Source organism: Littorina saxatilis, linkage group LG2 (genome assembly GCF_037325665.1).
Source record: "Littorina saxatilis isolate snail1 linkage group LG2, US_GU_Lsax_2.0, whole genome shotgun sequence".
Lineage (NCBI taxonomy): Eukaryota > Metazoa > Mollusca > Gastropoda > Littorinimorpha > Littorinidae > Littorina > Littorina saxatilis.
Window position 1 is genome coordinate 51616735 of NC_090246.1, and position 70397 is coordinate 51687131.

General features: G+C 43.3%; 6 protein-coding genes across 8 annotated transcripts in view; 4 read left to right on the plus strand and 2 right to left on the minus strand.

Annotated features, from left to right (window-relative positions):
* Positions 1-4721: 4721 nt before the first annotated feature.
* LOC138959198 (uncharacterized) lies at positions 4722-11088 on the plus strand. Its single transcript, XM_070330599.1, has 7 exons — positions 4722-4789; positions 6916-7010; positions 8057-8218; positions 8456-8543; positions 9078-9177; positions 9972-10115; positions 10512-11088. Exons 2-7 carry the CDS (start codon positions 6943-6945, stop codon positions 10622-10624), a joined length of 675 nt encoding a protein of 224 aa, XP_070186700.1. The 5' UTR covers positions 4722-4789; positions 6916-6942; the 3' UTR covers positions 10625-11088.
* LOC138959193 (uncharacterized) lies at positions 10916-39779 on the minus strand. 2 transcript variants are annotated; one of them, XM_070330593.1, is made up of 4 exons: positions 39633-39779; positions 23066-24786; positions 18845-19009; positions 10916-17318 (listed from the first exon to the last, which is right to left on the minus strand). In XM_070330593.1, the coding sequence occupies exons 2-4, from the start codon at positions 23937-23939 to the stop codon at positions 16489-16491; spliced, it is 1869 nt and encodes a 622-aa protein (XP_070186694.1). In that variant the 5' UTR covers positions 23940-24786; positions 39633-39779; the 3' UTR covers positions 10916-16488. The 2 variants fall into 2 exon arrangements, with proteins under 2 accessions (XP_070186694.1, XP_070186695.1); XM_070330594.1 differs by lacking the exon at positions 39633-39779 and adding an exon at positions 30400-30747.
* Positions 31499-33478, plus strand: LOC138953361 (uncharacterized). Its single transcript, XM_070325163.1, has 2 exons — positions 31499-32125; positions 32655-33478. The coding sequence occupies exons 1-2, from the start codon at positions 31559-31561 to the stop codon at positions 33075-33077; spliced, it is 990 nt and encodes a 329-aa protein (XP_070181264.1). The 5' UTR covers positions 31499-31558; the 3' UTR covers positions 33078-33478.
* A 66-nt stretch (positions 39780-39845) lies between the features above and the next one.
* LOC138959197 (cytokine receptor-like factor 3) lies at positions 39846-45887 on the plus strand. 2 transcript variants are annotated; one of them, XM_070330597.1, is made up of 8 exons: positions 39846-39984; positions 40819-40936; positions 42156-42363; positions 42784-42871; positions 43097-43274; positions 43652-43892; positions 44565-44804; positions 45372-45887. In XM_070330597.1, exons 2-8 carry the CDS (start codon positions 40826-40828, stop codon positions 45641-45643), a joined length of 1338 nt encoding a protein of 445 aa, XP_070186698.1. In that variant the 5' UTR covers positions 39846-39984; positions 40819-40825; the 3' UTR covers positions 45644-45887. The 2 variants fall into 2 exon arrangements, with proteins under 2 accessions (XP_070186698.1, XP_070186699.1); XM_070330598.1 differs by having other exon boundaries at positions 39878-40007.
* A 9249-nt stretch (positions 45888-55136) lies between these two features.
* On the minus strand, positions 55137-66893 carry LOC138959201 (protein BUD31 homolog). The gene is made up of 4 exons (XM_070330602.1): positions 66704-66893; positions 58914-59036; positions 58069-58235; positions 55137-55948 (listed from the first exon to the last, which is right to left on the minus strand). Exons 1-4 carry the CDS (start codon positions 66795-66797, stop codon positions 55898-55900), a joined length of 435 nt encoding a protein of 144 aa, XP_070186703.1. The 5' UTR covers positions 66798-66893; the 3' UTR covers positions 55137-55897.
* Positions 66894-67101: 208 nt separating this feature from the next.
* Positions 67102-70397, plus strand: part of LOC138959199 (28 kDa heat- and acid-stable phosphoprotein-like) — a 9051-nt gene continuing 5755 nt past the window's right edge. The window contains exons 1-3 of the mRNA XM_070330600.1: positions 67102-67219; positions 67626-67744; positions 70199-70384. Of these exons, the coding sequence (XP_070186701.1) occupies positions 67210-67219; positions 67626-67744; positions 70199-70384 (315 nt within the window). The 5' untranslated portion in view covers positions 67102-67209. The remainder of the gene's footprint in view (positions 67220-67625; positions 67745-70198; positions 70385-70397) is intronic.

Consider the following 70397-nt stretch of genomic DNA (forward strand, 5'->3'; position numbering starts at 1 on the left):
GATTGTCGATCGTGCGTTGCAGAAGAATCGAAAATTTCATAATGGCGCCGATCATGAGAACACATGTGCTGCTCAAACTTTGCACCAGATCAAGCTTTAATCAGCAAAATATCGCAAAATTCGTCGATGAATATATGCTACAATTGTCAAAAAAGATTTTACAGGTCTCAAACAGTGAAGATACAGCGTGGTCTGTCGTGAGTTACGTCTCAAAAACCGGAAACGAATACGATTGGGTGGATAAATTCTCATTGTCTATTCACATGACCGGGTCAAACGTCATGAATGGAACTTTCGACGGTGTTCCCGCGATCTCACAACGCGTGTGTGATAGGCAATGCGGGATTTGTCGTCTGCTGTGGCCATGCTTTCGTGGGTTACAGATGGAAACGAAACAAGGGTGGGGTACATTCAAGCGCGATTATAAGCTGAAATAAATTTGTTTCCTACCGTAGTGCTGTGTTTTGAAAACCTAAATGTTGTTGAAATAAATAAATAATGACTTTGAATAACTTTGAGGTTTCCTTTGTTCAGCAGATCGCATTTTTTGATGAAGTTGAAACCGGAAACGACGGTAACCCACGATTACGTGTTTTCTTTGCCGATCAAACTCCCAGAAGAAGAAAAATAGATGTAATTCTTGAGTGTGTATGTCGAGAATAATCCTTCAGCTGACCCATAAACATCACAATAAAATTCACAGAGCTTTATTCTCCATTATGTACAGCTGCAACACAGACTGGTGTATTTTTGTCCCAGTTTTAGGTGCTGTTTTGGGGGCATTTTGGCTAAAAATTAAATCGTTTAAAACCCACAGCAATGTTTGGAAACCCAAACTTGGTTGTTACAGTAAGTCAAATCCATCCCCTTTGACATCAAAGCATCCCCTTTGTCATCCATTGCTCAGAGATATTGTGACAGTCATTCAAAGTTGACAACCCATAGTATTTCCCAGTATCTAGGACGTGCACATATATAATAATAGTTATCAACAGTGTTTGCTAGTGTCCATATTTGAGCTGAGAGTGAGAGTGAGATCTTATTTAATATCACTGTCATCAGCCTCCTGCCATGCCCATTTCTGGTGTTTTTGTCCACCAAGGTTTTCCAGAAGTAGCAATGGAAGATTTGACTGATGGATGGAGGGATGGTTTAATTAATTGATTATTAGATTGATTGCCTAATTTTGTTCTCTCACTTCTGTTGACAGCGGAGAGAGTGGCTCCGGCAAGACTCATCATGCCATGTCAGCGCTGCACCAGCTGTACTGCGCTGCAGGGGGAGGACCTGGAACGGACGCCTATAAATACCTGTCTGCCACCATCACCGTACTGGCCGCCCTCACTTCCGCAGCCATCCGCTCCAACCCTGACAGCTCACGCGTGGTGAGTGCGTTCGAAGCCATTGTAGGGATTTGAATGCTGGAGGAAAAAGAGGTCCAAAAAATGGTTGGACCCTAACTGGATTACTCAGGGCATAGGTCTTGTCCGATCACGGAAGTTAAACAACTTCGAGCTCAGTCTTCTTCTTTTTTTCGATCGCCGATCACACTTGGAGTCCAGATCTTGAGAAATAATTAGTGGTCTTCTGCAGCCGCAGCCACTGGCCCGTACAGCTTGTTGTGCAGGGACTCCGGCAATGGCCAGATTTCCTCTCTCAGCACCTGGTGGTTCCTGCAGTCTCGCAGGATGTGGGCCGTGTCCTGCTCTGCTTCTCCACAAGAACACATGGGGGAGGGCACAACATGCAGCTTCCCGTGGAGATGCTGGTTAAGTCTGTTGTGTCCCGTTCTCAGGCGGAAGATGACCACCTGCTGTTGTCTGGATAGCAGGTGATAGCTGTCCTGTGGCTGGGGCGTCCTGTGCAGAGACTTAATGATGGTCTTCATCTCTGTCAGGCTCACAGGGTTGTTCTCTTGCTCATTTTCTACACCCAGCTTTGCCATCCTGTCCGCCTCTTCGTTTCCTTGTACACCACAGTGGGAGGGGATCCATTGCAGTACTGTCCTCAGGCTCTTGATGTTGTGTAGAGCGTGTTCCAGCTGAGGCAGTTTGCTACTGGTCATTGCTTGTAGTACTGACAGAGCGTCAGTCAGGAAGACCACCTGGTTGTCATGGTTGACTCTGTCGTTGATGGTGTATGCTGCATGGATCAGTGCTTGTACCTCAGCTCTGTAGTTTGTACAGTGGAGGCCTGTTGGTATAGCCTCTTCTTGCCTCTCTCCACTGGGGTACTGGACATACACCCCCGCTCCTCCATTTTTGACGGCCTCTGTGGCTGACCCATCAGTATACACCCGTATCCATGCTTCACTTCGAGCTCAGTTAGTACTAGGATGGGTGACCGCTGGGAACACCTAGTGCAGCGTTTTCCGATACGCACTTAACCAGCCAGTTGTGTACTGCTTTCAGGGCGCCCTCTTTCGCGGCGCCCTTAAGAGAGCTGCGGTTCTAAGTTTTGCTCCTTTTAGCGCAGTCACCACGCTTGGGAGCAATTTTGGGCGCGGGGGTTTGCTGATTAGCGAATCTTGGTCCCTCTTTGAGGAGAGGTCGCATATTCGCCGAAACTGGAAGTTATTTCCTTTGTTTTCGGTTTTAGGACATTTTCTTTGACTCTTCTATGTGAGGAGTCTAGAAAATGCCAGAATTCGTTTCGACATTTTGTCATGCCTCTTGTCAGTAAACAAGGGAGAAGGCGATTTTCAGACCTTAGCATCTCTGACTACCGTACTTTCCGGGTCATAAGGCGCGACTTTTTTCCTCGAGGTTGACCCCTGCGTCTTGTATAACGAAGCGCCTAATCCGTGTATGAAATAGGAAAAAAATCAAAGAGACCGCCTGAGTACCACTACCGGTCAAACAACTTGTGATAATGCATGTTTCAGCTACTAGGTACTACCCTGGCCAAGTTTCCTCTCAAGACATCAAAGAGACCGCCCCATAGGTTAAACTCGGTCACTGACCCCGGTGCAGGAAGTGTTTCCTCTCTCAGATCTATGACAGGGGAACCACCTCTCATAGCAAAAACTGGGTCATTGACCCCTGGGAAGAAGGTCAGTGTCTAAACAAGGCAACCCAGCTATCACAATGGACCTGCCTTTGATCTCGCCGCACACACAGAGCACACATATTTCCACTCTGTATTCTTCCTTTGATGTGCGGCTTATTTTCATCTTCGACCGTTTGTTACCGGTATACTTTTTTAATTTTGGTGCGCCCTATCGGCCCCCTGCGCCCAATGGGTGACTGGAATACAATTTTTTTTTACAAGAGGGGGGTGCGCCTTATGCGCTGTAGCGCCTTGTAACCCGGAAAGTACGGTACGTCAATGCTATATATGTGATTCGGGTAAGTATATTAATCAAATGAAAATTTATTATTAAAATTTTCGAATTTCTGTATGAGCTATTTCAAATGGCACATACTGAGTTCCTGATGGGTAGTAAGCTACAAAACAGTACCAATACAATCTGTACGTGATAACCATCACTTGTACATTTACAGTCTTCTATTGCATTTGTGCAGACCACGTAAGAGTGAACAGACGCTGTGTGCGGACTTTCAGTGCAAGCTGGAAAACCTGCTGAAATCTGTGGCGATCCTGCCAGACCGCATTTCATTGGATGTCTCAGAGTAAGTTTCACCCACTTTCCCCTCTTTTCAGGCCTAGCTGTTTTCTCAGGTTTTCTGTACATAGCATACATACATTTTGGATCTTATTTTTAGGACTCGATCCCGCTCTTTTAAGACCTGAGTTTCTCAGGGTTTTTTTATGGGGGTTCCACCGTATCCCATTTTGCTGGGTCTCTCTTACCTGTAGATTCGATGGTCTATAGCACTGGTTAAACCACAGATCATGAAATGCCGGATAGATTTGGCTGATTTGATTCTTACACACATAATGTAGTCAATCATGACATATGGGACAGTTCACAGAACTGTCAGAAATCCTAACTTATCTTGTGTTGTGTTGATGGCAGAGCACAGAGCAAGGGGAGGCAGGCATGTTTGAGGCAGAATGTGTGTTGCACCAGATTATCTCCCTGCAGGTCACACTCACTGTGCAGCTCATGGCAGCATGTACGTACTGATTTATATAGACGTAGAACACTACAGTGAAAACCCCCTTTGCATGAACTCTCTCCAATTTAAGACTTCCCCTTTTTAAGAACCTGCTTTCTCACGTGTTCTCTTCATAACCTCTGTTAATTTACCTCCATTTTAATATATACTTCCTCCCTTTGGACTGGGTGGCCGAGTGGTAACGCACTTGCCTCCGAAGCGAGAGGTTGCGAGTTTGACCCTGGGTCAGGGCGTTAGCAATTTTCTCCCCCCTTTCCTAACCTAGGTGGTGGGTTCAAGTGCTAGTCTTTCGGATGAGACGATAAACTGAGGTCCCTTCGTGTACACTACATTGGGGTATGCACGTTAAAGATCCCACGATTCCTGGCAAAATTGTATAGGCGTAGATAAAAATGTCCACCAAAATACCCGTGTGACCTGGAATAATAGGCCGTGAAAGGTGGATGCAGCGCCTATAGGCTGTTGATCTACTGGCCGATGTGAATGCGTGATATATTGTGTAAAAAATTCCATCTCACACGGCATTAATAGGTATCATGCGCCTTGAGTCGCCTTGTGTGGTGAGATACGTGCGCGATATAAATCCTCGTAAATAAAAATTTTAAGGCCTGATTTTCTCAGAATTTGAAGGTCTTTAACCCCTTCACTGCCACAGTATAACAGCATTTTGGTATTGCTGTGCGCCAGGGCAAATTTCGCTTTCTTTGGTAGGTTCACTAATCTGTTCACTGCTCAATCATTTATTGAGATATCTCTTAGATCTTTGGCATGTGGTTTGCTTACACCCTTGGCTATTATCTGATAACATGATCATTGAACTTTGTTTGTGATTGTTATAGTAAAAATCGATATAATGACCATTTTTGTCAAAAATTACAGTTTCTAAACTTTCACACACACACTGCAGCATGTAAAACCGCAGAAAACAAAGCTAAAACTGGTGTCAAACATCAGGTACTCACATTACAGCCCATAACAGTATTCTTCTGTGTGGTAATCCATACATCACTTCTTGTAGAGCTTCCAGAACACTGTATCATTTGAAAACAGGTCTACGAGTTGATGTCCGACTTTCGGCCGCCATTTTGAATCTTATAGATCGGAAAAAAATTCTAAAAAATGTTTTTACCACGTGGTACTAACTTATCTGAACGGTCAATGGGAAAGAACTGTGTTTAAACCCCTACAAGAAGTTAGACAGTGGTTACCTCCCATTTAGTTTTCACAAATGTCCTGAAAAGTGCTGATGTAAATGCCACGTACCTAGTACGTGTATGGGCGTATGACAAACCAAACATGACCACGTATCTAGTACGTGCTGGGCAGTGAAGGGGTTAAAGGGGGGTTCCACTGTACTATCTTATTTGCATGATGCAGTCAAGTGAGAAGATATTTCAATGTAGCAATTACAATGTGTCAAATTGTTTAAAACATCTTCACACTGCATAATTCTTGAGCACAGAAAATTTGGTTTTTATTCATTTCATAGCCCAAAAGGGATTGTGATGCCAAATCTGAAATGATAACGGAGTTGTTTGGGAGAATTAAGTCATTAATTTCCTGCTGTTTTTGCCATCTTTATTTTCTGTTGCCTTTTTTTTAATGGTTTTTCTTCTTCTGAGATTACCATATTTTTGCCTTTTCTTTATTAGTTGTTTTTTGTCGATTTTTCTAGGATTACCTCATCGACTAAGGTACCGTGCATTCAACGCTCGCTACAGCTTGTTCCTGCCATCCAGTCAGAGGAACACTGGCTCTTCACATGATGAATGTCAGGTGATTGTCATCTCACGTTTTTTATGACTGCAAGTGTATATAGACTCATAAGGGTTGATTACGTACACCAGTTTGCAATGTGTAAGGCATCACAGTGCATGAGGCACATTCCTTGTCTTTGACAAAAGGAAATTTATTGGTCTTTTGCAGATGAATGTTTAAGGCTATAAAGATGGTTATAATTGATGATTTTGGTGGTGTCATGAGGAGAAAGAAAGCATTAAGACATAAGACACAAGACTTCATTAGGCCTAAAAAAAAAAATAGGTGTGGTTACGGTTACGGTAACCCGACATACCCTATTTTTAGGGGCCGACCCTATAACTTTTTATTACATTTGTCAAAAAAACCCACAAAAAACAAGAAAACGAGTGCAGAAAACGCAATGAAAGCGAAAGCGCTCGAGTCGCACACTTATTTCCCTGTACACATTAAAAAAAAAAAAGTGATTGCCTACCTTCCTACCCTATTTTTTTTGGCTATGTTACCGTAACCGCACCTTTTTTTTTTTTGCCTTAAACCACGTGCAGTACACATGATTGTTGCTTGGCTTGAGTACATTCAATACATAATGCATTCCAACACAACAACCAAACAGAGTGCTCATCGAACTGCGTACACACACTCACTCACACCCACACATACACACTGACGCATGCACGCACATACGCACCCACACACACACATACAAACACACACACACACACACACACACACACACACACACACACACACACACACATACAGAGTCTACATTGTACCGCGTTCACATCGTGTTCATTTCACATGAAGTACTCTTTTTAGTAGGTGAATTGCATACGTGTGCCCCTGTTGGCAAAGAAACATAAAACTCCAAATAAAGATTAGAAGTTGCAGTAATTGTCGTCACACAATTTGCTTGATGAGTACTTTTTCTTTCAGGCTGTCTTTGGCTGCATCTGCCTGGTAGATGTTTCTTATCATACAGTGGAGCTTCCAGTTTACAAATATAAATCTGATTTATCTCTGCTTGTCTTTCAATTTCTTGGCTGATACTGACAAGTGTTTCTCTGTGCAGGGCATACTGTCTCAGTATCTGCGTGCCATGGATGAGAGTCGCCTACCCTACGTCAGCACTCAGTGGACATTGGCACGCAAGCACATCTTCTACAGGTACACAGAATAAGCTTGTTTGTCGGAAATGATCGTTTTATAAGCGGCACCCCTGACTTTTAACAAAAAAATTGGGACGAGCCACGTATAGGCCGCGTCACTATATTAGCCGCCGTCGAAAAAAAATATAATCAGATCGTGTCAATCAATCAAAACAACCAGGCAAACGAAAGTACGGTATTTGGCGAAATCGGCTCCAAGAATAAACAAGTGAAACAAAGAAGAAAAGTGAAAAAGTTTGAAGAAAAATATCACACACACAATTTCTAACCAACACACACATGTAGTCCCGCCCGGAATAAGCTTTTTTGGGATGATTTACGACTTTTGCGCACATTTCGAGCAGACGAAAACACAACATGGCGGCTCTCGCTCCCCCAACTATCGCGAGACACAAAAAAACGAAACCTCGCGCGCGCGAGATCCTGATACATCCGGTGTTTCTCTGTACGCTATCTTGTCACGACGACTTGTTGACAAACGAAGATTCGCGAAAGAAAGAGAAAAGCGCCGAGTCTTGAGTAGAGAGCTAATAAAGTACCGGTAATCGCTAATCGAGCGAAATGAAAATCCGCGGCGACTTCCATTAGGTGAATGCTATTCAAGTTTAGGTAACGTTTTAGCCGCATCTTTTTATAAGCCGCAATGCGATTTTTTTTTTTAAAAGTCGCGGCTTGTAGTCCGTCAAATACGGTACATAGCTTTGAAGTGGGATTTTGTTACTAGAAGTCTTGTGACAGTGACATGAATGTAGATGTATGATTGATGTCTTGAAGTGGAACAGTTTTTGTGATTTCTGATAATGTCCAGCTTTCTCTCTGAATTTGTATACACTAGACTTTGACTGGCTTGTGTATTTTAATCATGATATTTGTCTTGGCAAACTGCTGGGTGCTAAACGTATATACTTATAGTCCAAGGGAGAGTACTAATAAAGTACACTGTGAATGAAGTGCAGTAAAGAGTTAATTGTTTTCCTTATTTCGTGATCCTTATCTCTAAAAATTCTCTTAAGATCATAATCAAAACTCCTCTGTCCTTTCCAGTGAAGGAACACGGCAGTCCCTGGAAGCAATGCGATGTGAGAGTCTGAACCGAGCTGTCACTTGCATCCAGGCCTCGTGGCGAGGGTCAAGGGTCAGGAGGTCTCAAGATGTGCGTCCAGTACACGCTGCTCTCCCGACGTTCTCTGCTGCACAGTCACCCAGGTATAGCTCCCTCTTTGATACTGAAACTTTTTTCATTGCATCTTTTTTTGCTGGAGCTTTAAAGGGTATTATGCTTGTATTTGTGTGTGTGTGTGTGCGTGCATGCGTGTGTGTGTGTGTGACTGTGTGATTTGGTGTGAGTCTGTCTGTCTGTCTCTCGCTCTCTCTCTCTTGCTCTCTCTCAGTCCCGAAGTGTTTGTCTCTGTTACAAAGTATACTTGATTTGTTGTTGTGCAGACCAAGCCTTCCCCCACTAGGGGAGAGAACGGACAGTGTGGAACTCAGCGTCCTGCTTTACCTCTCGCAGCTCAATGGCATGGACTTGGTCAGTACTAGACAAAAAAGATGTTTGGTGGCTAATTCTTGCCAGACCAGTATTTTTTTTGTCGGTCATTAGGGAGCATATCGCCTTCTGTTACAATTTTATCAACCTCGGCCTTAGGCGTTGATTGATAAAGATGAAACAGAAGATGAAATGCTCCATTTGGACCGACAAAAAAGCTGGTGTGACAAGCCACCAAACATCTCATAATGTTCTTTGTTCAGAGGTGCACTTTCATGACAGGAAAAATGTTCTTAGGTTAAACCAATGGACAAGAGAGTGTGTTTCTTAACTTAGGTGTCTTCTTATCAGAAGGACCTTATATTACAGGTGCTGCTGTTAAGGATGGGAGAGGCATTTTCTTGGTAGCATCTTCTTTCTGTAAAACTTGGTAGTATATATAAGAGGTAAGTTTAAACTTTTTTCTGCTACAAAAACATGGCAGCAGACAAAAAGTTGTGCATAATAGGTAAAAACTGAAAACGTTTTTGTCTTTTAATTGTTTAGCTATAGCCTTTTTCAACTACATATGTACAGAATCATTGGCCCCCAGTGCCACCCCCACGGCAGTACTCGGTGTGCGGCAACGTCAAGGTACCCTCTCCTCATCTGCGAACACTGCGCCATCACTATACAGGTGACAAGATGCCCACTCTAAATGTCATCACTTTGTACGGATATGTTGCACTCAGATGTTTGCATGCACACCCACACATGTCATGCTAGCAAACACTCAGCCCTGTGCTCTTCAGCTTCTTCCTTTTGAGAAATTATGTGAATGTTTGAATGTTCTTTTGGGGCTTTAATCAATACTTGCCTTGACGCAGGCCAATATGAAACAACTCTTGAATTTTCCCTGGGTCAACCTTAGAAAAAAGTAAAGAGTTGATTGTATTAAGCATTCTTCATTCTGTGATGTTTTTCTTCTCTTACTCATATAAACTTGTCATTTCTAACACATTTTTGCCCTTAGAGTTTTAGTATAAAATCCAACTCTTAGGAGCCGAAGAGGCACTTGTAAAATTCTAAAGGGCTGTCTTTCTGAAGAGCCCAATCCTGTTCATTTGCAGTATTATTTCAACATTACAGGAGATTTCATAAGAGATATACCAGTCTCAGGAGATGGGCCCTTAAATATACTTCTTATGTGGATCTGACTATGCAAAGTCTCTACTAGATACACACATAAAGGATGAAGATGGGCATACCTGCAGAGCAGGGTTAGATAGACTGTCCTTCATTCCTTGCAGAGAGACTGAAATGACAGCCTATGAGATAACTGGTACACTGTGCTGGTGGTGTTTGTTAGATAAGTCTTGGTATAAACGAAGTCCATACCAGATACATTCATATTACTTTGTAAAGATGAAAATGGGCATAATTGCAGAACAGGGATAGCTAAACTGATAAATCATCTTCCCCCTGTTGCAGACCGAGAGAATGGGTACGTGACACTGCATACGAGAGATGTTGTGCGCGTGGTGGGAGTGTCCTCACAGAGAGGACAACTGAAGGTTGTGCATTGCGGCCGCACCTTCCACCTTCCACCTTCCCTCCCACATGCTTCTGCTGCAGGTAGCTTTACCTGCTGGCCTTTCCTTTTCCTGTATGTGTGTGCTGACTTTCTAGCTTGTCACTGCTTGCAGTTATCTATGGTTGTCTTATGTTGTATTCAGGTCATTAAGTCTCGTAGTTCCAGCTTGTGATATATATGTCTGTATAACATTTCGACATTCAATTCAGAATTCTTGCAAGCAATCTCAAGAAAAATGTTAAAGTAATAAATCAGATGAGAAATAAAATGTATATAAACATAATGAGTGAGAAAAAAAAAAGAGTACCAAGAATAGTCTTGAAATGTAAACTTACTTCTCACATTAGTTCTTTCTTGGTTAAAAAAACCCAACTGCTCATGTTCTTTCAATAAAAGTTAGAATGAAATAAACTGATTGTTTGTCTCTCCTTTTTCAGCCCACAGACACAACAGACAGTGCCAGCTTGCTGTGACTTGCTTAAGGGTCAAGAGAATGTGTGCCTGCTTGTACGGATATTGTGCTAGACATTGCTGCTACATGTGTATCTGATTAATGTGACCTGGTGTCACTCAAGGCATATTCTTTGGACATATGTTTTGGTCAGTTTCTCAGGAAGAAATACTGGGGTTTTCCCCATGTTGTGCAAATTTTCCCATTATTGTTGTGAGGTTTGATAATTCACCGACATGACAAGTAGTCCTCTTGCATGCTTGTCAGAATAAAGAGCATGTACTGTTTAGTGTGTTGTTCTGTATTTCTTACACCAGAGCGTTTACTCTGAAGCAATGTTGATGGGTGAAAAAAGTGTTCATCTACTGACAAAACAAAAACAATCTTGGCTGAAATACTTTGATGTTTATTTTTGTGGGAGTTTTTACAAAGAGCATTTAAGTCTTGCATTCTACACGCAGGCACATCCAAGTCTCAGCATTTCACACAGAAAAGTTTGCATAATTTAAAGTAAACAGAATATATATATATACACACAACTCATTCTCTTCAAGCAAATGCAGGATATGTGTAAATACTTTTTTTTTTAAATTAAAAAAATGTTCAAGTACAAAATCACACACTTTGAAATGTCGTAACCAGTGACCTGATAGTGACCATACTAGTACATCACAAACATAGGACATGTTAATGCAGTTTGATCTTCATGAAGCAATTAATAGCGTCACTTTTGGCCTAAGTGAATTGTTGGTTCCAAACAAGCAACACATTATGTGAACCCTTCTCCTTCCCTGACCCAAATCAAACTAGATTTCTGTCATGAACAAAACCATCAACTCTGTGACAACAACTTAATTACTGAGTAATTGTCCTATTCTTCTTTCTGCATTTACAGCAGAAGTGGACCACAACTGAAAATCATAACTAATTTTCAAACAGAAATTTTAAAACTTTCTTTATTTGGTGTTTAACGTCGTTTTCAACCATGAAGGTTATATCGCGACGGGGAAAGGGGGGAGATGGGATAGAGCCACTTGTCAATTGTTTCTTGTTCACAAAAGCACTAATAAAAAATTTGCTCCAGTGGCTTGCAACATAGTACAATATATTACCTTACTGGGAGAATGCAAGTTTCCAGTACAAAGGACTTAACATTTCTTACATACTGCTTGACTAAAATCTTTACAAAAATTGACTATATTCTATACAAGAAACACTTAACAAGGGTAAAAGGAGAAACAGAATCCGTTAGTCGCCTCTTACGACATGCTGGGGAGCATCGGGTAAATTCTTCCCCCTAACCCGCGGGGGGTTTCCCTGACCCAAATCAAACTAGATTTCTGTCATGAACAAAACGATCAACTCTGTGACAACAACTTAATTACTGAGTAATTGTCCTATTCTTCTTTCTGCATTTACAGCAGAAGTGGACCACAACTGAAAATCATAACTAATTTTCAAACAGAAATTTTAAAAGAAACCAGAGGAAAGAGAAGGTGGTTAAAAGTATTGCACTTACAATTTGGTGGAGAACATTTGAAGAAGTGACATTTTGGAAAGAAAGGAATTAACATTCTGTAAGATTCATAACAAAACAAATTAACATGTCTTGTACATTGCAACAATAAACAATTCAGACACTCTGCTTAATGTATGAGAAATATTAAAATATACATGCAAAATTATGTACAGAATAAAACAAAAATGTGCAAAACAAATTGCTCTTGCTAAAATGAAATAAGAAATAAAACCTTACAAAAAGAGACAGGGAAAATGTTTGATTTGCTGCAAGTTGATTTGATGCAAATGGCTAAGCTTTGAATAAAATCTGTTTAAACTCCACGGAAACGAACACATGTGAAGCTCTCTCACTCTCAGCTCCTTCTTTTTGACATATCTTAAGAAAGAAAGAAGAACAGCCTCACCATAAAGAGTCTTGCTCAAAAATTGGAGAAGCAAAACAGCAGTGTATGGCTTTAACTTTCACCAATATGAGAACAGTCTCAATTCACTGAATTACATCCTGATCCATCAGAAGTTACTGGTACCAGTGAATACGTGGTGCTCAAGGAAAGAGTATAGGGAAGGGGGTGATGTATCGTACGTACACACACACACACACACACTCCATTTGAAAACGTTACAGTAACGCATCTTGCCATGTTCTCATTAGGACTCGCAAGCAAAGAAAACGATTTCTAACAGCATACTTTCAGAACATGATAAAATGTGTATGTATACTCATGTCTGTTGTATTAGGAAACCCCATGGTTTGAACACAACATAGCCTTGTCAGTTTTTCACAACCAAATGAAATTCTAGTTCACCAACAGTACTGTCTGTCACAGATAACCACACCACAATCCACACATTTTTACAAACGTTAATATTGTTAGAACACAATATGTTGTGACATTGGTGTGCACACCTTTTTGGACAACATCCATACTGTCACAACAATGATTGTTGTGCACACTTTATACCATCAACACTACCCCCCGCGGGTTAGGGGGAAGAATTTACCCGATGCTCCCCAGCATGTCGTAAGAGGCGACTAACGGATTCTGTTTCTCTTTTTACCCTTGTTAAGTGTTTCTTGTATAGAATATAGTCAATTTTTGTAAAGATTTTAGTCAAGCAGTATGTAAGAAATGTTAAGTCCTTTGAACTGGAAACTTGCATTCTCCCAGTAAGGTAATACATTGTACTACGTTGCAAGCCCCTGGAGCAAATTTTTGATTAGTGCTTTTGTGAACAAGAAACAATTGACAAGTGGCTCTATCCCATCTCCCCCCTTTCCCCGTTGCGATAACCTTCGTGGTTGAAAACGACGTTAAACACCAAATAAAGAAAGAACCGTCAACACTCGTACTGTCAAACACAGATGTCATCTGGCTGTGTGCACACTTTACAACACTTATACTGTCACAACACAATCATCAAGCGTAACTTTCATGAACAACAGTCATACTGTTGACAACAACACAGTCTTGATGCTCTGTCACAACATAGCCGAGCGTCATTCTTCACAACCAGACACAAAAGTTCCCCGTAACTGAGGAAGCTGCCATTTAGCAAATAAGACAGTATTCTTTAAAAACAACATTTAGTTAAAGAGAAAATGTATCTCTTTTTTAGCAACAAACATTCTGTTCAAGCCATAGCTAAGGTGGAGCATGAGCATTTGGTGGGTCTCGATGTGAGTCATGTTAACTCTGTACATGAGCAGAAATGCATCAACTCAAAGTACTTGCAATCTAAAAGATGCGATGTGAAGAAAAAGAAAGCAGAACTCTTAATGGTATGCAACAGACTGAATATCATCAGGGAACAGAAAAAGGTGTTAGGTAGGGAGAAGAAAGAAGTGAGAGAGTAAAGAGACTGTTCACACTCCACTTGTGTGAAGTTGCCTGCAGTCTCTGTGAACTTAAACTGCAATATCATGTCTCCAAAGGAACTGCAGTAGCCTTCCTGTGTGTAACAAGCATGAATGGCCCGTGAAACCTTAGAACTAAGCGACGTCCTCATGTGATAATTTTCAACCGATCACACTTCAAGAAGGACCATAACATTAACAGATTCTAGATCCTGCTTAAATGCTAGCATACAACTGCAGCAATGACACTTCAGTTGATTACGTCATACAATTGTATGATACTATACTTGCATAGACTGTTCTGTACAAAGTTGATATACACATTGTATACATGTCTGTACAAATCAAGTATTATGTGGGAGGGGGGAATATGTCGCATTCTATAAAACAGACAGCACACTTTTTTTCCGTCACCCTGTATGTCTCTGTCCCTGTAAGTATACGTAATACATGTACCAACAACTCATCCTATACTCAAGCTGCTTATCTTTCTTCTTTTGCACACAATGTTAAAAAAATCAGGCAAACCAAACCGTTCACACACTTTCATCATATATGACCTTGGACTGCTAGCTGTCTTAAAACTTTCACATCTGTAACAAATAATGGGATGGAAAAGTATTCTTATTAAAACTAACCATGTTTTTGACAGTGGGAAAAAAAATTAGCTTCAAGAGCAATTCATTAAAAATTAAATAAAAGAACAAATTTGTTGTTCATAATCACTCACAGCAAAAGTTTTCCCTTTTAAAATTACCTATACATGTATAAAATCAAGATAAATGTGCAGCCAGCACACTCACTGTTACAAACTCACATCCAATTAAAGTCCAGCTTTAATGCCTTTACTAAAACTGTGCCCCTACATGAAGCTAGACTAAAAATCAAAACAAGTCGCATAAGGCGAAAATACAACATTTAGTCAAGCTCAGTCGAACTCACAGAATAAAACTGAACGCAAAGCATTTTTTCCGCAAGACCGTACACTCGTAGCATCGTCTGTCCACCGCTCGTGGCAAAGGCAGTGAAATTAACAATACAGAAAAGCGCGGTAGCGGTTGCGCTGAGGAGGATAGCCCGCTTTTCTATATCTCTATTCTTTTTAACTCTCTGAACGTGTTTTTAATCCAAACATATCATATTTATATGTTTTTGGAATCAGGAACGGACAAGGAATAAGATGAAATTGTTTTTAAATCGATTTCGGAAATTTAATTTTAATCATAATTTTTATATTTTTAATTTTCAGAGCTTGTTTTTAATCCCAATATAACATAATTATATGTTTTTGGAATCAGAAAATGATGAAGAATACGATAAACGTAATTTTGGATCGTTTTATAAACAAATAATTTTAATTACAATTTTCAGATTTTTAATGACCAAAGTCATCAATTAATGTTTAAGCCTCCAAGCTGAAATGCAATACCAAAGTCCGGCCTTCGTCGAAGATTGCTTGGCCAAAATTTCAATCAATTTGATTGAAAAATGAGGGTGTGACAGTGCCGCCTCAACTTTTACAAAATGCCGGATATGACGTCATCAAAGACATTTATCGAAAAAATGAAAAAAACGTCTTGGGATATCATACCCGGGAACTCTCATGAAAAATGTCATACAGATCGGTCCAGTAGTTTACTCTGAATCGCTCTGCACACACACACACACACACATACATACACCACGACCCTCGTCTCGATTCCCCCCTCTACGTTAAAACATTTAGTCAAAACTTGACTAAACGTAATGACTAAAATAGCACTGTCGATGTTCTTTTCATGCATAATGGTAGATGGCACCATTGGTATGTTCAGGATCCATGATTTTCTTTCCACATTTTGTGATAGATCAAACAAATACCAAAAATGTGATTAGGAAACGATCACAAATATATATGAAAATATAAATCAGTTCAAATAATTTACAAACTTGGCAACAGAGCATGCTTTAAAACAAGAGGTATTCAACACGAAAAACGCATTGTTGCATCACTTGAGCACTTCAGAATCAGAGGAATAACAACTGAGTCTTATGATCACACATGAATCATGAATTTTTGTTCAAGCTGCATCATTCAGACGCTATCTGGATTGCAGCTTACTATAAGCATTGAAAGCAAGACCTCTGTGAAGGCTTTGATCTTCCTTTCTCCATCCTTTAAATTCATGAATCTCTTTTCAAAGATGCCGATAGCCTCACTCACAGAATACTTCTGTAATAAATATTCAACTGTTAACTGAGCCCTTGACACTATACTTCTTGCTTGGGCAGTTTGCTTTACTAAGTCCTCTTTTCTTTTTTCTTTTTTTCTTTTTTGTTAAACCAACGGCTAGTCTTAAAAAAAGCATTGCTTCATTAGGTTACATCCAGCAAAGCACACTGAAATTGAAAAGGGGGAAAAAAACGAAAGTGGCAGTTCAGAAAATGAAGACTGTGAACAAGACTCTACAGGCAAACTGAATCAGGCTACACAAATGCCCCCAAAACAGGAAGAGCATGAAATCAAAGCTCTTGGCCAAAAAACAGCACAAAGAAACATTCTGTGGGCAGCCAGCCTGGTAGGTGAGACTGTCCGCCAGTCTGGAGGCTACAAGGCTGTGTTGTATTGTTCAGGTTCACTGTCGTGGTCTCCTCTTGTGCCGTCTCTCGCATCACTACCACTCTCTTTAGCCCTGTTTCTGAAGTCTGACCCTGCCCCATGTGCACCGTCGGGTAGAGTTTGATCACTTGCACTTTGTGCGTCTTGCTTTCTGTGAGGCTGTGTTGTAGGCTGTGAACTTACGGCAGTCTGCAGAGAGTAGGCAGCAAGTTCAGAACCCAATGTTCCTCTCTCCTGCTGTGCGAGAGTCTGATTTTCCTGAGAAGTCAAACTACCTGCCAAGTTCACACTAATGCGGTCGAGTGAAGCACCTCGTCGGTGATGCGGAAGGTCCGCACTTTGCGCCAAGTCAAGAGAGGAGGAGCGCGTATGCCACACCACAGCACCGGCAGAACGCTGTCTTCGATGGCTGCGACACGTGCCGATAATCTGCTGCACCGTGTCAACTGTCATCATGGGTCCCGTGAAGGAAACATCACCAGGGGCACTGGTGGGAGACGCCGCCTCAAACTCCTCCATGGGAATTCGAGGCCGATGGTGACTCTCGGCCCTGGAACGATATGTGGGCGGACGAGAGTTAGGGGCCGAGTCGTGCGATGGAGGGAATGTGATGTGCACGCCAGAGTGAATGGTGGAAGCACGAGAGCGGTAGGATGGGGGTGGGGAGCCAGGCAGGCTGTAGTCGTCGCTGTTGTTGTTGACCAGTGTGACCGTGTTGTTGTTGGACTGTGCGTTTGCCATCTGTGCCTGGTAGGCCTGCATGGAGGCAGCGTAGGTTGGAGGGGGTCGGCGGTACTGAAACTCAGGGTACATCATTCCTGAAACAAAGTCCATTCTAGTATTAACACCTTGATATTAGCTTTAACATTGGCAGGGACAAAGCACTATGTGACTGCTAAATAAAACTATAGCCCTGAACGCATTTTTTTAACAAAAGCTACAAAGCTCTCTACATTCATTCGCAGAGTGCAGACTTACGTCTGAGTCTGCACATAGTTGACCAGCCCAGGCGTTGATTTGAACCTGTGACCCCGTGCTCGACCAAATGGGCTACCAGGTTCACTAGTAATCTATATATATATACGACTTGTGTCTGTGTGTCTGTGTGTTTGTGTATTTGTGTATTTGTGTATTCGCCATGCACGGCCAAAGTTCTCGATGGATCTGCTTCAAATTTGGTGGGCATATTCAGGTAGACCCGGGACACGACACAACCTGGTCGATATTTCAACACGTGCTCTCAGCGCGCAGCGCGGAACCGATTTTGGTTCCACCTCAGCTATTTTGGTTCCACCTCAGCTACCCGGGCCCCCATACCGACACACCATAGCCGCTACACCACATCACAACGCCAAAGTTCTCGGTGGATCTTTTTCAAATTTGGACACCGTATTCAGCTACACCCCGGACACAATATCATCGATGAGATATTTCAACACGTGCTCTCAGCGCGCAGCGCTGAACTCATTTTCGTTTTTGTGTTCATTTCACCATTATAAGTAACTCTTCCTTATCTTCTCCAGTGTTTGGCGTTTATCTCCCTTCCTTCGTGTGGCTTTCCCGTTCAGTTGTAAGTTACTACACTGCGCTGTCCACTGCGCTGAGCGTCTTCGGATATTCCCGGCGTTCTGTTACTGTTATTATTTTTAGAAGGTCAACGCAGTGTACAGAACGTAAATTGGACCCGTAAATTATCCTCACTGTAAAAGTGCAAAGGTCGAATCAATTTATAGCCACGCGAAAAATACACTGTCATCTATCTCTCTATAGATACGGCTTCTCTGTGTTTTTGTGTGTGTGTGTGTGAGTGTGTGTGTCTCTATGTAAGCAACACCTGTGCATTGTTCAGTTCTGTTTGTGATGTGGTCTGGCGGCTTTTGTGTAATTTTATGTACTGGCCTTCCTTGGAGAAGCCATAACTTGCTCAGTCCTGTTTGAGTGGAGTTCGCCTCCAAAGGTGATTAACACGGTTACATTCGTCGACAAGGATGGGACTCGATATGGTCAGGATTGGCATTATGGCCACTGAATCATTTTCGTGCTGTTCCCATTCCACGAATCTGGGAGGGACCTAAGCTTGGCGGGTCCATTGTTCGGACCCGGCGAAGCCGGCGTACGGCTCTAAGTACTTCTTCCCGGCGAAGCCGGCTACCCGGCGAAGCGGGTATTCATTCTAGTAATTTATAAGTAGATAATAACATAGCATGAAAGCATTTTGTGGTCACTAGCAGATGTCGTCATTGGCAGAGCATAGTCACTAGCAGATGACAGACTTACAAATGTCAACAAACAAAAACAAACAAAATAGCAAACAGCAAGCTACAACTTCACTTTGCAATCTCACCTCCATGCCACTGGCCATCACGCGGCCGATGAGTCCTGCGAGGCCGTCTCTCTCTGCGACTGCTGCGAGAGTCACCTATGTTGAAGAGAGCGTGGATGGGTTCAGAGCCTGGTGGCGTGCACTTCCACGCCACAACCACCACCGCCACCAGTACCACGCCCAGACCTGCACACAGGACGGCACACCGGTGAAATTTTGATGATGGTACTCGACCGTTCATACATTGGTTCACAACTTGGAGAATGTTCACTCCTGTATCACAATGAGCCCCATTACAGTGGATCCCCCCTTTTAAGACCTTAAATTTAAGACTTCCCCTATTTTAAGACAGTCTTGATTTTTCCAGGTTTTCAGTTCATAACCTCTGCCAATTTACCCCCATTTTAAGACTCCCTCTTTTTTCAGACCTGAATGTTTCAGCTGTCAGCTATGGTATAGCAGTAATAGCAAGAATCATCACTGAACCACTCTGAGCATATTTTTTAAAAAAAGAAGAAAAAGGAAATGAAGGGGTTTTAACAAAAACACATAAGAGTAAGAGTCTCCCATTTAAGGCATCAAGCATGCAAAGAGGCTGTGAAATAGCTTTCAAACAGAATGAAAAGGCCTTTCGATAACTGGTAGTGCGACACCAAACACAATAGAGAGCTATACACAGCAAATAACGTTATTGATAAAAATGCGTAAAAGCTGTACTTTTGACAATAATAGCAATACTCCAGTGTATTATTACCTACTAATACTATTGAGGCAATTATGTTAACTTCAGCAACAGATGCTGTGATGCTTCAAAGGAAATCATGACTTGACAGAACCCATAAAAAAAACTCATAATGAATGATTTATTTCGATGTTATTGAGGGTTTTACTCTCCACACTATCAGTTATGCTATTTATAAATGTGAGCCATCTCAATCCATGAGATTGTTATTACCTTCGAAGTATTAACAGACTCACACCTTTAATTAGCAATAACTGAAAGAATGCACATGATGTGCATTTGGTTTATAAATCCTAATCAGAATATAAAGATGTTCATACCATCACACGATATCTGCCACCAGTTCATGACATGAGTGTTTGCAATGAAAATAAGGTGGGGGGGGGGGGGGGGGGGGGGTGTCAGGTGACAAGCCAAAAAGTTGACTTGGAAACAAACTACATAAGTCTCCATTCAAAGTAAAATTAGTCCAATCTAGGGGTGCTGACAGAAGATGTTTGCTTGCCAACGGTCACCTGCAGTGGCAACCAAAAACTTTCAGGTTTACAACCTGAAGCTCAAATGGTTTTTATCAGTTATGCAATTTCTAATTCTTTATCAGCTAAGCAGTTTCGGCAACCACCTTTTTTTTTTAAATACAACAGAGAAAATCAATTACTTTGCACTGTGTTCATCCTAGCATAACATAAACCTGCAATCCTGAATGTATGTTTACATGCCCTGTGAACTACTTCAGTTCTTGTCACTGCTTTGAAATCTTCTACATTTAAACAGGAGAACCATTAGTAATTTTAACCAGGGGGGGGGGGGGGAGGGGGGGGGAGCAAACTGGCTTGACAAGGTAAACCCCATTACCAACCTAACCCCTGCCTGTTCTGTACACACAAGTTTATGTTCTCAGTGCAGACCACTCATCCCACTCACACTGAAGAAGAGAGAAAGAAAGAGAGAGAGAGAGCACCTTAGAAGTTAAATCCATCTACTTCTATGAATAGGTAGAGGGAGAAGGGGCACGGGACTAGCAATTGACCACCCAAGATTTACTTAATTAAGAGCAATGAATGAGAAAGAGAGGCAGAGAAGGTAGAAAAATAGTCAAATAGTCAAATAGTAAGGAAGTGAGGGAGAAAGTAAACAATCTGAGTAGTTAAATTAATAATTAGATTTATAACCGTATGAATACTATTATGATTCATAAGACCGAAAGCAGTTGTCATCAGCTAGTAGTGACCAGAAGCAATGCTAATTCTGAACTTTCAAATTGGTAGACAATGCCTCAAGCCCTCTGACTTGAACCAGTATAAAGTGTCTTGTAAATTATGAGTTTTGTGAAAGGACAGGTAAACAAAATGATGCTTTTCACAGAGAACTTGCTAAAAATGGGGTATATCTGTATTCCAGTCCTTTCCACTTAAAATGGAGCTGGCATGCAATTCACACTGAAAAAGGTCCCACACTTGAGCATCATTATTTGATGACCTGGGCATGAATGCACTGCTACTTGTGAGTGTTCAAATTTGTCCTCTTTTTGAACTTGAGTCACCCCTGCTCCTACTGTCAGATTTCTTACCTGCACCCAATGCGAACGTTATGTCAACAATAGGGCATAACCAGCAAGCGTTATTCATTCCCTCATTACTCATCAACATGTACGTGTGGATTTGTAACGCCTCCATAAGACTGAATAGATTGTGCTTCACTCAAACACATACAGGCACGTTCAAGCTGCAAAGATTATGTGTGGGAATATGCATGCGCATGTCCCTAGAAATCTTGTTTCTTACTGTTAAGGCGTGTCAAGTAACAGTGTTAACACCACGCATGCACTTTAAATGAATCATATATTATATCACTTTTACAGCGTTCTTCATAACTTTAAAAAAAAAAAACCTGATCTAACTGTGATAGACAAAAGATTTAAAATGAATGAAGAAAAATCATTCTTAGTTCTACATACGTACAATATAATTCAGTAAATCCATGCAGGTAACGTTCTCAAGGAAGCCAGATGTATTCAAAACCAATAATGGTGGGGGTGGGTCAGGACATTCTCCCTGTTCTACTTTTTCAGAGTTCTCACTGACTGGTAGGCAGCCCATACAAGAACTGTACTCCATGTACAGTTTGTTTGTTGTTTTGTTTGTTCGTTCATGGGCTGAAACTCCCACGGCTTTTACATGTATGACCGTTTTTACCCCGCCATTTAGGCAGCATACACCACTTTCGGAGGAAGCATGCTGGGTATTTTTGTGTTTCTATAACCCACCCAACTCTGACATGGATTACAGGATCTTTTTCGTGCGCACTTGGTCGTGTGATTGCGTGTACACACAGGGGTGTTCGGACACCGAGGAGAGTCTGCACACAAAGTTGACTGAGAAATAAATCGAACGTGGGGACGAACTCACGCAGGAGGATATTTTATTTTTAAATTGTTATTAAAAAGGTATCACTGTATCATTTTCAGAAGACCACCATTTAATCAGTCATCTTTGAATCAGCATATGTTATCTTCACCTACAACTACCAGAAGATAAAACTAAGACTTTATCAGATTATACTTATAGCAGCAGCTGTCTGCATCAAAATACGACCTCAGGCAAAGCAGTTGTGAAGCAATGTGTACACATTTTTTAGCAGGTGGAGAATGATCAACTTGCTTTTTCAATTTCTATTCAGGGTTTCATTTACTAGTGCGCCCTTCGCCATTGACGCATTAAATCTGAAAATGTCCCATCACAATTCCCTTCAGTGCATCAAAGGGCGCATTGAGATTACGTACCACTGAGCCACCAAATGTACACTTTACATCGGATTACACACACACACACACATAGATAACACGATATAGCGGCTTATTCTCAGATGGCACCATATTGCACCATTGGTCAAAACGTGTGCAAGCCTCTTTGGCGATTCTTGCCTTCGACAATGTCCCATCGGAATTTGGTTGAGGGGGACAAATGTCCCATTGCCTTTTTCTCCCAGGCTAAACCCTGTCTATTACCTGCAACAACTTTTACAGTTAATAAGAAACTTTAATGTATGCCTATAAGTTATAATTAAGCTTAGATTTGCGTTGATGTTTGCATAATATCTGAAAGAGCCCTCACAGAAGAAATATAAAATCATCTTTGCATTTAACATCCTCAGTTCTGAACAGGCTATCACTGAACACATTTAATAATAAGAGTGACATAGTAGCAAACATGTGCAGCAAACTTCTGCTGAGAATGCTTGTACTGTTTACTAAAGGACAACAACAACAAAAGTGCATACAATGGAACCCCCCTTTTTAATCCCCCCCCCCCCTTCCCCTAATTTAAGAATAAGACTTCCTCCTTTTTAAGACCTGGCTTTTAAGACCTGATTTTCTTAGATTTTCTATTCATAACCTCAGTTAAATGTACCCCCAATTTAAGACTCTACTTTTTAAGACCTGATTTTCTCAGATTTTTGGAGGTCTTAAAAGGGGTGGTTCCACTGTAATTAATACTAACCAATGAAGACGAGGGCGTAGATGAGGAAGTCATTGCCAACAGCATGCAGGGCAGCCATGACGATTCCCGACACAACAAACAGCACTCCAAGCATAGAGAGCATGAGTAGCACCCAGCGTAACGAGGTAACCGTCACCATGCACTTCACACACGGCTCCTTGCACCGCCCTGTGTCAGTAGGAGTGGAGGACGTTGCAGACTGATTTCGACTTCGCCGCCTTGACTGACCAGTCCTGCTTGTCCCGTCCCTGCCCGTCCCACCCCTTGACCGCCCGTGTCGTGTCTGCTGCTGTCTCTGTCTCTGATGGCGGTTAGCGGCAGCCGCGGCGCTGGCGCCAGCGCGATGCTGGTTCGGTCGAGGCGGCAGAGCGTGTCCTACGTTGTGGGAGTGGACAATGTCCGGCAAAGCCTCCAGTCTGTTCACGGCCAAGTTGGGGTCAGCAGTGTGCATGTGGTGGTAGCCAGCCAGGGCCAGGTCTGTGGTGACCGGCCCTCTCCCCGTCACAGGGATACCAGGGTGGGGGTGGTGGTGTCCCGGCAGTGGCGGGTACATGGTAGGCAGCATGCTGGGCGCAAGCATCTGATCCCCCACCCCCATGGGAAGAGGCCCCCGGGAGTAAGGGGGAGCCTGGGTCTGGTAGAGGTGTGGGTGAGCCACTGGGGGGTGCCCATGCTCAGGGTCCGGGTGAGGTGTGGCCGCCAGGATGTCAGGGGTGGGCACACGCACAGCAGGCAGACATCCAACAGGCAGCAGGGCCGAGCGCGTGTAGGGGGCCGGCCTGCGAGGAGAGGAAGCTGCAGAGACGGTAGAGGGTAGCCCTGACCTGGACGCTGGTTTACTAACTTTGGCTACTCTTACCGCTCCACTGGCCATGGGGGTTCCGCCTCATCGGCTGACCGCCGGCCATGCCATGAGCCTCTGATGCCAGACCGCTACCTCTGTCCTCAGTGCCACCTGCACTCTAATCTCCCCGCCACACGCTAACAAGTCCATCGGGTCCGCTGGTTGGCACGTCCACAGTTCACACCCTCTGCGAAAACCTGGGCTGATGGTTTGGGTTGTTAGGGGCAGTCCTCCGTCTCCCTCCTGGGTGTCGCCTCTTCGTTGACAGTGACAGGTAACAGTAACAACTAGTCGTGTCCGCACATTCTCCTCGCCGTTACTTTCTTAATCTCTGTTTCTGCAGAAGGGTGACTGTACCCAAGTTTGTCTCTCTGTCTTGTTGTTTGAGGACTTCACCTGACGAGATTTGCCAATGGGCCGAGCCGGGGGCGCCCCGTGTGTCTGTAACGATGTGGTGTGGAGGGGGGTTTCAGTGTGTGTATCAAGCTTAGCCCTAACAGTGTGTGTCCAGCCCCGATGCCTGTGTGCTGAAGAGGGCTAAGCGCTGTGTGGCCTGGCACAGCCCCAATCCCCCTCCTCTCCTCCCTGTTCACCTCTCTCCCCTCCTCTTCTGTGTGGAGACAAGGGTCCAGTCCTTATTGACTGTCCTGGCTGCCCCACGGACCGCTCGATAGCCCCTGCCGGGTCTCACCTCCCTCGTCCCCCTCCTCCTTCTCCTCCTCCCGTGGTCCGGCCTACGGGCTCGCTGACCACCTCTCGCTGTCCATGTCTTCCACTACCGGATCCTCACTGTTGCAGCGCACCGTGAATATTATGACGACTTGTTACGATGTCCGTAGGACTGGCAAGATTTTTGACTTCCCTTTGATCTGCGCTCCTGAAATGTCAAACAGAGCGAAGGCACTTGAGAAAAAAAATGAATAACATTTTATGCTGAAGTCATACACACACACAAAAGTTGAACTCCGGGTCATATAGTGACGCACGAAGACGAGAGGACAAGAGAGAGAGTAGGAAGGGGGGGGAGGGAAGGGGCGGGGTTCAAACTATGATCAAAGTGGTGGTATGGAGGTAATGGAGGAGGAAAGAACTGTCCTACATGCAAGTAATTAGAAAGCAACTCGCACAATGGGAAAGGTTTTCAACAGTGCCTGACAAGTGCAGCATAATTTGGGTAATGCATAACTACAAGGGTACAAAAAAATCCTCGGCGTCCTATGACACTACTGAGAAAAGGAGTATCAGCCATGGCACACAACAAAACCCCTCTTTCAACGCTACTTTACGCTGGAGTTCAACCAAGTTTATGAGGGATCTGGCGACATGGCTGTTTTCTTTCCTTATTTCCTGCACACTTTGCGCGCATACAGCTACGCGAGACTTTGCATGTCGGTTTCAAAAAGTTTTGCAAACTGCGCCCATTGTTGCTTTGTTGCCAAGCAGTTGGCATGCATGCGAGAATGCTCCATGCAGCCAAAGGCTTTCATGTTCAGAGGGCGTTTTGTGTTGTGTGCTGCATGAGTACTACTGCAACACACACACACACCGTTTGCTTTACATTTTGCAGACCAATAAAATCGACAATGCATGAGTACTACAACACACACACACTCACACACACACATACACACACACACACACACACACACACACCTTTTGCTTTACATTTTGAAGACCAATAAAATCGACAATGCATGCGGAGAACTTCTACAACACACACACACACCTTTTGCTTTACATTTTGAAGACCAATTAAATCGACAATGCATGAGTACTACTACAACACACATACACACACACCCCTTTTGCTTTACACTTTGCAGACCGGTAAAAATCGACAATGTCCACCAACGACACTGTTTTCTTTCATTTAACACACACACACACACACACACACACACACACACACACACACACACACACACACACACACACACACACACACACACCCTCAGTAATACAATGTCAGCTAACACATTGACGTGGTTGAGATACTTCCAATTCGTAGGTGTTTAAAGTTTACCTTTTCTTTCGTAAGTCAATAAGAAAAGGGACAGCGCGATTAGCGAGTTCTGTTAACAACACGCGTCCGTATGGATCTCCTAAGCCGTCCCACTTTCAAACCCATTGGCAGACCTTGCAGTATTCCACCTTTAACAACTTTAGCGGAAAGTTTTCTTCGGTTACTCTCTCAAATCTCATTTGCAAACCTTAAATGGTATTCCAGTTTGTGAATTTGTGTCTCAGTTTTCAACTGTCATTCCCTCCGTTCTCGAAACTCGCTGACAACCTTTGCGATATTCCGGTTAATGGAGTTGTGTGTCAGTCAGTTGTCAACTGTTCTACCCTCCACTATCAAAACTCATTTGCAAACACAGTCGCTGTATTCCAATCTTAAGTGTGTGTGTGTGTGTGTGTGTGTGTGTGTGTGTGTGTGTGCGCGCGCGCGTGCGTGCGTGCGTGCGTGCGTGCGTGTTATTATTTCCATTTTGGATTCTTATTCGAAAATAGAGGTATCGAAGTCCAGTCTTTGCCTGTAATGGTTCACAACTAAAAATCTCATTTCGAATTGCCATCGACCCTCCCAAGACAATACATCGCGAAGTGTGCTACACTCCTTCCTTCGTCACGATTGACGCATGAAACCTCTGCGTTTTTATCCGGTTCGGTCATAAATTGACATAAAGGTCACACTGCGGGGTTCTGTGTCGTAAATCTGGCATTTAACAGCTGACAGTCGAAGGCCAAGTCTGGTTTGTTAATACATGTGCGTATAACACCCTACAGCTTTAAAAATAACCACACAGATTTGGTTCCACACACGTCTAGACCATAAAGATATAATCGAGAAGGGAAAAAATCACGAAGATTATGTTCAATGCACGTCTAGATGATAAAGAATCAATCATAACATCCAAAAAGGTTTTTGTTAAACAATAAACCGGATGGTCAAGGAGGATCTGGCTGAAAAATCAACACACGAAAGGGAGAAATGGCCCCCTCTGCCCGACAACTTTACAAGTCAAGTGTTACTTTCGTCCGTTTTGCCCGAAGTCAGAGCAGTCCTGCATGTTTCCTTACTCAATTAGCTGTCATCTTATTCCTAAATTATTACCCATAAAGTTCTACCTTCTGTCCTAAATGACAAAAATATTTGAGCATTACATACCCAAATCTTACTTTAAGCAAACTGAATCTTACTCTTGTTACATAAGAAAACGGATCTATCCACTGAAGTCTTTTTCTTTTTGTCAAGAATTCTCCCAAAAATACCAAATATGAAGATATTGATTTGATATGAACTCCATGGTGCTGGCAAAGGACACCCTCGGGTGTCCCCACGTCGAAGATGGCCTCTCATGACAGGTACACGTATCCAGTATAGTTTATGGACAAAGGGACAACTGAAGGTGGCTTATGTTGGGAGGTGTCCTCTCAATAGAGGAGCCTCACATTCCAGGTATCACTGTACATGACAACAGTTATTGGCGTCTGTGCATCTGGGTGTCCACCAAATCACGCCGACGCGTGTGCATACAGTGAGGAGATTCAGTACGTTGTCATGGGTGAACGTTACTGACATCAATGACAGTGCACCAGCCAATCGTGTTCCCACACCATGCGGACAGCAAGTGATATAATTGATGAACCATTGAATTATTAATCCGTTATATTAACAAAGCAGATGTTCGCGGATCGTCCACGCCCGAGCATTGTAGACTCAACCTACACAGATTTAACCATGTGTACTCTGTTGTCATGCCTAGAAAATCGGATTATTTATGTTTTTAAAGAAAATTGGGTTAAATGTACGACTACGAACACAACGACAGGACAATCTCAGAAACAAGGTCTTCGTAGGGAGGGAGTTCTTGGGGTCTCAAAACAAGGCTTTCACTATAGCCATGTAAACGCCGGATGGAACACGAGGTCATCATATTCTAACGGGATCATGAACGGGCTGATCAATCAAAGCCGGAAAACACAACACAGCACAACACACACAGTAACACCGTGGTACAGTCACACACACACACACATATGATCAAATCGGGAAGTGAGGAAGAAATATGGCTGTGTTTTTCGCTTACATAGTTGTCCTGTTTTAGGAAGCCCAAATTCCAACAGAACAATTCTGCAACAACAACAATGAGTGGAATAAGGAAATCAATAACATAGAGAGAGAGAGAGAGAGAGAGAGAGAGAGAGACAGACAGACAGACAGACAGACAGACAGACAGACAGACACTGTGCCACTGTGTGCTCGGTAGGCCAGAAGAATGCAAATTGTGAAGATTCACTTTGGCACCCGTCCAGCCAGCTGAAAGGAGCTCTATCGCTATGACCTGTCAATTGCACACAGATCTACACACACATACACACAGCGCGCCAAACTTGCTGGTGTCTGCAGCTTTTTGCCAAAGACGCCCTGGCATTCAATCATTCAACGCTGGTTACATATTTAACGCTATCATTCCCTCTCCCTTGGGAATGGATTCAATACCTATGTCTCGCGTGGACTGCTGTCTCTCCCAAAGCCTGTATACCTACCACAGTAAAGGTGATTTCAAAACCACGATCACTGCTTGTGTTCCCAGTGACACTCATTCCCTCGATAAGATTAACTTACAGTACATGCTTCTGGTCATGCAAATCACTTGGATTTCCCCTATTCCCCAACAGCGGAATGTAAACAATAAAGCAATACAGGGCGTATGCAGGAGTGGAAACAAGGGAGCTAATGAACAGCCTGGTTATTGAAAGGGAGTAATTTCCATACATGATCATCCTCGGGACCGAACGAGGTTGACGGAGAACAACATTTTCGCATGAACCGACTGCACTATTATACAAGGTATAGCACCAAACAAAAATGAAAGTAGTTTCCCACAGCCTAAATCTCAAATTTGGGCTAATTTGATGTAATTCAGCTCATACAATTGCAGTCACCCTGAAGAGCTGCGTAATAGATTTTTGCCGTCCACTTAAAAAAATATTTTGTTGGAGCCATTTTTGCCGGTGCTTAGGGACACTGAAAATGAACTGATTTAAAAGCCAATCTGGCGTTTACACGGCAGTCTCTCGGCGCTGGTTCAGGCTGCAGACTAAAAGGCAATAAAGCACGCATTTATAAAACAAGATCATAGCGGGGAAGCACACAAAGAAATTCCAATGTTTTCATACTGCAGGAGGACTAGGCCAAGCGATGGATCGAGATTCTTCACTTTTGAAGGCGATAGCCCATGCAATGATTCGTGAGTGCGTACCTGTTGTGAGAGTTTCAACATGTACGCATTCACTAATCATTGCATAGACTATCGCCTTCAACAATGAAGAATCTCGATCCAACGCTTGGCCCGGTCCTCCTGCGGTATGATTTTGTCACAAAATTAGGGCACTCTCTTTCTTGTTTGCCCCACATTTGTATGTTGAGGTTCAGGTAAACCTTTCTGTGATCATAAAATGAAGGAAGGACAAAATCCCGACTCGTACATTTTTTCACAAAGGCTAGCCCCCCCCCCCCCCACACACACACACACACACACACACACTGTGTGTGTGTGTGTGACTGTCTGTCTGTCTGTCGGTCTAAATATGTTCGCGCTGGAACTTCCGTGTGTGTGCGTGCTTGTCTGCACGAGCGTGGATGTAACAGTCACAGTGAGTGAGTTCTCACACACTGTAACCCAAAGTAGAGAACATGCGACAAAGTGTTAATGGTTCATAGCCACGAGGAAAGGCAAAGTGCACACACTGTCATGTTGTATGCATAATGAGGAACTCTCCTGGTGATTGCTAAATAGTTAGCTATACAAAGTCCCACTGCTTGGAATGCTAATGAACAATCGATTTGTCCTTCCTTTTTTTGTCACCTAGCATACCTAATTGACAACTCGTTGGCACGTTTCCACCAACACACACACACACACACACGAAACAGGAAAGACTTTATTCCTAAATACTCTATTCAGATCGGACAGGAAACCACCATGGCCAGAGAGCAAGCGAACATAATGTAACTGTATGGCCGAAGCGAAATTAATTTGTGCGTGCGTGCAGGAATGTAACCATCCCTAATCCCGATATTTGGTAAATCCGGATCCACCACAAAAAAAAGGGTGAACGTAAAAGTATTAGTTTAACCCTTACCTGACCTACACGGCGCCCGGTTTTTCTCTACCATTTGCAGTTACAAGCAAAACACTATCAACAGCTAGGGCCAACAAACACAAGACGACAATCGACCAACTTGTAAAGGTAAATAGACATTTTTAAAAGTCGTGCTCTATTTTCATAAGTTCCAACAAAATCGTTTGGCACCTGGCGCAAGACGAAAGTACTCAAATGCGGTCCATAATAAATAGATCGACTGTAGTACCTGCGACTTGAAGCCCCTCCGATAAGGACACCTCCCATAAAATGACACCTTCTCTTGTCCCTTTCTCTAGTATCGTTACCAAAATATACCTGTAATGTCAGACCACCTCACCTGCAATGTAGGGACACGTTTGGCTGTTGTCCTTTTTATCACAGGTACCACTGTAGTCAGTATAGTCAAACAATGTCTCACTGTTTTCAACGTACTACGCCCCTCAAGCAATCATCCAAGACGGACGAAGTCTCACCAAAACACGGCCAACGCTCTCTCACACACAGTATACAAGTTATCATTTGATCACAGCGTCATCTCAGAAAGAAAGATCACCTCAGTCGAGGGGCAAAGGAGATCGGGAAGCGAGTTTGGTGAGAGAGGGGGTGGCTATAAGGGAGACGGTGGCGAAGGGAAACCTGCCTCCCAACCATACAGGCCTACTTTGCAAGTTGACTTAGACACGAAAAACGACTTGCCCCCGTGTAGGCCCTGAGGAGTGGGTCGTGTGGTCGTTACACACGCAATAAATCTTATTCACGTTTCGTGGGATGTCGTGACGACCGCCAAATCAAACGTCTGTAGGGAAAGGAGACAGCACGACAAAGCGAGAGAGAGGAGAGCTGTCAATGAAGAAGGTGTGCGATATGGGGGAGATGAGGGGGTTTGGGGGGTGGGGGGTGTGGTAGGAAAAAGGGTCAAAAAGTCAACACTGGCTGCCCAGTTTCTCGTTCAAATCCGTCTTTGTGACTATAAACCCCCATGTAGATTTATAAACCACAGGCACTAGAAATTGAGACTGACAATAAAAATGGAATTCAACATATTTTCAATGAAGACAAAAAATCAGCTGGAAAAAGATGGTTGAAGCTCTTCTTACAGCGACACCCTCAAGTATCCCTGAGGCAACCGGAATCAACATCAATTGCCAGAGCACAAGGCTTCAATGCTGTCCGCGTAAACAGATTCTATGACCTGCTGGAAGAGCAAATACAGACCAAAGGATTCAATGGCACAACGATCTACAATGTCGACGAAACTGGTGTTTCAACTGTGCAGAAACGCTGCCAGAAGATTCTCGGGCAAAAGGGCAAACATCAGATCGGCGCTATCACCAGTGGGGAGAGGGGGACAAATACAACCGTTGTTTGTTGTGTGAATGGTGTTGGACACTATGTGCCTCCCTTGATTCTGTTCAAAAGAATGAGGCATTGCCGTGAACTTGCTGACGGTGCACCTACTGGGACTGAGCCTTGTCACAAACAATCAATCTGGCTGGATGGACAAAGACATGTTCCTGACTTGGATACGTCATTTTGCCACTCATGTCAAGCCGTCACCTGACAGACCAGTCCTCCTCATCATGGATGGACACGCATCTCATACAAGATCTCTTTCAGCCATCGACTTTGCCAGTGAAAACGGGATAGTGATGCTGTCACTACCTCCTCATGCAACAGCTAGGCTCCAGCCTCTGGACGTGGCCTTCTTCAAGCCATTGCAGACCTTCTTCATCCAGGAGCAAGAAACGTGGATGCGAACAAATCCGTGGAGAAAGATAACTGCTTTCCAGATTGCTGGTATCTTCAACAAAGCCAACGTTCGCGCAGCCTCGATGGCAACAGCCGCCAAGGGCTTTGAAACAACTGGCATATGGCCCTGCAACCGGCATGTGTTCGGCGAGGTGGACTTTCTCCCTTCGATTGAAGATGTTGACGCCTTCAACATTTCGTTGGGCCATCCAGGCCCAAGCTCCAGTCCCTCAAATTCATGCCACACACCTTTCCAGAAAGCAAGACCCTCTTTTCGGCCAGCAAGACAACACCCCCAACCATCAGGACCCCCCCTCTGAACCAACAAGACCCTCCTCTGAACCAGCAGGTTCCCCATCTGAACAAGCAGGACCCTCCTCTCAACCACCAAGACCCTCCTACGAGCCAGCAGGTTCCTCATCTGAAGAAGCAGGACCCCCCCCCCCCCCCCCCTCTGAACCACTAAGACCCTCCGCTGAGCCTGTAGAACCCCCCTCTGAACCAATAGGACCCCCCTCTGAAGAAGCAGGACCCCCCTCTGAACCACCAAGACCCTCCGCTGAGCCTGTAGAACCCCCCTCTGAACCAATAGGACCCCCCCTCTGAACAAGCAGGACCCCCCTCTGAACCAGCAAGACCCCTCTCTGGGCGAACTGGACATCCAGTAGACCCACTCTCTGAGCCACCTAGCCCATGCTCTGAGCAAGACATAGGCCTATTTTTGGCACTTCCAAACAAAACAGTTATCCAAACCAATCCCGATGGACGCTACTTTTTTAGATCCATTGTCATCGGCAACACTCCTGCGTTCCAAACTGCAGAAAGGGACGGTAATGGGTTTGGTTACCTTCAGAGTGTCACACGAAAATACAAGAACAGATCCAAGCTGATGCTCTAAGACAAAAAATGACCAGTCACAACCTCAGCAACATTGAAGGCTTCCGCGAAGTGTCAGCTGCAATAAACTTTGACATGCCATCATCTTTCGCTTTTTTCTCCCTAGAAGAAAGGATTCTTCACATGGCTCATTCAACTGCTTCAGTGGTGGTAATTTCTGCTACAAGTGAGGTGTTGCAGCAGCCCATCCACATCATCAATGCAGAGTCTGGGAACGTTCTCAAATACAACGATGACTCTTTGGCTCAACCAGTGACTCTCCTTTACTCACCTCATGGGGACAATGCAGGACACTATGACTGCGTCCTTGAGTCAGCTGTCTCAGTGGCGCTAATTTCTCACAAACCAGTGTTTCACAACAGAAATTAGCGGCGAAACGAAAATCCAGAAAAACAGAAGCTGAGCTTGTCAAGTCCATACAAACGTAAACTTGAAGAGTGGCAGGCAAAACAAAAACCAACAAAGAAAACAAGCAAATCAAAGCCAAACACAGAGAACACAAAGAAACAGAAAGCTAGAAACAAAAAAACAAGCGTCAGTCATCAGCAGGAAGCTAGCTGGTTCTGTTTTTTGTGCCGAGAATGCACCTGTGAGGACATGATTCAGTGTTTGATGTGCTCAGAATGGGAACATACACATGTGGATTGCGCTGGGACAACAGAAAGCCAAAGAGAGTACTTTTGCGATGTTTGTCAGTCAAAGTAACATTGGTTTTTGCTGTTCGGATTTTGAACCTCTGTGTTCGGAGTTCGGGAACAGGTGTTGTAATTCCGAACATATTCTAAAAAAAATGAAATTAACATAAATTTCTTTTATGTTGATTTCTTTCCACAAAAAGTGGTATGAATGTTGCTGATCAATTACTTTATTAAAATTCACATTCAAAGACTTCTGTTGTTTTTGAGATGATGGCAGATTTTCTTAAGTGTTCGATATTTGGGGACTTTCCCCTACATGTGTAGTCTTAACTCGATCTCTTATTCTTGTAAACTTATTTTTCCTTTTGTGTTGTGATCGTGTGTATTATCCCAGTCCAAAACCCAGATTAGTTTCTTGATCTGTCCAGCAGTTCAGAACACCCCTTCAAAGTGATACGTAATCAAGGACCTATGAATAATTACTGAGAATGTCACTTCATCTACATCACCTAAATTATATTACCGCTCTAATGTGACACACTTTTTTTTCACTCTTGATTTGGTCATACATGTACTGGAGATCAATAAAAATGAGACTTGCGTCTATTATACAAAAAATAACACACACACACAGCATTCTGTCGCTTTAAAGACACCACCATAAGTTGTAGGCGTGTTGCTTCATTGTTATTAGTTACTTTGATAATAATGCAAATGAATAAAACATTGTTTAAACCCATTACTGATACTGTGTTCATATGTTCACTACATCGCACAGCACCAGAACGTTTTTCTCCTGTTGTCTAAGTTTTTTATTTCCCTTGTTGTTTTTCTTCCCTCCAGCTGGAAACGCCTTCTTCTATAAGCTTTCTCTTCGTAGGACGACGACCTCGAGGGCTAGATCGAATGCCAAGGATACCCCAACCACCCCCAAAAAGCTTACTGATCGATTGTGGGATCGTGTACACATGTTTCTTATGTCGGCTTACAAAGTGTTCTGTAAGAGACGGCAATAGTGTGTGGGGAAAAAAAGTCAAGAGAAAAAAAGTCAAGGCAGGCGTGGTTGTGTGTTGTCACCCTGACACGAAACTGGTTCTTCAATATAAAATACATGTATACATTATATCACGAACGTGTGGCAAGGCCTCTTGTCATCTTTCCTTTGGACTCATTCTGTTTCTTAAACCTTCCCCTTCCTCACTCCGCCATACATGTATTCAAGCTGACAGCCTTTCGTCTCACAGATCTGCATTCAGCTGAGACATGACTGTGGTTGTTTTTGCCCTGACGGCGGGGCTAACTGAAGTGGAACCAACGTGGCTGGTTGGTCATATGAAAGAAAAACACCGGGGACATTGGCCTCAAAAGAACCTGAACTGTACTTTAGTTGCTAGCCCTTCATTACCGTGGAAAAGACTCATCTAGGTCTGTTGCTGCCTTGTCACTGTGTCACCGTGTGTGTGTGTGTACACCATGTGTGTGTGTGTGTGTACACCGTGTGTGTGTGTGTATATGTATACACCGTGTGTGTGTGTATGTATACACCGTATGTGTGTGTGAAGAAAAAGGTGCCTGCTAGCTACAACCAAGCATCAAGGACAGAGGGCTACCACCTTACAAGCCAATGCTCCTGCGGTTTTTATACAAACAGTATGGATTATGGGAATATTAGGCCAGAACAACTGAGTATGCCGTCCCCCATCTAGCTTTCAAGTCTGCAACTTTACTCAAACTTGCAATAGTTCCTTGCATTTCAACGTTAAAGATTGCTGTAAAGTAACTAAAAAATAAGACCAAAGAAGTTGTGGTGGTGGTGTGTTAGGGAGGGGGGGGGGGAGGGCAAGAACGTGCCCTTGAGCTTGGGGGGGGGGGGGGGGCAAGAACGTGCCCTTGAGCTTCTGTCAACCCAGGATGTAACAGAGCATAAGGCATGATGGTGATGTATTACTGTCCTCAACTTAAAATATCACAAGCTACCCAGGGAAGGTTCACTGCTGATGTCATGTCACTTTGTGGTGCATGTGTATCATCATCAAAAATAAAAAGTTGAGCCCCCACAGTACACTCGAAAAAAAAAGAAGTCTCAAGTGATAATAAGGTGTCACCTACATACACAGATAGAGATACAAACAGTGATAATAATGACAGTCAAACCTGCCCTGGTGACCACCTCTCAATTCCCTGCCCACAACGACCTCCCAAAAGGATCCCAGACGAGTTGCTATTTCTACAATTGACCTTTGTGTAGTGTTTCTTGTATAGAATATAGTCAATTTTTGTAAAGATTTTAGTCAAGCAGTATGTAAGAAATGTTAGGTCCTTTGTACTGGAAACTTGCATTCTCACAGTAAGGTAAATATTGTACTACGTTGCAAGCCCCTGGAGCAAATTTTTGATTAGTGCTTTTGTGAACAAGAAACAATTGACAAGTGGCTCTATCCCCTCAACCCCCCTTTCCCCGTCAGGATATAACACCAAATAAAGAAAGAAAGAAACTCACTCAGCAGGTGTCACAAAGTTTGCTGAGACTAACAGCTTCACAACTGTTTCTAGATAATGACCTATTGAACGTCCTTTCAGGCAAGTAAGTGCTCTGTATTCATCTGCAAACAAAATCCACTGTGACAAAATTTCACTTTCCAAGTATTTTTTTTAGATTTTGAAAACTTGGGTTAAAAATACCCGTTGAACGTCTGAATTTAATTTTAAGTTTTTTTTTTTAAATGTACGCACCTATTTCTTATTTTATATCATTCTATGTCAAGATAGCTCTTCTTCTCACTTTGTGTCTCTGTTTTACGGTACCATGAAAAAACGCAACCTCATTTACTCCAAAACACACACTCAGAATATTTATCCTCACCTGTGTGAACAAAACACCCTCGCTACATGTATGCTGCCTTCCAAAAATTATCCCCACCCTAAATCATCTGACACGCGCCACTGCCACTCAACTATGACGGTCATGACAGGCCATTATTTTACTTTATGCAGCTATCACTAGTATCAGCAAAGAGCAAGGAAGAGTGTAACGTGATCTTGAAAGTATTAACAAAATATTCACGTCCACTTTGAGCACTGCTAAAAAAAAAAAAACCGTTTAAAGGTAACAGGAACAAGAATTATTATTTTACAGGAACAAGAAAGTAACTTTTAACCTTGTATTACAAATCCTTATGCCTTCTTAAAAAAACCATATAATTAAAAAATAACATGATTTTAAGTAACACTAACAGTACTGCCTACCTGATGCACACCAACCAGCCTGTTTACAATTTAACAAGTATGCCATGCCACCATTGTGTGTGTACTGATATATATACATGAGCAGGGTTTTGCACTTGCAGTCTCCTCAAGCCACACAAAAATTGATTGCTGTGGCTTGAGAACCCTCATAGGCATAGGCTCCAGAACCGACAATTCATCAATAAAGATATTTAGGATAAATGCAAATGACTTTTGTCTTTTATTTTTTTGGTACAGAAAAGTTAGAAAGACTTGAATCTTGGTAACAGGAATACATTACAATTCACATGTATCATGAGCATGACTGAAGCATGGGATGCTGTTCACCTGGGTACATCACGAAGCGTCCCGGTACCGAAGCGTCCCGGTGCCGAAGCGTCCCGGTACCGAAGCGTCCCACTATAACGCGTCACAGGGGTACCGGGACGCTTTGGTACCGGGACGCTCCCGCACAGTAGGGCACGAAGCGTCCCGGTGCCGAAGCGTCCCGGTACCAGTCACCACGCACATCCTCGGCTCGCATGCCAATGTATTTATAAAGCAAAGGGAATGCCTGTAATTCACACAGAGCAATCACTTGGTCTTGAACGTGCACAAGACAAAAACTTTCATACTGGGGGGAGCGAGCCAGTCTGAAGAGTACTCAGGTCCAGCGCGAGCGTTTTTTATTACCCAAATGAACCCAAACAAACCCAAACAAACGCAAATGATACAATTTAAAAGTCGGAGGCAGAACTGAAAAGACTTTTTCCGACGCTCACGCTTAGTGAAGCCAGAAAGCGTGTGTGATAACAGACATATCCCTCTTGTGAACGGAAGCCTACGGACTTTTCCCCCGAACTTGTCCACACGGGTACAGTATTTCCAAATTGGTGTGTTGTGAGTACAGATCTAAAGTAAAGTTGGGGAAAAGTTGGACAAAAAGTGATTTTTTTTTTACCGAAAGCAAATCAAGGTCTGTGCAAAATTAAAAAAATCAGTGAAGTCAAGGTCAAATCAAGGTCAAGATTAAATTTTAAAAAAATAAATATGGTTAGTCAAGTCAAGGTCAAATCAAGGTCAACAAGGGCGGATCTGGGGGGGGGGGGGTTACACGGGTTACGTAACCCCCCACCCCCCAAAAAAAGAGGTAATTTATTGGCTCAGGATGCACCAGATAGCTCTATTTTGCTTCTTTGCCGTCAACTTGTATCTTCGCACTCATTTTGTAACCCCCCCTCCAAAGTGAATTGATCCGCCCTTGGTCAAGGTTTAAAAAAAAAAAAAAGTCTAAGTCCTGTGACGCGTTATAGTGGGACACTTCGGTACCGGGACGCTTCGATCGGTACCGGGACGCTTTGGTACCGGGACGCTTCGGGGTGTCCCCGTTCACCTGATCAAAATCAGCACTGTTGACACAGTTTGATCTGATTTGTGTTTCCTCATTATTATTATTAAAACAAGTTGCATGCAGCAATATCAAAACACTTGACTCAGTCAATATGCCGACCTGAAACTAGGATCAACACTGAAAACCACTCATCATTGAGCCGAGACTTCAATTTCAAGTAAAAAGACTTGGCTAACCAAAACCCAAAGACCGATACGGGTCATAATCATCTACCGGAGGCATGCTAACTGTAACAACTAACATAGTACCCACTGTTTGAAACTTTGATGAGGAATAAAATGCTGTTTCTAGACTATTAGTGATTCCAATTTCCAGGCTGCTTGGTTCCCGAATGCATTGCTGATGACCGACTCAGTGACTGACTCCGAATGGACTGACTTGTGATACTGACTTTGTTGGCCTGGTTAAATAGTAACTTTGTTGTGGCTTTTTTGTATCTTTCATAAACCACTGAACAGATTTGGAATGGAGAAAAGGAGAAGGAAATAAAAGAAGGAAGGGTTTAGAAAAAGAAAAAGAGGGTTGAAAGATAAATCAACAGATTAAAACAAAAATAAGGCTTGATGCGCAAATAGATTGTGAATCGCCCTGCCCTTGGTCAGCAGCACACTCGCAACTACACTACAGAGGTAAACTTTCTGTCATTTCAGGCTAAAATAGGAACCTGTATTACGAGAGCAACAGGAGGGGGTGTGTGTGTGTGAGGGGGGGGGGTTGGGGGGAGCTCTGAAAACCTCCTGAGCAGTTCCGGAGCCACTTCGAGTCAAAAAACAAACAACAAAAAATTAAACACGGAAAGACTATCTTAAAAAGCGCATTAGCCATTACCCAAATGGAAAAACAAAATAGCATGGGTAGAATATTTGAAGGAAATGAAACCAGGAAGGCAGGTGGAGATAAATGTGCTAAATTACGAATTACTAAATCACTTTGAATTTAATACAATTACAATGTGTTTCAGGTGTTTTTTCTCTATACATCAAAAGATATATTATAGTTTATACTGTTTATTATACTATTTCAGTATTTGATGACACTACACTACAGTTAAATAAATGGAGAACATTAAGTTTGAGCTGCTAAAATCTCTAGTACTTCGGCATGCCTAAATTGCATAGTTAAACACTAAAGCCATATTAAAACAATAAAAGTACAACCAAAACAACACCCCCACCCCCCCAAAAAAAAGACTCTCCCCTCCCAGCCCCCCCCCCCCCCCACACACACACACACACACACACTGTGACATAGTGATCAGTGAACACATGCACTGATGCAGCAAGCAGTCTGACCCCACAGGGTGGCTTCAGCCGGCTTCATCTGTGTAGTGTTATAAACTGCTTTTCACTCAACTACATTTGTTTCCCTCTTGAATCAACTTACACACACTAATACGACGTAGTTGATAATGGACAAGAGGAAGGCCTCAAACTACACGTAACGCCCTGAGAATACTAAAACAAACTGGAGGCCCAAACTGAGAGGGTGTACAGGGTACTTGAAACACAGCCATGAAAACAAGGCTCGACCAAGTGTCAAGTTGTCAACAAAGCGCACTGTGTGATCCTTGACACAAACCAAATCGTGCGATCTAGCACACAAATCGTTCTGAAAATCAGTCAAAAATAAAGTGTCAAAAATTCACAGTACCGTGGCAAAGTCGGTGATGAGCGATCGCTGCTTGGAGTCGTAGAAATCCGCACTGTCAATGTTTCCTTTACTTTCGTACCTCCTTGCTTTGTTGCATGGCATAGCAGCTGCGCTTCTCTCGCAACGTCACGCTCAGTTCGCGCGATCTCGCGAATGTACTTCAGCTTCCGTAGACTACGTTCAGGTTTGGTGGTGCACGTCCAGATTACCCCAAAACTTCACAAAGGGTAGTGAACAACACGTACTTGACTGTTGCAAGTTGAAGAAGACAAGGTGCTTGCGATGCTATGTGGCGAGTGCGAAAGTAGTGAAAGGCAGTTAAATCTGTCTTGAATCATAGCTGACCATTGAGGTACAGTCCCAGAGAAAGAGAATGTGAGCGACAGACGACTGTTAATTTGGCAAACGCATACATGTTGTACATCTTTTCCGGTGTAGTGGCTATAAGTATAAGATGCTGCAACATTCTTTCAAGGTTCTTTGATCCAGAAGTAGATCCTGCCCAGGCTATCGGTGCCAGGAATGCATTTATTTCATTTTTTAAGAACTTCATTCTGTCATATCAGTAACGATAACTGGGTGAGGTGACTGTCTAGATTTGATGTGTTTGAACGTGGAATACTGTTGTTATAGGCCTACTCCCTCACCCAGTACCACGTACAACAAATCCCGAAGACCTACCTATATCGGATGCATGGATGCAAATCTCATCTAAGGCTTTGTATGGGAGCATCTCGTTACTCCCCCGTATTGTTACTCCCCCGGCTTGTTACTAACCCTAACCCTAACCCGAAGGGGGAGTAACGAGCGGGGTGAGTAACGAGCTGATCCCCTTTGTTAGTTTGTATCCCCACTGATTATATTTAGTACGCATACATCATTACGTATGTTCCCACCTTCTCTAAATTAGTAAAAAGTTAATTTTGGGTTTCAATTATTATCTAGGAATGTACGCAGTTCACTTTTGACGTTTTGTGTTCTATCATAAAGCATGTAGGCCTACTGATTAAGAACAAGTAAAAGCAAAATTATTTTACTTAGATGAATCAATTCCTTGATGAAAAGGATATATATCTCCGCTGAGCTAAGTCAATGAGTTATATATCATACCTCAGTGGATGAATCCTTCACCATCATATCATCCTCATGTTTATATCAATTATCATGCTTACAACTGTTGTTGCAGATCGATCATGGCAACTCAAGAACTGATTCAAAACACAGTGGAGATCATAGACTCTGCACACAGCTATCGCCACCAGCTGTCAGGGCTCCTGGACACTTTGACAGAACTTGAGCAGCAGGTACAGTGGAGTCCGGGTACAACGAATCTCAAGGGAGATACATTTTAGTTCGTTATATCAGTAATTCGCTGTAGAGTTTTCAACCCTAAATGGCCTCAAGACAAGTTTTCCCAATCACCTTCAAATGATCGTCCCATCGATCTTTCCTTGGAGAGTACAATTTCTGCATGTTTTCAACAGCTTCATAATATAATCCATAGAGAGAGGCAAACTAACAGCGGGAGGTGCATGAAAAGCGTCAGTTTTCACGATAAAACTTTGACTCGCTCATTCACGGGACATAACTGCACTCCGGACTGTCCACAGTGTTGAGCAATTTAGGAGACTTCACTGCCTGAGGAGAGTATTGATTCAAACGAACGCGTGGTTCTATATCGCGTCACTCGGTCACGGATCGGAGAAAACAAAAAAACAGTTACAGATTTCGAAACCATGTTCGTCAGCCATTGTTTTTAGCAAGACAGACCACATGTGCACGAGCTTCGCTGATGTACATCGCAAAATGTCATGACGTCACCACAACTTTCGGTTTTGGTTCGATCTGTTCCGTGCACCTCCCGCTGTTAGTTTGTTCAGAGTTCGCTCATCATGCAATGTGCACTTGACTGTGTTTGTGTATTTTTGTGTATTTTTGTCTTTGGAGACAATTATTGACATCAGTTCGTTGTAGCCTTGTTACTTTTAGAGACAAAACGGCTCTGGGGCGATGAAAACGTGTTTGTTAAAAGAGGGGTTCGTTATGCAAATGAGTTCAAAAGGTTCGATGTAGCCGGAAAGTAACAAGTAAGAAATAGAAGGCTGTCTGCCGGGAAATCAATGGCAGTTTGTTAAAAGAGGGATTTCGTTATACCCAGGTTCGTTATTGCTGGACTCCACTGTACACAGTACTCAGTGTTGAGACATGAATGCATTTGTACTGAAAACTGAATTTTTCTCTCTGTAGTTTTTATTGTCAAGTGTCTGTTAGAGATCTGTTTGTATCAATGGAAATTGAAACTACCGTTAATAGAAAACAAGACACACCAAATTGCAGCTCAATCGACCCATAAATACCTGGTATACAAGTCTAAAGAAGGAGACGGAGACAGACACAGACGAACAGACAAGTAAACAGAGTGAAACCTACACACCCCTTATTATACCGGGGCGTAACAATATCAAGGGAAATATTCACTTGTTTGAAGACGAAAAAGCTGATGAATTGTGATACACATTACAGGTTTGTAGCAGTGGACAGCAGGCAGAGGCCACACTTACTGGTCACTTCAACAAGGTAAAGGAAGCAGTGAACAAAGCTTTGGATGCTCGCCTCCAACAGCTTCTTGATGAGCTCCACAGCACAAAAATGACTGCACTGCAGCCTCTCAAGGAATGCCGAACATTAATAGAAAAGAGTGTGGAAACTGCTTCACTTGTCATGGCAGAGGGTAAGACAGATCAAATTGAATTTTTTTTCTGCAGTATCAATTGATTGATTAGTATTCAAAGATCAGCTGGGATACTCCAGGATTAGAAGTGTGTACGGTCCATTTTAACTTTAACGGTTTAAGCAGGAACTTATTTGAGCATAATTCCGAAGTCTTCAGGTGCTAGCTGTTCGTGCTGCGGCTTAAGAATTTTTTAAAGGGTTTTATTTCTAGTTTTAAATTTGATGAGATTAAAGACAGAGAAAACTACTTTTATTTTATTCCAACTGCCTAAGGGATTTCTGACCTGGTTAATATGAGAGAGTTTTCAACAGTTGTATAAGTTGTCCATTTGTCTGTGTGAGAGAAACAGGTAGTAATTAAGTACAAAATACATTGCTCTACTTTTGAAAGTTAGAAAAAATTTCTTCTTTGTTTCAGGTGCAGCTATACTCTCATCAGAACCAGAGAACAATGTGGAAAAAATACTCAAGTTCAAAGACAATCCTTTGACAAAGTGCTTAGCAAGGTATTTTGATAAGTGCAGTTATGTGTATACTGTTAGTGTTACAAGTGTACACCCCTCAGTTTTGTAATTTTTGACAGAAGATATTTCAAATTTGAGTCCCCTTAAATTTCCCTTTAAAACACATACTTATGTACATATGGAGTGACTTGAATGTAAACATCTTTTCTTTTTTCATTTGATTTGGAACAGATCTTGTGATATCATAGTCTCACATGTTGTCCCCAGTTTTCCAGAGCTTCCAAGCCCATCAGAGGTAGCATACTTCACTGTGGAGACTTCACCAGATCTGAAGGAGCAGCTCGCATCACTCCTTTCACAAGAAGGCAGGGTTCTGAAGCAAGCTCCGGTGCAGATTCTTGACACAGATGAAAAGCCAGGGGGAGTGATAGTACATTGGGGAGAGGTAATGCACAATGCACAAATATTCCTTTTCGCCTCTCTCTCTCCCTCTCTCTGTCTCTCTCTCTCTGTGCATCTGAAGCTAAAAGCTATGTCCCATGCTGCATGCATCTGTCTTCCCCCATCTCTCTCTCACACTCTCTCTGTCACTTTCTCTCTATTGCATCCAAATAAAGCCAGTTAAGTTTCTAATAAAAGTTAAAATTTGAGGTACATGTATTTAAACGGCTATGGTTTCTCTATTTTGTTTGTTTCCAAATTAGGCGGCAAGGTTACTGCTTATCATTGTCTTCATCGTTTTCAAGGTAACTGGGTTTGTACTTGACACGAACAAGTTTAAATGGATTGATAACAACTGCAAGTAAAGTTAATTGCTTTCAGGTGGAAGACGAGAGTGACTTTGGAGAGTTCATGCTGCAGTATGCATGTGGAAGAGCAGCAAATGAGGATACAAAACTGCTGTTCCACAAAGCGTATGAAGGGCCTCTGACAAGTTGCACAGTGAAGAACCTTCGCACTTCTACACCCTACACTTTCCGCGTGCGAGGGCGCTGTGACAAATGCTCCCCCTGGAGTACGTGGAGTTTTCCCTATCCTGCGGCAACGTCAATTCCCCATCATCGTACGTCTTCAGTTGATTGCTCATCATTCCTCTGCCTTCAGAATTTTGTGAAAGTGTATTTTAGCCAGCCTTTCATGTCAATGTTAGGGATCCCCATACCATCAGAGAACACAAGCATGCCATTGCCATTGTTTCTTGGGATTTTTAAACTGTTAGTTTCAGTATGTATACTTTAAATCATAGCACCAGTGATGCCCGGGGATATAATAGGCAGAGAAATTTCTGTGGTTTTGTTAACATTCTGATTAGGCAGACATTAAGCAGGCGATCAATAATATAATGTATGTATACATTTTACAAAGGGCTCATTGGAAGAAATTCTGTTTTACACCGTAACATTTCACTGTTTTAAAAAGTTATTTTCATAAGTGCAGAGCCATATTGATCTTTGTGCCTGAGCGATGCTGATATTGTGCATGCGCTGTGCTGACTTGCAGTTTCCGCCATAACTTTTTAACCATGCTTTCTGGGTTCAACTCCGATGTCAATAAGGCAGCATATTTGTAAAAGCTCAAACTCAAAGCGTGCATTTAAAAACACCAAATAAAGAAAGAAAGAAAGAAATGCTGAATTGTAGGTCTGTCATTATTGAGTGTTTTTTTCATGATCTAAAGATGCCATGCATGTTTATGAGTCCCCTCCTCACCTTCATTGTCTGTTTGTTTTCTTCAGAATGGGGTGATAATGGCGAAGCCTACAGCCTCAGCAATGAAGGGAGAACGGCAACGCGAACCAGCGAAGGGCTAACCTGTGTCCTGTATTCAGCCAGCAGTAGCTACACAGCGGGTGACCCTCTCATTCTGCGGATCCTAGACTCTGCTGATGTTTCACCTGGGGATGGCCTTGCCATTTTGTGTGACAAGCAGGAAGACAGCTGTAACAGATCTGGTGCAATATTCATCAACACTTACGGTGAGCTGCTAGTGGGAAGATCTTTAAGTTTAAGCCACTGTCTTCAGGAGCGTTCAGGAAAGAGAGCACCAAGAAAGCTCTTCTTTTTCTATAATGCAAAATAAATCAAGACAAGGAGTATGAGCTGTAAGTGATTTAAGTTTTATTTGCCGGAGTTGGTCCCCCCGTTTTAGTACACTGAATCAATACATCTTCATAAATTTTGCACATGGTTTTGAATTGGTATGAACCATCCAGGGGCATATTTAAGTATTTCAACAGCAAGGGCTTAATGACTATGCTTTTGATTTTTTGCCCTCATTTTTAACTGCAAAGTTTTCTTTTCACCATCAAATCCTGAAACCATCTGAAGCACTGCCGAAATAAGTCAAATACAAGTTTATTCATTGGTTGTCTTTCCCATGTGTTTACACTTGAAAAAGGATCCTCTCCAGATAGCCCTCTTTCACAGCAGAGTCTCATTTTGCTTATTTTCAGAGAAACCATCATGTAATTCATGTCATGCTTGAATGCTTCATCTTGTGAAAACCTTCAGTAAAATGTAGACATGTATTGAACTGTTTACAGGGACGGTGTTTGTCGACGGCAACGAGATGAAGACTAAGCTCCCGCCTATCAAGAAAGGTACAACACTGACCTTCCAGACAGAAATACTTCCCAATGGCAAGGTCAGGGTCAGCGTGCAGGTGGACGACAAGGAGGTGACATTAGACTGGAGGGTCAGCTCCCCCCCGGGGGGCATGGGCTTTGGACCTATGCAGATGATGCAACCATCTTCACCATCCTTTTACTTCGCACTACAGTTTGCTCAGGAGCACTGGAAAGTTGGAGTAGAATAGAGACTGAACTGACTGGTTCTGTTCCAAAAAGCCTGCTGCCAGGACTTTTGTAGGAGGCTGGGCTTCCACTGTGGATTGATTGGGTCTTTCTTTTAAGAGTTATCTCCTGGAATTGGGGACAGCAGTCTATCATTACTGATCAGTTCAGACTGACTAAACTGAGAAATATATGCCTTGATCTCATTGGGTCTTTGCAGCTTTGTGTGGTTGAAGTGTGTCTTTCAAAATAAATTTTTTTCACTTGTTTCTTACTGTTACATTTCGTGCATACAAAAAGAGCCTTCACATATACCGCGTATTGCTTTCACATGAAAAAAATGTGTTTAATGATGATATGTTTATGCAGAGGAATCTCCATATTTTGTATACGCGATACGTAAAAACTAGTGATGAAATTAAAGCGTACACTGAAAAAAGGCTTCTTTTTGCTTATACAGAAGGAAAACTAACAACTGTCTGACAGCTGAATTTTTTTAAACTTCCAATTAAATTACATATTCTTACTCCGAGTCACATATTAGCATTGACGCAGTCGAGATGCTAGGTTGACTGAAAAACGCTATCCCGTCTATAGTATAAGGGAAGCAACCCAAGCAAAAAAGTAGCAAGCTTGCTACCCTGGGTTGCCTCCCGTAGCGTGCATCACGCCACAGATCTCGTACCCGATACGAGACACCCTCATTCGACATCTTTCAGCCAGAGAGACAGGTCGTGCTTGATTTCGCTCCTAGGCCGGTTTTGCTGTCTGCTTGACACCTACCGGCCTCGGCTCCCCGTCTGCTCATAGCTGTTTCTAGCGGTGAGATTGTTCCTTTTTGTTGTTGTTTGCATTGTCATTCTGCTGAGAATTTTTCCGTCCGCGGACTTACGAATTTTGCTCAGTAGTTTGTTGCTGTGGCCGCCATTTTGGTCGCCATTTTTCGCTTACACGTGGTGTTTTTTGCTGGTTAGTTTGGGTCCGTGCTACGGACTTTGAGCGTTTACCAGTAGCATTGGTAGCTGCTTGTAGCTGGTACGTTAGTGCTAGTTTATTCTGCTGAAGTTTTACGTCCTAGAGACTTGTGTATTTTCAGTAGTTTGTTTTTCTCGTGTGACAGCATGTCTGATAGTGAGAAAAGCGAGCGGCTAAGGCCGAGGTTAGGGGCAAAGGCCCTGTTAAACCTAAGTCCTCGGCTTCCACCTTTTCTGCTAGGAACCCCACGGTTCACGTTTCTGACCCGAAGACTAACTTCGTTTTTCCTGTGCCTATTTAGGCTCCGGAGGAAACTTCGTCTGGCTCGCGGGCGGCGGGGGTGGCCGCTACCACGGCCGTTTCTACCCCTGTACCTGCGCCGGAGGCTGGGGCTCTTGTTGCTAGCCTTTTGTCTTCTTTGATTCCAGAAATTCGGACGCTCGTTCGTACAGAAATGTCGCGGACGGACCCTGTTTCCAGCTCTGCCTCCCTCCCGGGGGTGTGCGACCCTCGGTCGTTGGCTTCCTTTGTTCCTGATCACCTGTCCAGCCTGCTGGCTTCTGTGATGGCTCTGGAGTCCGTGCACAGGGAGGCGTTTCTCTTCTCGGCCGGCGCTCGGTGGCTTCCGCTTGCGGGAGTGCACCTGAGCAGGTCCCTTTGGGGGATACGGTCGACACAAGGTATGTGCTCGCAGCAGCCGTCCGCGGCAGCTGCACTTCCGGTTCCCGGAAGTAGTGGTTCACTGGTTGCGGACAGACCATGGTCCCCTCCGGTTCGAGCTGCGCTTTACGTAAGCAGTCGTTCGCGGCAGCTTCCTTCCGGCTCCGGCCGGAAGTGGTGGTTCACTGGTTGCGGACAGACCATGGTCCCCTCCGGTTCGAGCTGCTCTTTACGTAAGCAGTCGTTCGCGGCAGCTTCCTTCCGGCTCCGGCCGGAAGTGGTGGTTCACTGGTTGCGGACAGACCATGGTCCCATCCGGTTCGAGCTGCGCTTTACGTAAGCAGCCGTTCGCGGCAGCTTCGCTTCCGGCTCCGGCCGGAAGTGTTGGTTCACTGGTTTGCGGACAGCCCATGGTCCCTTCCGGTTCGAGCCTTGCCCTGCTACAGCAGCCGTTTCCGGCAGCTGCTCTTCCTGCCTGGGCAGGAAATGTAGGTCAAACGGGTCGTGCACAGTCATCTGTCACTTCCGGTTCCGGCCTAGGGCTTGCGGCAGCTTCGCTTCCGGCTCCGGCCAGAAGTGTTGGTTCACTGGTTTGCGGACAGCCCATGGTCCCTTCCGGTTCGAGCCTTGCCCTGCTACAGCAGCCGTTTCCGGCAGCTGCCCTTCCTGCCTGGGCAGGAAATGTAGGTCAAACGGGTCGTGCACAGTCATCTGTCACTTCCGGTTCCGGCCTAGGGCTTCCGGGTTGTGGCTTGCAGACTCCTCAGCACCAGCTATGGCATAGTTCTGCTGTTGCGTCTGCACTCCCTGCTCCTCCCGGCTTTTCCGGTTCGGTTCCCGCTGCTTCCGTTGTGTCGCCGGTGAATTTCGAATACGGTGGTTCTCCTGGGCATACAGGCTTTTTGCCTCTGTTGGGACAGCAGCAGCCACCCACTTCGGTGGTGGCCGCTAGCTCCTCTCTTCAGCTGCCTTCGGTTGTTGGTGACTCTCATCTTCCTCTTAGTCAGGGGTGCGAGTTTCATCGATGGCCAACAGGATGGGCGTTCGGCTTACGGCCTTCCCTCGCAGCGTCATTTGTCGGGTTCTTTTGGCTATGAGCCGTCCCCTTCAGGTGGCGTTTCGGACTTCGGGTCCGTGTGCGAGGAGCAGCTGCCTTCGGCGGCTCTGGCCAGCTGCCGAATTTACGTCAGCAGTCGTTCGCGGCAGCCGCTTCCAGCTCCGGCCGGAAGTAGAGGTTCACTTGCTAGTGCACAGACTACTGTCACGTCTGGTTCGAGCCTTGTCCTATGACAGCGGTCGCCCGCGACAGCTGTTCTTCCGGTTCCGACCGGAAGTGTAGGTTCACTGGTTAGTGCACAGGCTACTGTCACGTCCGGTTCGAGCCTTGCCTTACGTCGGCAGTCGTACGCGACAGCGGCACTTCCGGTTCACGGAAGTAGTGCCTCGTTGGAAGGTGGACAAATAATGATCCCATCCTGCTTGAGCTGCGCTATACGTAAGCAGTCGTTCGCGACAGCTTCTCTTCCGGCTCCGGCTGGAAATGTTAGTTCATCGGTGTGTGGGCAGCCCATGGCCCTTTCCGGTTTGAGCTTTGCCCTTTGCACGGCAGCCATTTCCGGCAGCTTCGCTTCCGGCCTTGGCAGGAGGGTAGGTCAAGCGGGTAGTGCACAGGTTACTGTCACTTCCGGTTCTGGCCTACGGCCTACCTTTGGGTTCCGAGCTTCAGCTCGTAGGTGGCTCAGCACCAGCTTTGGCATAGCGCTGCTGTTGCTGCCGCACTTCCGGCTCCTCCCGGATTTTCCGGTTCAGTTCCCGCTGCTTCCGTTTGGTCGCCGGTGAATTTCGAACAAGGCTTGCCCTATGGGCATACAGGCTTCTTGCCTCTGTTGGGACAGCAGCATTCACACACTCCGGTGGTGGCCGCTAGCTCCTCTCTCCCACTTTCCTTGGTTTTTGATTCCTCTCATCCTCCCCTCAGTTAGGGAATGAGCACAATCGATTGCCAACAGGAAGGACTTCGGTTGGCAAAGAGGAAGCAGCTACTTCTGGTTTGAAGAATCGCCCTTTGTAGCTTTTCGCCTTTTTGCCTTTTCGCCGAGCCCCCCTCTTCGACAGGGGGTGGCCTCCGGCGTCGGTTTCGTTGCTGGTTCCTCAGGGTTCAGCTTCGGAGCCGGCATCGGAATGCCTTGCCGCTCCTGCGCAGGCTTCCTCCTTCGTGCCCTTAGCGGACCAGAGGAAGTTGCCTTGGCCAGGGTCGTCTCTTAGCCGCCTGTTGGCCTTTCCCCGTCCGCGTGCACCGTTTCCGGTCACGCCGGATCTTCTTTCGCTTCTTACGAAGCCGTTGAGGAAGGATTCGGTTCTGCCGCTCTATGGGCAGAATCTCCTATTCTCTGAGGAAGGGGGCTGACAACTTTTGGAACTCAGTTCCATTTCCGAGACTCTCCTGCGGGCGCTTTCTCGCGCTCTGGCAGATTCCTTGACGCCCTTTCCCCTTAGTAAAGGGCAGGACGCGGAGGAAGTGTCTCACTCCTCTCCACACTTACAAGGGTGAACGAGGCACAGATGAGGCTGTCCTCTCTGCACTATTTCCATGCGGTCTCGTGCGGAAGGGACTTGTTTCTTGCCCACTCCCGGTTTTCTGAGGAGTCGACAAGGAACATTCTCAGTTCGTCATCCTTGGTGGACGGTCTCTCTCCGGCAGCCTGGCCTCTCATGCCAGAAGCAGGGGATTGAGACCAACAGAGAACAGCGGTTCCCTTCTTTTGAGCTTCAATTTGAAAGCAGCAAAAGCAGGCCGCTCCTAAGCAGGCTATACCTAAGCGGACTCAGCCTAAGCGGCCTACGTCCTCAGCTCAGGTGAGATTGTTTCTTTCACAGCCGTCATAGGTACGCTGGGTTTTTGAAACAACAGCCGGCCTTAGGGCTTCGGGGTTTTAGCCTCGGCGGGAGCAACAGCCATTTCATCCGTTGAAGGTGGTGGTTGTTGCTTTCCTTGTGCTTGTGGCTTCGGGCTTCGACATTCTTTCTCTTTCCCAGCGTATGGGTGCTGAGAGGTCGATTTCCGTTTAAAAGGGGGTTTCTGCCTTTGGGCTTCCCCGTTTTCTCTTGCCACGAGCTTCTGGACTCGGTCCAGGTTTGTCTTTCGCCGAGTCTGACTTTGTCTTTCTCTAGCGATCAGACGCGTTCTGGTGTTTCGTCCAAACTTAAGGTTCACTTGAGTTGGCCTCGGAAGTAACATTCAGATTTTCCTGAGGGTGCATTGTCTGGGCATTGCATGTTTGAGAAGTCATTCTTGGCTTGTCACTTTTTCTCAGGTTTTTTGGCTACTCCTCCCCTTTTTGGGCAGAGGTCTAGCTAATGTTCCAGTTTTCTCGGTGCTGGCCTCTAGGCCAGCATCTTTTTCGGCGGCCGAAACTTTTGGTTTCTTACTGTGCCTGTGTACTTTGAGTACTTTGGTGCAATGGCCGGCCTACGGGCAGCAAGGCTCTCGGCCTTAGCCTGTGTTATAGTCTCCTGCCTGTCGTGTTGCGACTTTGACAATTGGTTCTTGTGACTGCGGATTTCGTCTCTTCCTCTTCTCCATCATGCTTGCATGATGTGAGTTGGGACGATTTCTGCTGGGTTGGGCTTCCGGCCTGGTCACCCCTTTTTCACTTGCAACTATGACTATTACTGAGAACTCTGGTCTCGGGAGGCTGACGGCTGGTTCGCTTCACGGTTTTCCGTCTTTCTTACCAGCTTCGTCCTTTCTGTTTCGGGTTTTTTGATTCATTTTCAATTACCTACAAGCAGTCTGCTCTGCGATCACGCTGGCTTTTGTCATTTTGTTTCCGGTCTCCGGTCACATTAGGATTTGGCCACTGCGGGTCCGCATTTGCGGTGCTTATGCACTACCTTAGGTCGCTTCGTCCCCTTTTTTACCCCTCTCTCTGCTTTCGCAGGGATGGGCAGGGGACGACCGGTGACCGTCTCCCTTGAGTTTTGCTCATTGAGTTGGACCCTGGTACTTGATACTCAGGCGTCTCTCTCTTTCCGGTTTGGAGTTTGGTCACGCTTCCGGAGCTGACTGTTCTCTCAACGGCCTTTTGGGCCTCACTCCATCCCAAAGTTTTCTTACTTTGGCATGGTTGCCTTATGGTCTCCGTGAGGGTCGGTCCTTTTCAGGGCTTAGCCGGCAACCTTACGCACGGATCTTTTCCAGGCCATTAGCATTTCCTTCCATTTAAGGGGGGGGGGGGGGGCAGCTTGTCCTTCCCTCTACTTGGTCGGGTTTATCCAAGACTGGGGTCCTTTTCCGGACTGTTTTACGGTTCAGAAGATTGGAAGAAGTGCTGGGCACAGCTTACTGGCTCTCTGAGGTCGTCTTTCGCATTTCTTGCCTGAGAGACATCTCGGCTGTCAATCAGGGTGGTTCTCGGTCCGTTTCTGTCCTTTGGCAGTGGGCCAGTTCCTGGCAAGGGTTTAGAGTGAGTCAGTGGTTGCTTTCTCACGGGATCCTTTCCTGACTTTTGGCAGTGGGCCAGTTTCTTGGCAAGAAATTTTCTTGCCCTCCGCCTTGTCATAGCTTATGCTATCTTTCCCTCGGCTCGGCCCGAGCTCATTTCCAGGGCCTGGGCCTCCTCCTTGGCCTTTTTGGCCTATGGGGTTTGGATGATGTCCTGCGCACAGCTTCTGGCGCTAGGATTTTGTCTTATCAGGTTCTGCAGACATTGCTGCCCTCTGTCAGGATGGGTCTCGGCCTATTCCTTCCTTGGCGGCAGCTGGCTTTTGTCTCTTCAGAACTTTAGAGTGAGTTTGAACTTTTTGATCTTACCCACCACCTTGTTGGAGTTATCTGCTAATATGTGACTCGGAGTAAGAATATGTAATTTAATCGAAAATTTTTAATTAAATTTTCATTTGATTAATATACTTACCCGAGTCACATAGGTAATTCCCTCCCACCTTCCCCGCTTTTAGTTTCTTTGTATTCTAGAAGTCGAATGAGGGTGTCTCGTATCGGGTACGAGATCTGTGGCGTGATGCACGCTACGGGAGGCAACCCAGGGTAGCAAGCTTGCTACTTTTTTGCTTGGGTTGCTTCCCTTATACTATAGACGGGATAGCGTTTTTCAGTCAACCTAGCATCTCGACTGCGTCAATGCTAATATGTGACTCGGGTAAGTATATTAATCAAATGAAAATTTAATTAAAAATTTTCGATTTCTGGCCGCTTCATGAACCTTGAACTTGCTTTGTTTGTCCAGGTTGAGAAACGAATGTGTATGTCAGATGTTGGTATTGACTTCTGAATGTAATCTGGTTTACTTCAGAGGAAACTTTATTTTTTAATCTTTAATGCATTTTTCAGAGTATGAGTTAAAATACAGACATATCTCTGAAGCACCTGCAAGACATCTGCTGGCACCCATTGTATACTTATTACTACCATTATGTGGTGGTTTTCTAAGTGAATATATATTTTTTGTATTTCCTCAGACCGAGTAGCTATATTCTTATGAATGTGGCAAGAGTGCTTCCTGCCCATCGTTTTAATCATTTCTTGAGAAAGAAAAATAATGAGCTGCAACGACCATGGAACAATTAAATTGTTCCATGGTCGTTGCAGCTCATTATTTCTCTACATGTACATATGATCACGCTTTTTATCATGATTATGCCTAGCTTTTTCCAGTACTAATTGAATTAGTACTGGAAAAAGCTGGGCATAATCATGATAAAAAGCGTGATCATATGTACATGTATGTGTGTAAAGTTTGAATGAGAAGCCATCTTACTGCTTTGTCAGTTCTCTAATTGTTTCCGATACCTGCACTAGAGCAGAAATCAGAACATTTCTTTCTTTGCCATTTTTTCTCTCCTTATAATTTCATCATCTGGAATATCAGCAATACACTGTCTTGTTAGTTCAGGTTTTGTTCATGATGGAAATGTAATGATTATTATTTTTGACTGTGTATCAGTCATGGTTGTTTTAGATATGGCAGAAAATGCGGGGTGATTCCACTTGATCAGTGTTGTAGCTCAAGTGCCTACTCAGTATTGCTCCGTTGATTGTTTGTGCATGTAGCTTGAGGTTAGATGACATGCTGGGATATGTACTCAAAAACTAACCTCAAGTTAAGGAATGTGAAAGTTCTGAAGTCATGCTAGGAACAGGTTTCCTTAGCAGCAGTATGAAAATACTGTGGAACGCCCCTTTTAAGACCTTGCTTTTTGGCTCACGTAAGTGTAGCCTATGCGATCGTAACTTTGTCTGTCTGTGCGTGCGTGCGTGCATGTGTATGTCTGTGGTAGAAACTTTAACATTTGACTAAACACCGAAATACTCATTTCACCTGGTTATTATCCAAGCAACAGCTTCAAAATATTGAAGCAATGATCAACATTTCGTCGGCACGTATGTAGTTAAAGTGTGTATCCAAAGAAAACGGGTGGTGGGGGGTTTTGGGGGGGGGGGGGGGGTAAAAACAGGTGACTGGTTTGTGTCGTGTGTGGTATGTAGACCAGGTCAGGGGTCAAGGTTAGGTCAGATCGTGTGAAGGATTGTAGTATAAATAGTTATCACCAAGCTGCAGTTCGCCGATTCAGAGAAGACGATTTCACATTGTTCGGTTTCGTAGCTCCAGAAAAATAGATAAAGAAGATACCAAAGGAGATTTCCTACAGGTTAATCTGCACAGCGTGTTTCCAGTGTCTGCGCGAGGAAGCGCTGTCGAAAGCGCAGTGTCAATCTCAGTGGCAGTCGTGTCCCCGTAAGTAGGCTTCAGACAGATCTAGATCTAGTGTCTCGCACTCTTGCACCGTGTCACCTATGTTTACTGTGTATGTGTGTGTGTGTGACGGAGTGATTGAGTTTGTGTTACTGTTTGTCGATTTCTTACGTGAGCCTTGAAGGCTTCGCCTCTTGTTTTTTTTAGATTTTCTGTTCATAACCTCTTAATTTACCCCCATTTAAAGACTCCCTCCTTTTTAAGACCTGAATTTCTTTGTTTTTTTGAGGTTTTAAAAGGGGGGTTCCACTGTATCTGCAGTTGGGCAACCTCAGGAAGTTGCTTGGTTGAAAAATGGCAGGGAAGCCAATTCCCATGAAAGTGTGTGTCGAGTGTATTTTCGCCTTGCTTGGTTTGGACTGTGCTGGGTAAAGACGTGTTTTTCATTAACTCATCTTGTACCAGTCTTTGTGTGTTGAATAAAATCATATTTTGTTTATATACTGTGTAATGAGAGTATATATGTATGAATTGCAATTTCCATTTTTCAGGCTACTTGTTACTACATTTTGCAATTCTTTTGGGGTAGTTCTTCAAAAAGGATTTCTTTGTCAGTAAATTAATTGTGACCACGACCATATTTCAGCTTCAGTCATTAATCATGCAGGCTTATTAAGATATTCATACACACTTCTTGAATACAGGGAAAATTCACAGATCAGAATATGAAATGTCTTTCCTGTATTGATCTCAAAATGGACAACTGTGAGAAATGTTTTCTTCTCCATAGCAATTGTCTGTCATTGCATCCAGGCAAAACATTTTGACCATCCTATGAACTTAAACCTGTAGCTTTGGCCATATTTTCTGCTCTTATCAAAGGAAATAAATCTGGCACTAATGTGATAAATCAGACTTCAGCAGAAATAATGGCCAGGAATGACCGTTCTTTAAAATAATTGAAGAAAAATGGGTATCGGAAGGTTTCAAATTAGCCATCAGGAATGGCACTCGTATACTGTAAGTTTTAGTTTAAACCCTTGATGAAAGGAAACGGATACATGTATGATCAGTTCCTTCTCGTTTTTTTTAATTATTATTCGACTGTCTTCGCAGTACTGTACTTCAAAAGAAACGAAAGAAGACAACAAACACTACCGAGAGAAAAGACGTTTTTCAATTTATTTACGCAACACTGCACACTTACATCAGTCCATTTTTTTTAAACAGAGACATTAAAAAGCACAAACATGTAACAAAATTAGTAGTGACAAATGAAAACTTGGTCGAAAAGAATATCTAAATTTGCCTTGTCAACACCATCTTAAAAAAAAAAAATCCTGCTGCTGCTGCTAACAATACGGTCCACACACACACTCCCACAACACACGCCCATAGATCTAATGAAAGCATCTAATGAGGAATTGAAGTGAGCTTGTAATGGTATGTTAACTGTGCCAAGGTAAAAACATTCTAAAATCAGAATTAAAAAACGTACCCCACAATACCATGTGATCAATTTGTTTTCTGAATATTAGCAACTTCACACACCGTTGAACACCCACTCAAGAGCTTTATTTTTTCCAGGTCACTAAGATTGAATGTGTCAATATAGCAGTTCCAATCAAAGGAAGCGTCTACATGAAACCTGGCTCGCTTGCTTTGACAAGTAAAAATGTGCTGTGATGTTTTTAAACATCTTTTCCCCATTAATGTATGCAACAAAATACCCACATATTTCCAATGCAAAGCATAAATGTGGTGAACACGCACACTCAGCGGGGTCTTTTACTTCAAACTAAGCCGCACATGCAGATGACAAATTTACATGTTACAATAAAAAAATTATGGGTGAAATCACAAGAAAGTCATCTGCAGCCAGGAGTGAAAGGAAGAAAAAGCACAGTCACAGTCTGTAGCTTCCAGTCTTCATCCAGAACATCCTCTGCATCCGCAGTGAATACATTCCACAATCTTGCCCTGAAACACATAGGCACGTTTTTACTAAGTATTTTTTGTACTAAGTCTTTTTCTGTCTAGTTAATCCACATCCATTCTTAAACTCCCTCCATTGCAAGAACTGATTTTTCTCAGATTTGTGGAGGTCATAAAAAGGGGGGTTCCACTGTATTACTGTCAGTAAGTTAAATTTAGTTTATCCAAAAAATGGAAAACTGTGAAACTTAGCCAAACAGATTGCCTCATAAAGCAATTTTAGTACAGCGTAATCCCCCTTTTACAACCTTCAACAAGTCAGAAAATCAGGTCTTCAAATGGAGGTTAATTTACAGAGGTTAAGAACAGAACATCTGAGAAAGGACGGTCTTAAATTTAACAAGTCGCATAAGGCGAAAATACAACATTTAGTCAAGCTCAGTCGAACTCACAGAATGAAACTGAACGCATTGCATTTTTTCCGCAAGACAGTACACTCGTAGCATCGTCTGTCCACCGCTCGTGGCAAAGGCAGTGAAATTAACAATCCAGAAAAGCGAGGTAGCGGTTGCGCTGAGGAGGATAGCACGCTTTTCTATATCTGTATTCTTTTTAACTTTCTGAACGTGTTTTTAACCAAAAAATATCATATCTATATGTTTTTGGAATCAGGAACGGACAAAGGAATAAGATGAAATTGTTTTTAAATCGATTTCAGAAATTTAATTTTAATCATAATTTTTATATTTTTAATTTTCAGAGCTTGTTTTTAATCCGAATATAACATATTTATATGTTTTTGGAATCAGAAAAGGATGAAGAATAAGATAAAGGTAATGTTGGATCGTTTTATAACAAAATAATTTTAATTACAATTTTTCGATTTTTAATGACCAAAGTCATTAATTAATTTTTAAGCCTTTAATGCAATACCAAAATCCGGCCTTCGTCAAAGATTGCTTGGCCAAAACTTCAATCAATTTTATTGAAAAATGAGGGTGTGACAGTGCCGCCTCAACTTTTACAAATTGCCGGATATGACGTCATCTGACATTTATCGAAAAAATGAAAAAAACGTCTGGGGATATCATACCCAGGAACTCTCATGAAAAATTTCATAAAGATCGGTCCAGTAGTTTACTCTGAATCGCTCTACACACACACACACACACACACATACACCACGACCCTCGTCTCGATTCCCCCTCTATGTTAAAATATTTAGTCAAAACTTGACTAAATGTAAAAAGGAGGAAGTCTTAACATGGGAGTCTTATTCTTAAAAGGGGGGTTCCACTGTATGTATGTAATGAGACTTGCTACAAATATCTCCACTTGGGACATGGTAGTCTTATACTGTACATGCTTGAACGCAGACACATCGTCAGCCAGAATGAGCAGATAATAAAAACCTATACACGTTGAGCAAAGGTTGTATGATTTTCCAACACAAGAAAGGAGTGCATACTGTCTTGCGAATACCATACTTGCTAGCTCACCTCGTTCGGAGAACATGGTCATGTTTCCATATGTACCTACATGTACATTTCTTTGTCAAAACTCTCTTTCAGTCATGAGTCATATGAGAACCACCAGCTGAGGTTAAGGTCGAATTGAAATGATTTACACATAGAATAATATGTCCAGTGATATGCAGTGTGAAGAATGTAAACAAAGGACTTGTGTGCAGCAGATCAGGCAAATAAGAGTACACTAACAGTAGTAATAAAGAACCTATTGGACCGCTTCACATTCAGTGAGCCACAAGGGGGACAACCTCAGCAAATGCTCTCATTGTATTTGTAAAGTTATTTTTGATTCAATTAATAGCCCAGCAGTAAGGTAAGACGAAGAATTCATGTTGGAGGAAACTACTTACCACCTATACAGCCTTAACTTTACTCTGTCAAGGAAAGTTATATTCTGCAGCTTGGATTTTGTCATTTTATCTTTCTTTATACTTTTAGTAACTGTGAGTATGTTCTACTACACAAGTTAGCTATAACATTTATCTGCCAGACAAACTAAATATGTACAGGTCATCTGTAGATTTTAAAATAAAACAGGCACTGTCAAAAAAAAAGAAACTGAAGTGTAAAGTACCCTACACTGTAAACACACACACACAGATACACAAAACATAATAATAGTAAAATGGTACACACCGTCTCAAGCTTAGCCTTTGGTACTCTGCAGATGCAGTTGGTACTGAAGTTGGTATCTCGTGTCTGGATGCAACGTAGACAGCACAGGTTTTCATAACCTTGTTTCTTCCATTTGGCTATGAGGTTCTTGTCTGCGATGTTCTCCTTCAGGACGTACTCGTACAGTTCTTGAGAAAAACAAGCAAAGTTAGAAATTGTCAGTGTTCAAACCACACTTACTGTGCTGTCTAACTCAGTTCAAAACCTCGTGGTAGTTAACCTGCAGAGAGGAGTGGTGATCATTTTCTTACCTGTAGCAATCATAGAGATTAACCTAGCATATCTGTGAATTAGTCCTACATTCATGTTTAATCAAATTCATTGTTTCTTATCAAATGTAAACTTTCATTCCATTTCCCACTTCGAACTCAAAAGATGCAAGTGACTTCAAGTCTTAGCAGACCTGTTTACCCCCAAAACTTGACAAGAGTAATGGTCAAGTAAAAAAATAGTAATCTGATGACCAAAATAGTAACCCAGTGGTTACAAACAACAACATTAGTAACACAAACCTTAGTTGAAGCACATTTGAAAATCGTAGTCTGAACTCAAATGGAGTATTTTTCCCCAAAAATTCTAAAAAATAGTAATAAATTACTCCAAAATAGTAAGGGTAAACGTGTCTGTCTTTGTGAGTTACGAGTTACATAAATTCTTACACAAGGTTATGGGGCTTTGAGAGAAAATCATGTACACACATTCACCAGTAGAGAGACTTTCACAAAGCAGTGTGTGCATGTATTTGAAAAAAATATAAAGGGACAACAAACCATCAGTAGAATAAATCAGATCACCAGTTTGCTTACCTCTACTGATAGCCTTGCGACGATAAAACAGATCAAAGATGTAGCGAGATTTCTGATGGTGGAGTCGAAAGATTGGCCACAAACCTTCCACTTTGCGTTTTCCTTCATGAGGCTCCGTTTCAGCTGTAAAAACAAAAAGAACGTCTTTCAATTTTTGTATTATAAGAATGCACCAGAGTAATTTCCCTCTACGTTTTGGTTTGATCTTTTCCTCTTCTTTACAATGTTTGGTTCACTGCTGTTTTGCTTTTTGTTTTACTGTACTTTCTCTAAATGTTGTCCTGAAGGAGCCTCAGTTGGTAAAAATTTGATATTGAAATTGTGCTGTCTTTCTCTTGGTGAGTAAAGATCTGTTTTATTTTTATACATTTACTTCAGCATCATGTCTGTTAATAATTACACATTAACATGCTTCCATTTGAAACTTCGAGGTCGTCATCGTGGATTGACGCCCGACCAAAGCTAATTGAAGCCCGACGGAGCGAAGCGACGGAGGGTTTCAATTGACTTTGAGAGGGCGTCAATCCACGATGAAGACCGAGAAGTTTCAAATGGAAGCATGTTAATGTTATTGTAATTCAATCTGACGACGATCTCTTTCCAGCTTTCATGCGATGGTAAACAGACAGAATTGGTTCTGTTCTGTTCACACACTACTTTCAGTCCACCTACCTGCAAGGGTCAAGTCCCCAAAAATATGTCTCTGTATTCCTATCTTATCACTCTGCTCCTGTTTCGTTTTCTTTCACATACATTTTTTCTTCTATTTTGATGGGTTTCTGGACAGCAAACTCTAAAACAAATTCTTTTCATCACAAAAGCGATCTTTGGAATTGACTGACGTAGTCCGGAAGAATTCATGCATCAACTTACGTCACGCATTCGACGTCATCACTTCGCATACCTTATGGTCTCGGTATTTCGTTGGCCTTCATATTTCCTACTTGTAAAATGACCCTCAAAGCTAACCGAGACTAGTTGAGGTTTTATCAATGCGCCTCGCCAGCAGGTGGTTAATGGCTTTTTTAGGAGTGGTTATCGACAATAATAATGACCGGTAATTTTTAATGAGTTGGGCCATTCTGACCAATCACAGGATCTGTTTCATTAAAACGCCAACTTGATTGAATTACAATAATATTTACGTTGCAAGGACAATCAACCCCGCCATGTCAGCGGCACCCACTTGTCTATACTTCCTTCACTATGATCCCCATGGGTTTACTCTATGGAGTAAAATCTACATTTAGTAGTACAGCAGTCACTGCAATGTACGACCCCTGGCGTGTTCGGCCAATGACATGAACACACAATCTACTTCGTACAGAGTGTTTTTCAGTGATAATTGCACCCTCTTAGCGGCCACATGCAAAATGTGGACGCAGACACTCATTTTCGGTACAGGTCATACCTGCAATGGGTGGACAGACAAAATAGTTTTCAATAGTAATGACCCCCTGATGAGCGGCCACCAGCCAACCGCTGGGCCCAGGCGAAACATGAGATCGTTACACTGACTTAAACATCAGATTCAGAGGGGAATGGCATCAGCAGTGTTGGTCACTGACCCGAGGTCAGTGTCTATAAACAAGAGCTGCCGAGTACAGTAGAGCTTGTAAGAGGGTACCCAACAGCTATTGGAGCACATTGCCAGTCTTTGTAAGTATGTCTCATTTCTCCTGTTTGTGCATCTTGGTCTACTTCTGGGTGCCTCAGTGTGTCCTGTGTTTGTTGTGCATGACCTTAACATTGACAAGAGGTTGCTCATGATTCACAAATCCCCCCTTTCCTAACCTAGGTGGTGGGTTCAAGTGCTAGTCTTTCGGATGAGACGAAAAACCGAGGTCCCTTCGTGTACAATACATTGGGGTGTGCACGTTAAAGATCCCACGATTGACAAAAGGGTCTTTCCTGGCAAAATTGTATTGGCATAGATAAAAATGTCCACCAAAATACCCGTGTGACTTGGAATAATAGGCCGTGAAAAGTAGGATATGCGCCAAAATGGCTGCGATCTGCTGGCCGATGTGAATGCGTGATGTATTGTGTAAAGAAATTCCATCTCACACGGCATAAATAAATCCCTGCGCCTTGAATATGTGCGCGATATAAATTGCATAAAAAATAAAAATAACAAGAAGGGCAAAGCCCATACGACTCACATGCTTGACCTTGACATGGTCAAATAACTAAACCTAGCAATGACATCATACACTAAGAACTGCTTTACACATTTTTCCTACCAAAATACATGTGACCTTGACCCAAGGTCATCCAAGGTCATGCAACACAAAGCTGTTAATTCAAGACATAGGAAGTACAATGGTGCTTATTGGCTCTTTCTACCATGAGATATGGTCACTTTTAGTGGTTCACTACCTTATTTTGGTCACATTTCATAAGGGTCAAAGTGACCTTGACCTTGATCATATGTGACCAAATGTGTCTCATGATGAAAGCATAACATGTGCCCCACATAATTTTTAAGTTTGAAACAGTTATCTTCCATAGTTCAGGGTCAAGGTCACTTCAAAATATGTATACAATCCAACTTTGAAGAGCTCCTGTGACCTTGACCTTGAAGCAAGGTAAACCAAACTGGTATCAAAAGATGGGGCTTACTTTGCCCTATATATCATATATAGGTGAGGTATTGAATCTCAAAAATTTCAGAGAAAATGGGGAAAATGTAAAAAATAGCTGTTTTTAGGCAACATTTATGGCCCCTGCGACCTTGACCTTGAAGCAAGGTCAAGATGCTATGTATGTTTTTTGGGGCCTTGTCATCATACACCATCTTGCCAAATTTGGTACTGATAGACTGAATAGTGTCCAAGAAATATCCAACGTTAAAGTTTTCCAGACGGACGACTCGGGTGAGTACATAGACTCACTTTTGCTTCGCATGTGAGTCAATAATAAATCCCTGCGCTCAGAACTGTACCCACGGAATACGCGCGATATAAGCCTCATATTGATTGATTGATTGAAATTGGTGTCCCACAGGAATTTTGACCAGCTGACCATAATTCCAGCATGTGGAGCCTAAATCCGTAATAATTCCGGCCAAAACTGAATGGTAAACAGGTCAGGTGTACCCTACCACGACAGGCGCAGTGGCGTAGTGGTAAGACATCGGCCTCCTAATCGGAAGGTCGCTGCCGCCTGGTGGGTTCAGGAAGTTTGACCATTTCCCTTGCCGTCAAATTACCTTTCTAAATATGGTCAATTAACTGAAGATGTCAATCTTTTTCTGAACAGAAGCCGCTTATTACAAATAAAGGGTATAGCTGAAAGTTAGGAAACAGGATTGCGACGTTGACAATGGGTTGTTCAGTACGTCGAGGCACATATGGCAGTTTCACTTTCTCCCGACCTTCCCCTACTCTACTTGTTTGGTTTCGTTCAAGATTGGGTCTGGAGGTCAAGATTTTGCGGGAAGAGGAGAAATTTGGTGGGAAAACTAGCAGCTCAGTCACTCAAGGCTTGGTTTGGAGTCAGGGTCAGAGGAGAAAGCCTCTTGACAAGTAAAAGTTTAACGACATAGACTTAAAAAAAAGTTGGTTGTTTTTAAGGCTGTCACGTTTCACAGATCACAAAAGGTGATTATGAACGGTTAGTTACTGCTAACTAACTAACCACACAACGATCCACTCTCGCAGTCATACAAATAGATAGAATCAACAAAAGTATACGTTTCAGACGCCTGTTTATATACTATCTTGCCACCTCCCTCGAGACTTCACTCCAAAAGATGTTTTTACGTTCAAAACGTAAAAAAAGGTGGCTGACCTCTCAAGCAACCCAAACACAATGGCCTTGCTCCAGAATTTTCAAAAAAATGGATTTTCCGTCTGCAGCCTCCTGAGAAAAACGGAAATTCCGTCTAGGACGGAAGAGTTGCACCCATGAATAGGTCACTGACAAAAAATGCCAGTCATTGAGTCAAAGTCTAGAAAATGATAATAACACGCTGATCCCGTGTATAGACAGGAAATATAGCTGTCTGTAAAAAGCGCTGGTTAAATGCAGTTGTCACAACCCACGTCGTCACCACTCAAATAAAATCACAAGGTGACTTGGTGGTTAAAGGCGCAATGGCATGGTGCACTTAGCTTTTCGTTACGGAGTGGGCGACCCGTAAATAGTCCTTCCCCACTACTGCTTCGTTGATTGGAGTGCCGGCTGGCGTGGAACAAAGCAGGGAATCGTGGGGAAATCAGGCGCCTCACTCAGCTGCTGAAGACAACGGGTGTCGTGTAGGTGACGTCACTGCCTGCCGGAAGACCCCTGCAGACGGTGACGGCCTCACCGGTTATCCCAGCAGCAGCAACAGCATACAGCACCGCGACACCAGGTTACAGCATACAGCTCCGCGACACCAGGTTACAGCATACAGCTCCGTACCGATGAGTAGGAAAAAGGCTCAACAGCCTAATGTAGGTAGCTCTCCTTTAATTAAGCGAATCCGCTTCCTTTGATATAGCTTCCGCCCGTCGACGAATTTCTTGCCATACCCCTCTTGCGCTGAATTACTTTATGCGTTGGAAAATTCCCCCGCTCAGCCAAGAGTCACACCTGACAACCTTGTCAAATAACATGTAGACGGCGAAAAGTGGTCCCTTCTTGACGTTCCCAAAAGCCCTACTGTACATGCAGAACGGCACGTTGTCATGAAATGATGTATCACCAACGTGTTGTAAACCAACAAACTTCTGGAAACAAGAAACCTGCCCTTCTCTCTGGCCTCCAAATGTTGAAGTGCCCAGTTTCATGTCCCCACAAAACAACCTTGAAAATATCACGTGACTCCGCGTGTCACGTATCCAGTTCAGTCACCGCCAGTTTTGCCCTGACAGCAGAAATCACCCACGTGGAACCCCTGCAAAACGAAATCCCCGTGCTGCGCTATGCTCTGTCTGCGGTTTCATACCGTCACCCCGACTCAAGCACAGGCGCTTTCCATCACAATTGGAGATAGGCACCCGACATAGTGTTCCTTTCTCAATCCATGTCACTAAACCGTGACAAAGGCGGAGCATCGCAATGGCTAGATATTGCTGAGGATCATATCTGTGACAGACAGAGGAGTCTGTTATTTACCGCAGAGTTTCCAGTGGATGTTTAAGAAGTGATGTTTCTGTGTAGTGAAAAAGTGAAGAATGTGTCTTTCAACAGTGGCAGGTGAAACGTGATGTTCTACCAGAAACGTCAAGTAAAGAGTAAAACTGTCTTTTCTAAAAGAAGCTGCACATATTCCAGGCAGTGCTGTCGTTACATCTGAATTGTCAGCGTTGGTGTGAACTGTGAGTACCGTAATGCAGCCTGCTCAACACAGCAGGGTTCGACACTAGCGGGGGCGGAGGGCGGAACGCCCCAGAGTTTTGTGTTCCGCCCCAAACATTGCCGGAGCTTGGGGCCCACTCCGCCCCAAGATAAATTCCAACAATGACAAACCGAAAATTCTAATGCCAGAGCCAATCACTAAAAATCGCCAGTCAAAGTCGTCACTGAAATTTGCGTTACGATCAATGCCGCAGTCAAGAAAAAGAAATTGAAATCGTCGAAGGACAATGCCGCAAGGGAAATAACTCCCAGATTGCGCTCTTTAGCGTGAGAGATAAGTATCGCCTTCAAATTCCAAACGCAAAATGTGGCGACACTTCCCTGGTGTAAAAAGACATGGAAATGAAGATGAAGAACAGGGTGGAGAGAAACGAAAAAGGAGACCGATGCAGCCAAAAGCGCGAAGCGCTGTCGTAATTTCAATGTCAAAATAATGGTTGAAAGAATTTCCCTGGCTTCAGTACGATGAAGTAAAACAGACAATCAATGCATTGCCGTCCGTGCAGATCTTATAGTGGAGAACCACTTGGAAAAAGTGGGGATTCTGAAGGTATATATACCTTATATATATATATATATATATACTTAGCATGAATAAGAGTGGGCCCCAGATTTTTGTTTTCCGCCCCAGCAATTTCCATCTCTGGGGCCAGTGTGGCCCCAGGCCAAATAAGTTAGTGTCGACCCCTGCACAGTATGAACAAGATAAAGTAATAAAAAAAATAATGAAATAAAAAGAAATAACGACATGACAAGTGTTTGTTTCTTAATCGAACTGACAACACTGTAGTAAATAAACTCACTCTGTGAAGTTTAAAATGACATGGAGAAAAAAATTGCCTCTGCCTGCTGCGGCTGGCGCGGTGTAGTGTGTAACCCGATCGGGACAGGCGGTCAGTGCGAATGGCCGCGGCATCATCCCAGAAAAACATTGGCACGCTTCCAGACTTGGTATCTGGCCCTCTTTATTTAGCGTGTTCTGGAACATCCACTTTTTCTGTGACTGACAGGCGGGATTTTGAATTTCAAAACCGCCTTGTCAATGTTGCGTTCGTCACTACTTTATTTGAAACTTCACAAAATTTCATTCAAAAAAGCCAATGCTTTCTGGCATAATTTTTCTTTTTGAAGTGACTAGTTCATTCTCCCAAAACAGTCAGAAGACATACTGAACGAGGCGGAGCTTGGCTCCTTTTGTACCACACGTCGCCTCTTTAAGACTAAGAGTTTAAGAACTTATTGTAGTGGCTAAGAAGCATAATTAAGACTCAGTCAGTCACAGTTACACTGTGGGTCAGGATCAGGAATTTTACGCCGCTTGGAACCTTTTTAGGTTATTTGCGCGAAGGGGGTGAGAGCGCACCGCCTATACGTTAAAAACAAACTTAAACTAAGGACCTATCAATTTTTGTGTGTCCTCATAAAAACATCTAAACATGTTACTTCAAGTAACCCCTAGTTTAGGACACCCCATAACCTATACAATTTCCTATCATTGTTTGGGTGTTTGAGGAGCTGGGGGGTAACGAGGGACGTAAAGCACCCAACATACACGCCGACCCCAGTCCTCTTATTTTAGCTTCCCTAATTTAAAATGTTTAAAAGCTGGTTTAAAAGTGATTTTCTAGATTTTAGAGCAGAGGGCCGCTTGTGGCACCTCTGCTTATTGCTGTTGAGAAAGCAGCAACAGATTTTGCCTGGACCACCTGCTCGTCTAGTGCATTCCACTCAGCCACCGTCTGCACGAAAAAGGAGCGTCGATACTGCTCTGTGCTGGCGTCTGGAATGATGTAGCCACGGGTGTTGTTGTAAGAGTACTTGGTGACGATGTTACTTGCTACGCAATCGGGAAAGGTGTTGGCTCGTATTTTCCTCTTCTCTTTATCTATTGGTTTCAGGAAGTTTTCTGGAGGTATTGCTGGGGTATGTCCCTCAATGATTTTGAAGAGAGTGGTGAGTCGCTGTTGTTTTCTGCGCTCTTGTAGAGATGGTAGATTTAGGTCCCGTAGCATCTTTGTTACACATCCTGGGTCTTGGGAACGGTAGTCGCGCTTTATGTGTGATTGGGGGAGGCATTCCTCCTGTGACCGACCAACTGTAATGTACAGACACATCTGCATAGCCCAAAGGTGTCCGTTCATGAGAGGGGCTGCTGTACTAGTAAAGTATTAATTAGAACTGTTACTGTTAGTGTTAATATTATGGTTTTACCCGACCATGTTCATTGTGTTTCTTCTTTTACTTTTAGCACCCCCCCTTTCCCCTGTTAACTGTGGTGTGAACTCCTAAATTCAGTTAAAAAATTCCCACGGCAGCCCAACACTGCATAATTTCTGACTGTGACAAAAAAACTGGGTAAACTGACTAATCAATTCAGATATTTTCACTCAGTACCACATTTCACCAGGAATCGCAATTTCATACTCATACTTGGCTTTCATTACCTTCACGCATTTTTTGGTCAAGCTCATCAATTGTTGGTTCAATCAACTCCCATCCATCTGGCGGTGGTTTTCTACTTCTTCGTACTTTTGGCATCGTGAAAATGTATGAAAGCTTTGCGTATTATACTATTCTCCACTGCAGTTTCGCCTCGTACGTCAATACCATAAAGTAAGGGAAACGTAACTCCTACGACTTCCGTTTCTTAACTTCCTGTGAGGATTCATTATTTCAGAATAGGACTTGGGGACTGTAATAATCCGTTGACCCACCAAAAATAGATATCCTTTTTTTGTTTTTTTTTAATGATATTGTTTGGTTACATATTGTTAATGCATATAACTTTACTTTCTTCTTAAAAACATTGGTCCATGGCTTCATAGTATCAAAGGGTCTAACGTACACAAAAGAAAATAGTAAACACCCCCTTTAAATCCCATTGCCACCAGACACATTTCCGTTGGAGCCAGAAGGAACTTGTGGTACCACAACCGACCCATTTAACATCATGCCAAAGGGTAATATTTAAAGAAAGGACATGAATAGGTTTTGCTTTGTCAAGTCATACATTTTATGAGTAAGCAACGAAGAAATGTTGTCTACCCTATTAAATGAAAATAGTGCGCACACGATCCATTTTATTTTTGGTCTGTGTAGTGGTGTGACTAACTAAATGATGACAGAAACACAAACTGTGACAAAAAGAAACATTTGGTGTGTACACTATTTTTATTTAGGCATGTTACGATGGCTGGTTTGTTGTATTTGATACTAGTTTGATGTGTATCATCATGACAGAAACACTCAGAGTACTAAGTACCAGTACAATGGCTCCTAGTGTCCTACTCCAGCATAAAAACACACACACACACACACAAAACAAGTTGTTAGTATGTTACATATACTCTAAATCTGTTTCTGCAGGAGGCGGAGGCGGAGGACGTGGTGGGAAGCGTAGCCATAAAGGCCAGAGGCGACAGTTTACTCAGCCAGAAGACTTAAAAGCTGCCGCAGATAAAGAAGAGCGTGAACGACAATGGAGGGTAAGCCTTTTGCTCGACCCAGATTTTGGTTAAGGGTACAGTAACAGCGCCATCAGTCAACAGCTTTAAGACCAGGATAGACAATTTCTGGCGCCACAGTACTTCTATGTACAACCCTACCTGCCTCGTTTAGATTGTAGAATAGCCCGCCACGCATGCTACAGTCTAGTAATAGGACCTATGTAAAGGCTACACAGCCTACCTCATAGTAAACTTCAAGTTCAAGTTCAAGTTCAAGTACAAAAGTGTATAGACACAATGTGTATTGAGTTACTGCCCTTTTAATGAGTTACACTTTTGTACGCAAGCGTGCTCTCTCTTGTGCCACTGTAAAGTAACAAAATAATACCTGCTCCTGTGGAAATCGGCTCTCCGTTGTTTTTAATTGTATGCTTCAACTTCAAGAATGATCTGCGAGTGTTGTAATGCTCGAGACGGTGACAACTGACATTATACGAGTAAGTGACCCAAATAACATGTTTTACCATTTGTTTACGTAATAAAACACAATGTCTTGTAACAGTGATCGCGCTAGATATCTTTCAAACCAGTATGACATGAGCTGACCACAATGCTCTCACGAAAATCGGTCAACCTGCCAAGGCAACCAGTCAAAGGCAAACAATGACTAAATCAATGTTTATCAATCCCATGGACAGTGACACGCAGACGTTTTCTGTGGAATAAATTCGGGTCATTTTTGCCGTTTCGTTAACACAACCTTGCGACACCAAGCCTCATCAATTTGTTTTCCATGAGACATGGCAACATTGTATCAACATGACACCTGTCATAACAAGCCATGCCTCTCTCTCTCTCTCTCTCTCTCTCTCTAGTTTCCATTGTGTACTCGGATAATGTATGCAATGCTCTTAAGTGTTTTGTTTTTTATGTTTATACTCGACCATTATTTTGATGTTTTACTAGTTTAATACTTTGATTAGATACTGTTCCTTTTAGGTATGAAATGATAGCATGTGCTTGTGTGTAGATATGCGAGCGCACGCTCGCGCGCGCGAGCATGTGTGTGTGTATATGTGTGTGTGTGTGCATGTGTGTGTGCATGTGTGTGTGTGTGCATGTGTGTGTGTGTGTGTGTGTGTGAGTTTATGTGTGCATGTGTGTGTGTATACGTGGGTGTGGATGTGTGTGTGTGTGTGTATGTGCGCAGTCTTTGCTTTCGTTTACAATTATTCTCTGTATATGTTCCAAGGACAGGTTGGAAGATTAGGCTAAGCCTAAAACCTTTATCCTTATGTAATAAAGTTCTGAGTTCTCTCTCTCTCTCTCTCTCTCTCTCTCACAGACCATGGATTCTTCATAACGGATTTTATTTTCCACTCTTTATTTTTACCCTGGTCAAACCAATTAACAATCTGACCGAGCACCCATTTTTTTGAGTCACTTGAGAAAAAGTGACTCTATGTAATCGGTCAGTGTTAGTCTGTCCGGCCGGCCGTCCGGCCGGCCGTCCGTAGACACCACCTTAACGTTGGACTTTTCTCGGAAACTATCAAAGCGATCGGGCTCATATTTTGTTTAGTCGTGACCTCCAATGACCTCTACACTTTAACGATGGTTTCGTTGACCTTTGACCTTTTTCAAGGTCACAGGTCAGCGTCAAAGGAAAAATTAGACATTTTATATCTTTGACAAAGTTCATCGGATGTGATTGAAACTTTGTAGGATTATTCTTTACATCAAAGTATTTACATCTGTAGCCTTTTACGAACGTTATCAGAAAAACAAGGGAGATAACTAGCCTTTTCTGTTCGGCAACACACAACTTAACGTTGGGCTTTTCTCGGAAACTATAAAAGTGACCGGGCTCAAATTTTATGTGAACGTGACTCCCAGTGACCTCTACACTTTGACGTCTGCTTTGGTGACCTTTGACCTTTTTCAAGGTCACAGGTATGTCTTGAAGGAAAAAAATTAAAATATCATATCTCTGAAACTATTCATCGGATTTGATTCAAACTTTATAGGATTATTCTTTACATCAGGTATGCATTGTGTTGTGAATAGCAATTTCTTCCTGTCCATCTGATGCCTCATATAATATTCAGAACTGCGAAAGTGACTCGATCGAGCGTTTGCTCTTCTTGTTTTATTGGTATTGGCGAATCTCAATCGGTAAAATACCGGAAATTACCGGTAAACGCGATCCCTGTGTAATTGGCATTTAAATGGACATACAACTGACAAGAATATTGATAGAAAAAATTTGACCAATGTTAATTCAAAGATGTGTGCACATGTTCATTGAATGTCTACCAGCGTGGTGTACTGAATAAGTGAATGGAATCTCTAGTTGTTTTTGTATGCCAGTCAGTCACAACCCGGTAATCCCATAGAATCATCACCAACACTTTTCTTTTGTTTGTTTTTCTCCCTCTTCTTTGTGATTCCATTTTCATTTTGACTTTTTTTTGTTATACCTTTGTATTGCAGAGACAGCGTGGCATTGAAAGTGACGAAGAGGAGAAAGACGAGAAGGAAGAGACTAAAGAAACAAAAGAAACGAAAGAAACTGAAACTGAAGAAAGTGGCCCCACTGAAGAAGGTGGCGCCGCTGCTCCTGCTGAAGAAAAGAAAGGCTCTGATGCCTCTTCGTCTGAAGAAGACAGTAGTGATGATGTGAGTTTTTGTT

Excerpts from the sequence above, each read along its gene's own strand:
- LOC138959198 (XM_070330599.1), top strand. The coding sequence starts at position 6,943 with ATGGATGAGAGTCGCCTACCCTACGTCAGCACTCAGTGGACATTGGCA. Across the intron at positions 7,011-8,056 it reads CGCAAGCACATCTTCTACAG|TGAAGGAACACGGCAGTCCC; the intron begins GTACACAGAATA and ends TGTCCTTTCCAG. Across the intron at positions 8,544-9,077 it reads AGCTCAATGGCATGGACTTG|AATCATTGGCCCCCAGTGCC; the intron begins GTCAGTACTAGA and ends ACATATGTACAG.
- LOC138959193 (XM_070330593.1), bottom strand. The coding sequence starts at position 23,939 with ATGGCCAGTGGAGCGGTAAGAGTAGCCAAAGTTAGTAAACCAGCGTCC. Across the intron at positions 19,010-23,065 it reads CTACGCCCTCGTCTTCATTG|GTCTGGGCGTGGTACTGGTG; the intron begins GTTAGTATTAAT and ends TCCTGTGTGCAG. Across the intron at positions 17,319-18,844 it reads TGATGGCCAGTGGCATGGAG|GAATGATGTACCCTGAGTTT; the intron begins GTGAGATTGCAA and ends ACTTTGTTTCAG.
- LOC138953361 (XM_070325163.1), top strand. The coding sequence starts at position 31,559 with ATGGACAAAGACATGTTCCTGACTTGGATACGTCATTTTGCCACTCAT. Across the intron at positions 32,126-32,654 it reads CCCAACCATCAGGACCCCCC|TTACCTTCAGAGTGTCACAC; the intron begins CTCTGAACCAAC and ends TAATGGGTTTGG.
- LOC138959197 (XM_070330597.1), top strand. The coding sequence starts at position 40,826 with ATGGCAACTCAAGAACTGATTCAAAACACAGTGGAGATCATAGACTCT. Across the intron at positions 40,937-42,155 it reads TGACAGAACTTGAGCAGCAG|GTTTGTAGCAGTGGACAGCA; the intron begins GTACAGTGGAGT and ends TACACATTACAG. Across the intron at positions 44,805-45,371 it reads AATATTCATCAACACTTACG|GGACGGTGTTTGTCGACGGC; the intron begins GTGAGCTGCTAG and ends AACTGTTTACAG.
- LOC138959201 (XM_070330602.1), bottom strand. The coding sequence starts at position 66,797 with ATGCCAAAAGTACGAAGAAGTAGAAAACCACCGCCAGATGGATGGGAG. Across the intron at positions 58,236-58,913 it reads TCGCAAGGCTATCAGTAGAG|AACTGTACGAGTACGTCCTG; the intron begins GTAAGCAAACTG and ends GTTTTTCTCAAG. Across the intron at positions 55,949-58,068 it reads CAAAGGCTAAGCTTGAGACG|GGCAAGATTGTGGAATGTAT; the intron begins GTGTGTACCATT and ends TATGTGTTTCAG.